The sequence below is a fragment of the Notothenia rossii genome, assembly GCF_949606895.1.
Source record: "Notothenia rossii genome assembly, contig: scaffold_91, whole genome shotgun sequence".
Lineage (NCBI taxonomy): Eukaryota > Metazoa > Chordata > Actinopteri > Perciformes > Nototheniidae > Notothenia > Notothenia rossii.
In genome coordinates this window covers 46,335-118,423 of record NW_027639797.1, presented here as the reverse complement: position 1 = coordinate 118,423, position 72,089 = coordinate 46,335, and the positions used below count along the sequence as shown (strand labels likewise).

At 42.5% G+C, this 72,089-nt stretch overlaps 1 protein-coding gene and 2 long non-coding RNA genes across 4 annotated transcripts; 1 reads left to right on the top strand and 2 right to left on the bottom strand.

Annotated features, from left to right (window-relative positions):
- Positions 1 to 7,539: 7,539 nt before the first annotated feature.
- Positions 7,540 to 11,095, bottom strand: LOC307027403. The gene is made up of 3 exons (XR_013804614.1): positions 9,806 to 11,095; positions 9,594 to 9,680; positions 7,540 to 9,203 (listed from the first exon to the last, which is right to left on the bottom strand). It is a non-coding gene; the product is annotated as an uncharacterized lncRNA (long non-coding RNA).
- A 1,366-nt stretch (positions 11,096 to 12,461) lies between these two features.
- LOC307027402 (oxysterol-binding protein-related protein 7-like) lies at positions 12,462 to 39,360 on the top strand. Of its 2 annotated transcripts, XM_079695643.1 has the most exons (23): positions 12,462 to 12,622; positions 19,682 to 19,901; positions 20,383 to 20,526; positions 20,679 to 20,732; positions 20,823 to 20,936; positions 24,807 to 24,974; positions 25,962 to 26,103; positions 26,471 to 26,589; positions 26,895 to 26,984; positions 27,071 to 27,218; positions 27,995 to 28,128; positions 29,253 to 29,345; positions 31,181 to 31,361; positions 31,442 to 31,513; positions 32,101 to 32,315; positions 32,398 to 32,535; positions 32,621 to 32,684; positions 32,771 to 32,849; positions 33,428 to 33,572; positions 35,663 to 35,813; positions 37,570 to 37,696; positions 37,783 to 37,905; positions 38,472 to 39,360. In XM_079695643.1, the coding sequence occupies exons 2-23, from the start codon at positions 19,734 to 19,736 to the stop codon at positions 38,581 to 38,583; spliced, it is 2,781 nt and encodes a 926-aa protein (XP_079551769.1). In that variant the 5' UTR covers positions 12,462 to 12,622; positions 19,682 to 19,733; the 3' UTR covers positions 38,584 to 39,360. The 2 variants fall into 2 exon arrangements, with proteins under 2 accessions (XP_079551769.1, XP_079551770.1); XM_079695644.1 differs by lacking the exon at positions 29,253 to 29,345.
- Positions 39,361 to 42,303: 2,943 nt separating this feature from the next.
- On the bottom strand, positions 42,304 to 46,860 carry LOC307027404. Its single transcript, XR_013804615.1, has 3 exons — positions 45,807 to 46,860; positions 45,394 to 45,575; positions 42,304 to 42,917 (listed from the first exon to the last, which is right to left on the bottom strand). It is a non-coding gene; the product is annotated as an uncharacterized lncRNA (long non-coding RNA).
- Positions 46,861 to 72,089: the final 25,229 nt, after the last annotated feature.

Here is a 72,089-nt window from a genome sequence, read left to right as displayed (position 1 = left end):
CGTCCCTCCATGCTTCCCTGGAGGAGGGACTAAACACAGGGAAACGACTCAAGTGAGGGAAGCAAGGATTTAATTTAACCGACCTGAGACGGGGCCTCGACTCCCCTCCTCGAGACTTAGTCCCGCCCACAGGAGATGCGAGCGGAGGACCGAGGAGGGGAACCGAGGAGAGAGGAGGGGAAGCAGCAGATGTTTAAAGAAATGAGAACTCCTCTCCTCTGAGTGGTCATATTAAAGCGACGTCCGTTCAGTATTACGTGGCAGCTGTCGAGTGTTTTGTCATAGCGCTGTATTTTATAACCTAAATCAGCTGAACATTGTTCCCCCACATATTTACTTTGAATTCATTGAGAGAGCGGTATAATGAGACAATAACAGGCTACAGATGCGGACACACACACACACACACACACACACACACACACACACACACACACACACACACACACACACACACACACACACATATATATTTATATAAATATATACAATTTAAAGTATGAGAGCACTCTCATAATAACGTAACACAATCAGAGACTGGATATATCCCCCCCTCTCTCTGACCGCTGAAATGGGGAATTGAAATTACGGGCCAAAAGTTGTACAAGTATTAAAAGTAAGAAGAGGACACCAAACTAACTGAGACCCGTCTGTCCGCCGCATCTATGCACTGTACAACACACAACTACACACTGTACCACACACACACCTACACACTGTACCACACACACCTACACACTGTACCACACACACCTACACACTGTACCACACACACACCTACACATTGTACCACCACACACACCTACAGCTCCTAAAGCATAATCAGGCTGCAGCCGTTGTGTATTTTATTATGTGAAGCACTAAATGGTCTTAGAAAAATATCGACTCTTTGTTTGTAGATATCTACTAAACTAAAGCAAATAAAGAGAGTAGGCCTGTTATACTGAGTGATATATAGTGTAGCGACCCTGAGAGCATGCTGAAGGTGTCACTAAGGCATCCCCCATCTCTCTGCCAATCACAGAGCTGCACAGTGATGCTGGTCTAGGTGCGGGTCTGTGGTTGGGGGAGCAGACGGGGGAGGGCTGTTTCCGACTCCATCTGTGAACATTACATTGGTGTCAGAAGTGACTTTTCGAACGGAGGACGTCTATCCTGACGGGAGTTCGTAACTGCGTCACGGAGCTAGCCGGTAAGTTAGCGGAGATGGAAAAGTTCAGCAAGATGGGAGTGAAGCAGGAAAGTAGTGATGGAGAGGAAGAAGGAGCATGCGGGTGGTCGAAGGACATGAGTGGGGAGTTTGTGAAGGCACGGGAGGCGAGAGAGCGCCTGAGGGAGTCGGCGTTGATGATGGCTAGAGACGCGGGAATGTCGCCATCTTCGGCTGCATTTCGCGGCAAAACCAAGCGGGATGTAAACAACAATGGCGGCGCCCATCACCTGGTATCAGTCGCCGCGTCCGTGAAGACACCCAAGTACTTGCCAATTTGAACTGCTTGCACATGCCGGGGTGGTCAGTAGAGACTAAATCACTACAGCTAGCTTTGTGCCTCACAGATGAGGCTCTTTCATGTCTGCTGTTGCTTAGCCCTGAGGACAGACACAGCTACGAGGCGTTAGCGGGGGCTTTGAAGAGGCGGTTTGGACAGTGTTTCCCGCCAGAGCTGCTCCGAAATGAATTGAGTAACCGCTGTAGGAAGTCTGGGGAAACGCTGCGTGCGCTGGCTAATGAGGTGGAGAGCCTGACACGGCGGGCGTACGCACACATGCCGCCCGGAGTGCAGAGTGAGCTGGCACGTGATCAGTTCCTCAGGGCTCTCCTCCCTGTGGACTTGAGGGTCGAGGTACAGCTGCAGCATCAACAGTCCTTGCAGGCGGCCTTGGAGATGGCTGTGGAGAGAGAGGATGTGTGGAGTGTAGCTGCGAGGAGCAACGGAGGGCCGGTACCACCGGCTGTGAGGAGCTGCAGAGAGGAGGAGAAGCCTGCATGGGTTACCGAGATGACGGAACATTTGATAAGGGCTGTTTCTTTGCAGCCAACACGCGGAACAAGTACCAGGGTCTGCTGGGGGTGTTGTCAGCCGGGATATTTGGCCAGAGACTGCCCCAAGGCACGCCGGACCCAGGGAAACGACGGGGGGTCCGCATAAAGGGGAAGATGCGGAGCCAAGCCCAAAAACTCCTCAACCAAACCACCGTTTTATTGTCATCAACACAGACGTCAGAGGAAGGAGCCCGGCAGCACAGCAGGGGGAGCCAGACGCTACGCCTTCCTGAAGAAGATGACGGCACAGGCTTGGAGCCTGTCGTCGCGGTGGGCCGTGCTGGTGGTGGGGATTCCTGTTATGTCCCTGTCGCTGTGGAAGGGGTGCCCTGGACTGCACTGGTGGACACAGGCTCTACAGTAACCCTAGTGAGACCAAATGTGTTGCCCAGTGGGACTATCTTGGAGCCGACAGCGGTGCGTCTCCGCACAGTAACAGGAGAGCTGGCGCCTATGAAAGGAAGAGGCATGCTGACTTTGTCGGTGGGGGGAGTTGAAGTGCAGCACCCCGTGTGGATAGCGGAGGTACAGGACCTGTTTATTCTGGGTCTGGACTTTTTGAGGGCGTCTGGCTGCCATCTGGATTTTCTAGCACAGTGAGTTTCCATGGGGGGCCTGTGATCACTATGACCCGTATCCACAACCCTGCTGAACTTGCGGGGAGACCCCCTACACACACTGTGAGTACTCTAGGAACGGAGGAAAATCCTCCCTCCTTTCCCGTGCCACGGTGACGCCCACTCAGGACAGTTCCGCACCGGTCACCCCCGGACGATGCCACCCAATCACAGCCCCCCTCAGTTACCCCAGACTTGGGTGGAAGAGGCTCAGTCTGCAGTATTGGAGGTGTGGAGGAAGAACTGTGGTGGCCTAAATCCAGAGCAGCAAGAGCAATTGTGGCAGCTGCTGCTAGAGTTCAAGGGCAGTTTCGCCCTGAAGGAGGAGGAGGTGGGCCGAACGCATCTGGTAGACCACGAGATTGATACGGGGGACGTGCGTCCCATCAAATGTCGCCCGCGCCTTCTTCCCCTAACTCGTCAGCAGGCTTGCGACGAGGCAGTGCAAAGCATGCTGCAGGCAGACATCATCAAGCCCTCCGACAGCCCGTGGACCGTTCCGGTAGTCATGGTCCCGAAGACAGGTGGCTGGCGGCTGTGCCCAGACTACAGACCGGTGAACGGGGTCACTAAGAAGGATTCATACCCCCTTCCACGCATCGATGAGTCCCTGGATATGGTCGCAGGGTCGTCATGGTTCTCTTCCTTGGACCTCCACAGTGGGTATTACCAAGTTCCTCTGGCCCCAGACGCTAGACCAAAAACGGCTTTCTGTAAGGGCCGGGGACTATGGCAGTTCAAGGTCCTCAGTTTTGGGCTGTGTAATGCCCCGGCCACTTTTGAGCGGTTGATGGACAGGGTGCTGTCGGAGATTCCCCGCCAGCAGTGCTTGGTTTACCTGGACGACATCCTGGTGCATGGCAGCTCGTTTGAGGCGGCCCTGGGATCTCTACGAGTGGTGCTGGAAAGGATCAGAGCCGCTGGTTTGAAGCTACATCCAGATAAGTGTCATTTCATGCAGAGAGAGGTCACTTTCCTGGGCCACAAAGTGGGGGGTCAGGGCATCGGCACCCTGCAAGAGAAAGTGCAGGCGGTCGCGGGCTGGCCAAATCCTCGCAACCAGAAACAGCTGAAGAGCTTCCTGGGCCTGGCTTCGTACTACAGGAAGTTTGTACGGGGTTTTGCTTGCACGGCTGCACCCCTGTTCCAGCTGCTGCAGAAGAACAGGGATTTCCGGTGGTCTGAGCAATGTTGAGCAGCGTTTGAAAGCCTTCGGGGTGCCTTGAGTGAGTCCCCGGTTCCCGCCCCAGCCATCCCCAGTCTGCGGTTCACCCTGGGCACAGACGCTAGCGGTGTGGGTGGAGGTGGAGTGCTCTCCAAGACTACATCAGAGGGGGAGCGGGTGGTGGCATACTTCAGCCGGGCGTTCAACAAAGCAGAGCGACGATACTGTGTCACTCGCAGGGATCTTTTGGCAGTGGTGCTGTCCATCAGGCACTTTAAATACTACCTGTGCGGTCAGGCGTTCACGCTGAGGATGGATCACTCTGCATTACAGTGGCTCATGGCGTTCAAAGAGCCCGAAGGGCAGGTCGTCAGGTGGATAGAAGAGCTCCAAGCTTTCAACTTCAGGGTGGAGCACCGGGCTGGGGTGCGCCACACAAATGCGGATGCTCTCTCCCGCCGCCCGTGTGCTGCCGGCGGATGCCACTACTGCGAGAGGAGAGAGACTCGTGAAAAGGAGCTGCTGGAGGAGGGCGTCGTCTGTGCGGCAGCGAGGCAAGTGGAAGAGGTTGTCTGCCGGGAGCTCCTGTCAGTGGACGGGGCAGAGTGGAAGCAACAGCAGGAGCTGGACGCGGTTCTACAGCCTGTACTGCAGTGGGTTGAGTCGCAGCAGCGGCCACCGTGGGAGGAAGTGGCCGTGCTCTCTAAAGCGACCAAGGGGCTGTGGTCGCAGTTTGAGGCAGGGCGTGCTACAGCGGGCGTGGAAGGAGCCAGCAACGGGGGAGAAGAGGTGGCAAGTGGTGGTCCCGAGGGGTCTGCAAGAGGCCGTACTCAAGGCCATGCATGGAACGGCAGGTTCTGGGCACTTTGGCGTCACTAAGACGCTCCGGCGCCTTCGTCAGGGCTGCTACTGGGGACAGTGCCGGAGGGATGTCGAAGACTTCTGTAACCGCTGTGACCCGTGTATGGCTCGGAAGGGTCCTCCTGGTCGTTCCCATGCTCCACTGCAACAGTTTCCCGTGGGGGCCCCGATGGAGAGAATAGCGGTTGATGTGGTGTCAAACAGGGGTAACCGCTATGTGCTGACGGCCATAGACTATTTCACAAAATGGCCAGAGGCGTATGCCCTCCCTGATCAAGAAGCAGAGACAGTCACAGATGCCTTGGTGGCCGGCATGTTCAGCCGGTTTGGAGTACCGGAGATCCTGCACTTTGACCAGGGGAGAAATTTCGAGTCCCGGGTGTTTGCCTCCATGTGCACACAACTGGGCATTCACAAAACACGCACCTCCCCCTTGCGACCTCAGAGCGACGGACTAGTCGAGAGATTCCGTCGCACCATGGGACAACAGCTGGCCATCCTCAAGTCTAAGCATCAGCGAGACTGGGACGAGCATCTGACCCTGGTGCTCATGGCATGTCACTCTGCAGTCCAGGAGTCGTCAGCCTGTTCTCCTGCCCTCCTCATGTTGGGGAGAGAGCTGCGAACCCCTGCTGTTTTGGCGTTTGGTCAGCCACCAGATTCCATGGACACGCCTCCAGGGCCTGAGTACGCCAGGAGACTTCAGGACCGCCTTGATTCCGCTCACGCCTTTGCCCGCGATCAGCAGAAAAGTGCTGGGGTGAGACAGAAGCGGAACTACGACACCAGGACAAGAGGGCAGCATTTCCGGGCCGGGGAGCTGGTTTGGGTCTACAGCCCCCAACGAAAGAAAGGCCGGTGCCCAAAACTGGACAGCCAGTGGGTGGGTCCTTGCAGAGTACTGGGGAGGGTGGGGGAAGTGGTTTACAGGGTGCAGCTGCCATCAAAGGGGAGAAAAGTTGTTCTCCACAGAGGCAGGTTGGCTCCGTACAGAGGAGTCGCTTCCCCACAGGCCCAAGGAACACCGGGGCCCACAGCCGGCCCTTCGACACCCTCACTCAGGTCCCCCGGTGAGCGGAGCAACAGTGCCTCATCAGGGACTGAGTGTCCCCCCATTTTCTTTCCCCTTTCCCCGCCTGGGCCGGAACCGGCCACCCCAGTCCCCCTGCCGAGAAGGCAGTCACGACCCCCGGGTCGTTTCAGAGACTTTGTGTGTTAGTAAAGTTTATAGTGAGACCCCTTGTTTCCTGTAGAGGGCAAGAATGCGACTTGGTCTCACTGGAAGGGATGGTAGTCCACCCAGACCTTCCTAGTCAAAGTTTGGTGTGTTGTTGTAGTGTTTGTGCTGATTTTTGTTTGTTCCTCGTGGGCGAGGAACTTTGTAGTGGGGGGGTAGTGTAGCGACCCTGAGAGGATGCTGAGGGTGTCACTCATCCCCCGTCTCTCTGCCAATCACAGAGCTGCACAGTGATGCTGGTCTAGGTGCGGTTCTGTGGTTGGGGGAGCAGACGGGGGAGGGGGTGGAAGTTGTGACGTAGTCTTTGTTATAAATGGGTGTGTGTGTGAGAGTTTAGTGAGTGTGTGAGTTTGAACCCGCAAGCTATACCTGTACCTGTGATCATTTAAGAAAATAAGAGTTGTTAAAGCCTAATAACTTGAAGCCTGTTTCCGACTCCCTTTGTGATCGTTACAATATTATACACATTGCTCTGCTTTCTGCACGAACCTCACAGCTGTTCTCTGTGGAAACATCGCGACGCAATGAAAGCAGTTTCTAAAATAATATCTAGGGGATGCATGCAGAGCTGTCATTGGCTGAGATAAGTCCGGCCGTGCGTCACGCTTCCACCGTTCCCGGAAATGCATCTGCGGAGGAGCCGTGGAGGAACCATCAGTGTATCCTCGGTTATAGCTCCTGCAGAGAGCCTCCTCGACGCTCGATCCTCGGTCCTCGGTGTGCATTTAGAGAAATGAGATGTCCTTCAAAATGGCGCGCTGAAATTCATTTCCGGGTCACTACCGGAGGACCGAGGAGTCGAGGAGTCGAGGAGGGGAAATTTGAGTATTGAGAAGCCTCTTCTGTGTCTGGTCATACATCAATCTGTTCCACGTAGCGCGCCCCCTAGAGGCCTGGAGCACTTCCGGAATGTTTTTTTTTTGTATGTGTTTTGAGATTTGTATGTGCTTTGGACTTTGCATATCGCGCAGCAAACTGCTAGTCACATCCTCATGTAAATGGCAATTTATCGAGTTCATTTTTATTTATCGTACGATAAGTCAATGAATTGCTTATCGCGACAGGAACACAATAAAACAGTGGAAACAAACATGTGTTTGACTTTCATTAGTGAATGAAAATGTGTGCCCTTTATGGTCTATGTCCAATATTGTGTATTTGTATATATTGTATATATGTCCTATATATATGCTATGGTCCCGCTCAGGGACGGACCTAGCACATTTGGTGCTTCACTACTGCGCCCCCCCCCCCCCCCCCACAACAAAATATCAAAACATCTTAACAGTTATACAGTAAAGTACTGCACCTTTATTTATTACAAGCAAGAACAAGAGCTAAGAATAAATGTAAAGTGCACACTAAATAATTAAAACAAATAAACAACTTAGCTAACAAACAATAATAATAATAATAATAATAATAATAACAATAACAAACAATAAAAGAATGTGCAAATTTGCTTTCAAAGAAAATTAAGAAGAAATGTAAAGTTCACACTAAATAATTAAAACAAACAACTTAGCTAACAAACAATAATAATAATAACAATAAAAAACAATAAAATAACATGCAAATTTGCTTTATAAGAAAATTATGTATTCTAAAATATGTTAAACATGTCAAATAATCAAAATATAATATGCTAAACAAACAAACAAATAAATACAAATTACAAATTCACTGTGTCTCAAGAACTATTCACATTCATTGATGGCAAGTCAGGTAAATTGTCCAACTCCTGAGCCAGCTGCTTCCCATCCAAATCAGATTGCCCTCCATGGCTTAAGGTGTGTGCAAGTGCCTCTGCTTGCTTCATCAGCTCTTGGTGTGACAGGTCTGGGAAGTTGTACAGAATGCCAAACTTGTCTTGCACATGTTTAAGAGTGGTAAATCTCTCCTTTTCTGCTGACACTGCAGCATCCACCACCACGTTAAAGAAGGTTACCTCCAGATTTTGCAAGGCATCCCTCAATGGCTCATCAGGAGACTCATATGAGAAGTGCCTCTTTGTTGACTTCAGCTGCTTTGCACAAGGACTGCGTCCACATTCAGGGCTTCACACATGTCCTTGGCTGATGTTTGTGCAGCCACAAAGCCTGTGGCTCTGTAGAATTCGAGAGCTTTTTCAATCTTTTTCAGTAGACTTACTGCTACATCCACTTGCATTGTTTGGGACTGCAGGAGTTTGCTCACCTGCTGAATTTGACTTAACATGTCATACCAGACCACTGTGCACAGTGAAAAGCGGAATGACCCCACTTCTTCTGCCAGAGACTGGGCTTAAATCCTGATGATTGGGTCTTTGGCCTGGTTTCTCACCTCAAGCAGTGCCTCTTTCACAGCTGCGGCTTCATATCGCAGAGGCTCCACAGCTTTCACTCTGCTCTCCCATCTGGTTTCTGACCACATTTTGAGTGAAAGGTTGACGTGTTTCTTGAGGATGGCCCATCTCTGTGTAGAGGCAGAAAACAGGCAATATAGCTTCTGCACAATGCCAAAAAATGATATGGCATCTTTGGAGGTTTTGGCAGCATCAGCAATGACCAAATTGAGTGTATGTGCCCCACAAGGCACAAACAAAGCTCTTGGGTTCAACTGCAGTAGCCTGGCCTGTACTCCCTTGTTCTTCCCTCTCATATTTGCACCGTTGTCATATGACTGTCCTCTGCAGTCATCAAAGGCAATCTCGAACTCCTCCAGCCTCTTCAAAATCAGGGTGGACAAACTTTCACCAGTGGACTCCTCTGCTACTAGGAATCCCATGAAGTGCTCTTTAATCTGGGGGTCTTCTTCCAGTGTCACAATTCTGATGACTACTGACAGCTGTTCAGTGTGGTAACATCCGGGGTGCAATCTAAAATGAGGGAAAAGTACTTGCATTTCTTTATTTCTTGCACTATTGTTGATAGAATCTTTCCACTGATGCATTCAATCAACTCATTCTGAATGGTTTTTCCCAAGTAGCTGTGGCGGGGTGTTTGACTTTTAATCTTGTGGATGTGGTCTTTCATCACTGGGTCAAACTGCGCCAAAAGCTCAACCTCTTTCAAAACATTTTGAATATGTCACCCAACTTCTTTTGATCCTTTCTCCATTTACTAAGGTCCTGCTGAAGTACTGGTGGTGGCAACTTCTCACATCATCTCTCCTTGGGAAAATGAAATCAGGTGTTATCTGATATGGTCCTCTCCGAACAAACTCTGTCCTCATTGTGTCTTTGAGATGTGAAGGAGTCAGCAGGATCGGTTGGTAGTGGATCGTCCGTCTTTGCTGCATCTGAAGGGCATGTGAAGCACATTTTCTCACCTCATATTCACAATATCTTCACACACACACACACACACACACACACACACACACACACACACACACACACACACACACACACACACACACACACACACACACACACACACACACACACACACACACACACACACACACACACACACACACACACACACACACACACACACACACACAAACACACACACACACACACACACACACACACACACACACACACACACACACACACACACAACCCCAATTCCCAAAAAGTTGGAACAATGTGTAAAATATAAATAAAAACAGAAAGCAATTATTTGAAAGCATGAGGACAATTACGTTTATAGCTAAACATCTTTACATTCATCAGGCACACACCTGAGAAGAGTGTATGGGTGGAATCTGTGGTGCAATCAGGATGAGATGCAGCAGGCTGTTCTGACGTTCCTTGCAGTGGATCTGGGCCTATACATATATAGAGAACACACAAGAGCAAATATATTGGCTGGATTAGAAATGGCACAACAGTAATTTTTACATTCAATTATTTATCATCACATCAGGAACATCTATTGACATATTGTACTCACCAGAACAAACAGACACAGTGGTCAGTGGCAGGGTGGAATCAGTGGTCATCTCATCAGGATGAGCAGCTTGCTGTTCTGACGTTCCTTCATGTGGTTCTAGGTCTATAAATATAGAAAGAACACACAAGAGCAAATATATTGACTTGATTTCACATTCAATTATTTATCATCAGGAACATCTATTGACACATTGCACTCACCTTAGGAAGCCGGCACAGCTGAGGTGCATGGCTGCTCCTTGTCAACTGATGCAGCAGGTGGTCCCAGATATTTTAAAAGTGAATCTAAAATGATATAACAAAATCTGTATTATCAACATTGAATAATTTCCATTTGTTAAATGTAGCTATTATTTAGTTAGTAAGCATTTGGACAGCCTGACAGGTCTGATTCAACTAATCAAGAGCTATGCCTATCTTATTAGAACAGTTGAATCAGGTGTGTTAGTTCCTGGTTGGAACGAAAACATTCAACAGGACTGGAGTTGAGAACCACTGAGCTAGTTAGCTAACGTTAGCGCAAATTATGACAGGGTTGAATTTGGCAAATGTTTGACTCGGATAGTCAATGTGCTTTCTGAGGTAAACTTAACGTTAGCTAACGTTACCAACTAACTAACATTCCACCACACTGGCTCGCTCACTACACCAAAACTAACATTGTTATTATTACAAATATTTCTATTTCATGACACAACGAAAATAGCCTTATGACAGTTTCAACTGAATGGCAATAACAAACGCTGGCTAGCTAACGTTGTCTTGGCTAACTAGCAAGATTCCATGATTCATCCGCTAATGTTGACAATACAATCAAAATTGCATACCTTTCACCTTGGCACGTTTCTCTTCTTCTTCTTTTCTTCTGTTTTTATACTGCGCCCCAGATGGCTTTTGCCTCTTCATAGTTCTCTAACGTTAGTCTTTCTTTCCTCAATGCTCAATTTTATAAACACTTGACCTATACCCGTCAATGCACAGCGCTCTAGCATGTTCTGACTGTGAACACCTAAAGCCGAGGCTCTTAGACCGACCGACCGTTTTAGATTTTTGGCTCATTTTCCCTTATGTTAGAATTTCTTTTTATGTAAGTATAATGGTTGCAGATATAGAGGGGGGCGCCAAAACTGCGCCAAGCAAAAAAAACAACGCCTATATCGCCTGTAGGAAGCTCCGCCCCTGGTCCAGCTGCTGACAAGATAGCAGTCATTTAGTGCGCATATAATTAAACCATACCTGCCAACCGTTAGACCTCAGAAATTGGGAGCATTTCAAAATGCAAAATTGTGGGGGGGGGGGGGGGGGGGGGGTGGATCGCCGGAGCTGTTAGATTAATATTAACATGCTTATTGTAGTTGTAAGTGCACTGCCTTGCGGCCTGTAACAGCGTCCTTGATGGAGCATATGTGTGGGCTGGAATATCTGCCTCACCCTCTCAGACTTTGAGTTGAGCGCGCTACTAAAGAGACGTGTTACCATGGAAACCAAACAATGGTGTAGCTGTATTCAAGTCAGAGTGGAAACAGTCGTGTGTAAATCTGATGTTGTCAGAAATCGGGAGAAATGCGGTCGAAATATGACCCCGGGAGGAAACCGGGAGAGGGCAATGAAATCGGGAGTCTCCCGCGAAAATCGGGAGGGTTGACAAGTATGAATTAAACCCATGATATCAAAATCTCACTCCAGCCAGGTACCCAAAGTTGGCAACCCTGCTATGGTGTCAGAACACCTCACTTGTATAGAAAACACTTCTGCACCATTCTGCACCATCTCATCTGATGCTTCTGTCACATCCTTGAAACTTCACTCTCGACATTTTGGCTAAGTGCAAATCTGAGGTGTTTGGAGCGTTAATTCCCTGAGTCAAGCCTTCCAGGCAGCACTTCCTTACATGCTGTTTTCAATCAGATTGGCAGGTACCATTTTACTATTCTTCCACTAGATGGAATGCTTTACCAAATCTTTGGCATACTTAACATAACTTTTTTTGTTTCTTGTATTTTATGGGGAAATTGTGTTGAAATCATGAGCTAAAATCAACAAATCTATCTATAATGGCTAACATGCACAGTGCAGTAAAAAGAGAGCCATACATTAAACTCTGTGTTTATCATTGAGGTCGTAGTTCCCATATTCTAATTTATTCATCTTTTTAATGCAATACATTAGAAACAGGCTAAATATAATGCAGTCCAAGACAAACGTATTTTAATAATAACCATAACGTTAACGTACAGCTGAATTGTATTATATTGGATTGTGTTATACGATACAGGAGCCGTTGAGTTTATATGAATTTATGTTTTACTCACCAATAGTATTTGCATCAAATATTTAATAAAACAAATAAAGCATGCTGTAGTGAGTATATCTTATATTTATCCGTCTTAAAAAGGGTTTTGTTGCTACATTAAATGGCTTATACCACAACAATTCAATCCAGCAGAAGAACTCTACATTAACAACCCACCTTTAATTAAGCTGCTATTCCATTTAACTATTTTAGTCATTTTTCTTCCAAAAAAATATAATGTTCTTGTATGTTAAGGGGAAATGTGTTTTTATTATAATTAAATAATTAAACTTTTTGTCTTGTTCTTTGTGTGTTTGTTTGAAGGTTAAGGATGATGTTTTACAATGGAACTTTTTCAAAACAGAAATCAAGAAAAAAAGGGTGTTCCCATGATGCACCTTTTATGCCGGTGCACCTGCAAACCTGTGTGCACGCGCTGATCGAGGGCAGCTCGGACAGCTTCCAGAAGCTTTTCATCAGTGCAGCCGTGATCTCCAGCCGACAGCAACCTCCCAGGAGCAACAGGTCAGTAACAAACATTTCGCTGAGTTGTGTCGTTTCCCCTTGAAGTTGTTTCTGTTTGACTTTTTAAGGGGAAGAAACTTTAAAAAAATAATTGGTGTTCGGTTTGGGCAGGGCCTTCGTTTTCGCGCGTGTTGGAGCGATTCACTTTTTTTGCGACGTGTATAAGATGAATGAATTTAGCTCTCTTAATGCTTTTATCATATTTATTCCTGTGACTGGTCACTTATTGTGGCCACTTTATTTTTTTTAACGAAGCGAAACTAATTTATTCCACAAGTTTAAAAACCTTAAATGTTATCTGCCATATAAAATGTCTCGTGAAGTGTTTCTTTAGGTGTGTTTGCGTTTGTGTTCACGTGCAGCAACATTTTTATTAAGCCTCATTTCCTCGAAACACACACACACGCACAATGTACTGTCTTAAAAACCTTTTATTACCATCCTGTTTTTTCTACTTTTAAACTAATACATTTTCAATAAGACAGTGCTGGAAGAAGAAGTGTTAAGATGCTCTACTTGAGTAAAAGTACCAATACATTGTCAAAATACTTCATTTCAAGTAAAAGTCATGCGTTCAAAATCTAAAAAAGTAGTCATTGTACAGACACATTGCCTTTTGTGTGTATTTAATTCATATATGTGACATTTCATATTGTCCACTAGTTTAATTTTTAGGGATTGCATTTTGTTAAAAGTAGCTAAAGCTGTTAAATAAATGTAGTGGAATACAATTACATTATTTCCCTCTTAAGAAGTAGTGGAGTAGAAGTTTAAAGCAGCATTAAACGCAAGTACTGAAGTGGAGTACAAATAACAACAAATTGCAAGTAGGCCTACAGTACTTTAGCTTAAATAATTAATACCACCCAGAAGCCAGAAAATAAAAACATTTGCATGCGATAAAACCAAGCAGGCAGAAAAGAGGCAAAATAATTTGGAAAAAAGGAAAAATGACTGTTAGTTAAAGTCAATGCTGACGTGTTCAGAATTAGGTACAATTGGGGGAAAATTACTTCAAATCAAAAGCTTAAAGCATTCTTAATCAAATCAATTCACAAATGAAAAAGCTGTCATGAGACCCCAAAACCGGTATCAGCTGCTTTCCTTTACAGCTGAAAGCAAACATGAAGCCATCAAATACAACAGATAGCTGAAAAAGCGATGTTGCTCATCCAAAAATGATGTTTTTGATACCAATACCAGTGATATTCCACTATTCACCTTGTCTAAATTAATTTTTCATCATTAACATTCAAAAGAATGTGTTATTCTCAGAGGCGCAGAGCTGTTTGTTCTGTGTAATATATTACTACGTTTATCAAAAAGGCTAATTTAATGGTATAGATTTACAGTTGTTTATCATTATTACATGACTTAATTTAGCTGACGCGTTTATCCAAAGTGACTTGCATTAGGGCTGTACCCAAATATGGTAAAGCATTCCATCTGAATATTCGTTCGTTTACTATTCGGGTTTCAATTTCGTTATTCGTTGTTTTTTTTCCAAATTGGATTTATTAAAATTTCCAATATCAACGTAAGAGCTTGTTCGGGGGTATATTTGAATATTCGCTGCTGATTACTACCGAATATCCGGAGCCCGAAAAATTGTATTCGGGACAGTCCTAACTTGCATACACTTCAATACCATGCACATGCCTACGGGAGAACTTAGGGTTATGGTTGACATGTTGACTGTAGGGGATTGAACTGCTAACCCTCTGAATGGTAGATGCCCATTCACCCCCTAAACTACAGCGGCTCCATTGCATAGCTACACAAATGAATCCTGTGTTCTGTTGTTTCCCAGTGTCGGCATATCAAAAACAATGAAGGTCTCAGAATGGACCTTTGAGGAACCCCCTTGTAATTCTAGTTACAAACAGTTTCTATGGATTGGTTTATGACTTATCTATACGGATAAGTCATAAACCAACCTAAAACTGAGTAAAATATAACTTCTACACACCATGGGTCTTTATCTTGGCTAGTTGCTGCACACAGCTTTCAAATGATTATTTGATGTTTTGAAAGTTTTTTCTTTTGTTACAAATATCTAACCTGTTTTTTGCTGAAATAGACTATAGGTTTCACTTTATTCTACATATTAAGACTAAACTGCACCCAAAACTGTAAGGTTGTATGTAAACCTAAAGAGAATTCCTGTTAGTCACATGTGGCAAAACACCTTGTACATGTTGCTCTGGCACATTCCTGGAAGGAGGGACGGGGTGAAAGATGGAGGTTAGAGAAGAGCCGAACCAGTCTGTTCAGTTGTCAGCCCTGTCTCTCTTGACATCACATGGCATGAATGTTAAAGAACTGACTGTTCAGAACAGCACTTCCCTTCAGAACACCACATGATACAATCTGCTTATTTCTTTGTTTTTGAGGAACTCGTATTGAACCAGTATACCATTCCTTTATTAGATGTGCTGCAACACTGCATTTTGTCCCAATCTAATCTATTTCATCATCAGATTTTTTTTTTTTGATACAACAGTCGTTATTTTGGACGTATGATCTAGTATTTCCTGTTTTAGTTTGGAACCACGCCAGGCCACTTATGGTAAATTCCCCAAATAACGCCTAAAAGCCATTCTGGTGTTTCCAGCTAACAAGGCACATGTCTGTATAGCTCACGTGTCTAAGAACAGCAGGAAAGCTGAGTGTTTGTTATAAAAAATGATAGTCATTTCAAGAAGTGAAGATTCAATTGTTGGTACAAGTTACCATACATCTTGGCAGTGTATGACAAGCAAACCGGTCCTGTAACACTATTAAAAATGAAAAATAGGTTCCTTTTTAAAGCTGTGAGACACTATGAGAATATGGTGGCATCACAGGTCTGTTTTAGAACACATTAGTTAATAGCCAGTGACAATGGCTTGCTAACGATTTGCTGTTAACATGGTGGCCTTTTGACATACTTTATCATTTTACAGCCAAAGTTTGTAATTGATTCTGAAAACAATTGCAGAAATGGTAAATCTGTAATGCGTCGCTGTTGTGGGAGCAATAAAGAGTCTTTGTTCAGACTACAGAGCCTCCTTATTATTATATGATTGCATTAATAAGTGTATTTGCAACTCATAACCGTCGGCCTCAGTACTTAGTAGTGCCATATTTTACTTTGTCTTTGTCAACAAGCCAAGGGGAGTTGGAACGAACACTGGTATTTCCATCAAGCATATGACAGAGGGAGAGAAAAAAACAAACATGGCAAACCAAATTCTACGACACATGGCCTTGTTATGTGCTTCAGGAAAGGTAACCGTTCATTTTGTTTTTGAAAGTGCTCTCAGGGCTGTATTTCTGGTTTACTGGTCAGACCACATGCCTGTTATGGTTGTAAACATCTTCCTCTAATGACTCATTTAAGTGTCACATAGGCAATGACATCAGTTAGGGGTCATGTTCATGAGTGACAGTCTGGAGGAAGAAGCTGTTTACCTGGATGTGCCGGCAGGGTGTCCGCGGGGTCTTAAAAAGTATTCAAAGTTGGTCAATCAATTTAACATTATCTTGCGAGGCATTCACAAAATCGCAAGAACACACAGGAATATATAGCAAAATCTGGACGTCATATTGACAGATAACAGTTGGAACTAATCCAAAGCAAAAGACAATTAGTTCAAACTAATTCAACCTGCTATGTCATCAGAACTGAAACCTTACATTATTGTAAACGCACGCACGCACGCACGCACGCACGCACGCACGCACGCACGCACGCACACTGCAGACCCCATCTAAATTGTCTAGAAAGGGGATTATGACATTTAGACTAGTGAAGGTTCTTAAGCCACATGCCAGTGTCCATTGGCCCCTCCCACCTCCACAAGCCCGGTAAAGACAGTGTGTTGCACAACTTTGTATACTGGAACATCGTTCCAAAGTCAAGACTTTTGTGTTTTTGCACTGTGAGCCAGTCTCCAGAATGTTGTGTCTTTATTTTTTTTATTTTTTTTATTGTTAATGTGTTGGGTCCCAGTTCTAGTAGTTTCTAGCCAGACATATTTTCTTCTGCGCCATTGGAAAAAACCTTTATCTATAATTGAGCTGAGCCAAGTGTTCCCCCCATATGATTCAGTGTAATTATGCACATATCCCTTTTTGTAAAGATCACATGTCATTAGTTTGCATAACAAAACGGACACAGGAAAAAGGGCAAGTCAATTTCATTAACAATGTCCTTCATATGGGCGTACTTCAACAGTACACCAACAGTTTTCACTTTGTGTTGACTGTTTTATATGACACCTCTTTAACCAAGAGGTAATCATGCAATGATGTGTAGAGCAAAGCATGCCTGGAATGTTTTGGCCCTCGTTAAGCAGCTGCCGCTCGTTAAGCAGCTGCCCCTCCTCCTCCTTCTTCTTCAGTATTCATAAACCAGAGAGTTTAAATAATCCACTGTTTCAGTGGATGTTTGGCAGCTAGGAAATGATTCCATGTTTGGTTTCCACAACCACTTTAAAGTCTTTGCCTGTAATTCAACACTATAGCAGAATCACTAACATTACTAGTAGCGAAGATGTCAAAGATCAGCTCACAGCATGCTGAGGTTTTGCCTTGTTCATGTGTCCGTGCTTAAAGCCAGAAGTTAGCTGCTAGAAGGAAAGGGTTTGTGAACCCTTGGTTCAAAATGTAATCTAAATCCAAAATAATATACAGGTGTTACTGTTAAGAGTATGGGAGAATGGCAATTGTAACATCTTGACCAAATGGAACAAGAGGAGAAAAGGAATTACCGGTACCCACATTATCATTGAAACTGATTATTGTATAACTGCAACAAAATACAGTAAGTTTTCTCGAAGCCTTAACATCCTTTTCAAAGAAGTGAACATGAATTGTGCAAAGCTTGTTAGATTTTATTTTTTGCCTGTGCAATAAAAATGTCACCTGTTTTGGTCTAAAGGTTGGAGCTGCTCTAAGAAAACAACTTTTTTTTAAAATTCTAATGAATGGGTAATGTTTTGAAACCAAACGCTTCAGGCACATTACATCACGAATTCCTGCCATTGTTATAATTCTGAACGGTTCCATGAGTGCGCTACAATTATTTTGACAGCTTATCACATTAGGTTGATTTATGTCTGCACAGATGTATCTCTAAACCTTTTTACGTTTGATTTAATCTTCTTATTATAAGTAGTTGTGCTGCAAAAGTTGGTGAGGACATAGAAAAGCGACATTGTACTCAATTGACTAAATTAGCACCACTTTCTTGTGTATGACCTTTTTTAAATATCCCAAACGGGACTATCCATTTTGTGGAGCTGAAGTGCTTTCTGAATGCTGCTCAGAGCTTTTGTGTTTCTACTGTACATCTGCTGAGAACACATTTCAGATCTTGTCCTCTGGAGATGACGGAGCCGGCAGGCCTGTTGGGTCAGGTCGAGTGCTGCTCTGCTCTCAGCCCCTCCCAGATACCCGCCGGGCTTTGATATGCACCGGTTTGACTGGCATCATCAGTCAGGAGTCACAATGCTCCCAGTGTAACGGAGGATGTTCATGCTGAACAATTGTTCCAAGAAGTGTTTCATTCTGTGCTGTGGTTTCTCTTTTTAAATAAGGACTTTGAAGAAAATTATTGCAGCTCTAAAGTTACTTTGGAGGAAGTTAAAAGGAATTTCCTGTGGACTATTGGGGGAGCAGTAACACAGGTGTGTTTTATTTGTTGTGTCACCAAGGCGTTCTTCATTTTACCTGTTATTGTCAATGGTGTTATTTCATTTCATTTGATAATGGTCTAATCACAATTTCCACTTCTTGTATGTGCAAATATTTTCATTTAGGTATAGGAGTGGGCCTTATGGATTGAAGCCTATTATATTACTTCAATATTTGTCTTTTATGTAGTGGTATTTTAAACAAAAGATATGCAGGAAAAATTGTGTAGTAGGGCTGACAATTGGATATTTTAGCTTTTACATTGTCTAATTGTCCAAATCTTATTTATTATCCATCTTGAGCTGATAAAAATATTTTCTTTGAACAAACCATGTGACAAGGGACGATTTCCTCCTGGCGGTTGTTCTCACCTGCTGCATGAGAAAAGAGGAAGCAAGCAGTTGAAGAGGGGTGTGTCTTGTTTTAAGAAAAACAAGAAGAGCCACTAGATAAATGGGCCATCTGTTGACTGGCTCTTTGTCTGTTTGACCCATTGATGCGGGGATCTTCCTTCATTCCTACTGTCATTTGACATTTGGCACGTTCACACCGGAGTACTTTTCCCACAATAGTTAATCAGAACTCAGATATATTTGCGTTCACACCAAAAAGCCCCCTGAACTAAATTAGTTAATCAGAACCTTTTTTACCCCTGCTAGAGAGCAGGTACTTTCGTGGGAGAAAAGGGTTCCTATGTCTGATTGGCTCCACGCCCCGTAGAACTCCCAAAAAGTTTTGTGAAGCTGCCATTTTATTATCCTCGCATTAGCATCATTAGCATTAGCCCAGCGCAAAAACGCAGAGAGACTAACTTATGACAACACAAAAGAAAACATGGGAGCCATGGAGATGAGGTGTCGGCGTTCTGGCGATTTACTCGGAACGCTTCAGTAGAAGCTGCTGGGAGTCCCAGCAGCTTCTACTGAAGCCAGTCCCCAACTCCAGGGACTTCCGGCCGGGGACTTTGGGTGGCAGTATACGCTGTGAAGTTGTTTGCGGCCTGCCAGTAAACCCAAAGCAGAAGAAGTGATGTCAGCGGCTTCATTTGCCTAATCCACCCCAGGAACTCATTGCGGTGTGAACGCGATCTGCTTTAGTTCATCAGAACTAAAAGAGTTCTCATGAACTATTGTGGGAAAAGAACTTGGTGTGAACGCCCCTAATGTGAGGTAAAGGTACTTTCTACTGCTTTTTTTCTAAACTGTATTTGAACCCTGATGTTAAAGAACAGAACTAAGCCAATATAAGACAAACAAGGTTTATAGGCATCTTATTTCATTTTGGAAAGAACATTTGTCTGAACATGATTCAACTACTTTACATTTTTCAAATATCTCTCTTCAGCATTGATTGATCACAGTTCTGTTGACATTTCCTCAGTGTTTGGAACTGTGCCATGAGAAGCAACCTGTCCTGAAGGTCCTTTCACTCCATGCATCGCTACCCTCCTAACTTTGCACGAATGGACCCTCAGGTGGTCCCGCCACTTCTGAGCAGCAGCCAGTCTGTGATGAGCGGCCTTGAAAGATCTCCAGCCAGCACCTTTAGACCTGGCCACTCGCGCACTAGCAGCACCGGCTCCTCCAAACACTCGAAACAGGTAAAAAGACTCCCAGCTCCACTGGGTTTTCAGAAGATCCATGTTGATGCTTCACTGGCTGTCTAATTTCTATTTGATCATATTTTGGCCCTGCAAACTTTGCTGAATCCAAATCAGAATGTGACACACATCCGTACACATTGTTTCTCTTCAATGAATCCTCAGTTTAGTCCATTTTTACCTGGAACAAATATTTAATAAAATAAAGGAAATATACTCTTGCTAAGTCTAAATGATGGTCAATCAAATGAAGGAAAACCTTTCACCTTCACATGTTAATAGAATCAGAACAAACCTCAGTTGTATGTTATTTAATTCCTGATTACTTTGCTCTTTGGAGCATAACATTGTTTTGAAAATATATTTAATTTCTTGTTCTTCTTATGATGCCAAATTGCCCTTAGGAAATAAAATATATTACTCGGCCAAACGTATTAAGTCATTCAGATTGTTTAGTAACAGTGAGTGTGTCCTCTGTCAGGGCCGTCACTGGGAGGTGATGGAGGACCTGCAGCCTCAGGACATATACTCAGCGCCCAGCTCCTCTGGGGACCTCAGCATCCCCGGCATCTGTGAGGGCTACCTGATGAAGAGGAGGAAGTACCCACTCAAAGGCTGGCACAAGGTGAACACAGGTTTTTTGTACCCAGGTTTATTAAGGTTGTCCCAGTATGTAGTGCATACCATTTTCTGTCTAGTTTCCCTGAGGCAGAGCCGTTTTACCTTTTTCAAACTTTGATTTCTTTCTAACACTTCCCTGCGATGTTTCTTTTTCAGAGATACTTCATATTGGAAAAAGGAATTCTCAAGTACTCAAAGACGCAGCAAGATGTAAGTTATCAACACTTGTCAGTCGCAGTGATAGAGACATGGCCATGAACTCTGGCACCGTTTGAATTGTATCATTTAATTATGTCCCAGATTCAGAGAGGAAAGCTCCATGGCTCTCTGGACGTCAGCCTGGCTGTGATGTCCATCAACAAGAAGTCCAAAGGCATAGACCTGGATGCTGGAGACAACATCTACCACCTCAAGGTAACCTGCAACGTACGGGTGGTGCAGTCAAATTAACCACATAGACAACATAGACTAAACTTAAGGTTGACTTAACAATATATTTCATTTTTATTGCACTAGCTAAGTTTTGCACTATGCTTAAAAAAACAAAAATCGGATAAAAACAGGTTACGCACAATATGAAGCCATAGTGCAGGGGTGGGGAACCTCCGGCCCCCGGGCTGTTTACGGCCTGCGAGACCATTTGGTACGGCCCTCGAGGTAATTTATAAACACACGCAAAAAAAATAAAGAAATCTAGACCGCAAAAGAATTAAAGAGCATCTTGCAGGTTTTTTTTTTTCTACATTTATGCTCAAACTTAAAAAGAGAATGTAGGATTTGATATGTTTTACGAGACATAAGGGCAGGAATTCAGAGGGAAAGGAGCAATTTTGAGCTCTGCTCTTAAAAACTGCTTTTTTTAAGGTCATACGTCAAACGCGTCATATTACATCACACAGGGTAAACATTTCCGCTCTCTGACCGCGGGTATAGTTAGTAGTTGCGTTGAGTTGAGCGGTTGTGTTTTAAGGAGCTGGTATTTTTCGGTAGTTTTACATTGTATTTCACCATTTGTAATCATGGTGCAGTATTGTGTCTGTGCAGGTTGCACAAATACCAGCCTGTCAGGACATCGAGTCCACAGTAAAAAGGACCGGAGCTAGCGTTCGTTCCTGGGTGCGTTGTGCATCCACCTCCCTGCAGCATATACTCTCCACAGCTTTATCAGGAAACCGTATTACTTCTCTCCCCTCCGGTACACAGCACCGTAAGACGTAGTGTGGAGTTGCATTGGGTAACGCTGTGGTGGCTGTACTGCTCCAGACGTCTCCTTTGTGTTTGTTTGTTTCCCCCTGTCTGTGTTGTTTGTGTGGGCGTGGTGGCTGTCACTCCTGGCTCCCGGCTCAACCTCCACTCACCTGCTGCAATCAGCTGTGCACCCTCCCCGACTACACACCTGCTTTCCATCAAGCCATTTACAACGGCATATCAACGGAGGCTCCACAACCTTTCTCCGCCAGATCGTCAAGTATCAGCCGTATCTCGCGTCTCTCCTCCGGTACACAGCACCGTAGTGTGGATTTGCATTAGGTAACGCGAGATACGGCTGATACTTGCGCATTAGTTTTTGTTATGGATCAGTATCAACAGTCCTGCCAGTAACGTTACTATATTATCAATGCTACTTTAGTTATAGCCTGATATATGATAGCTAACGTCACATCACAACATTGTGAAGTTAGCTAACATTCTGTAGCTAACGCCGGTCACTCACCAAGATAGCTGCCCAGTTCTCCACTGGTTCTCCTCACACCACAGCTCAATTTCTCTCCGATGGCCGTTATTTCTTCTAATCCTTGGCTGCTCCTGGTCTCTTGGACGCCTAGCAGGCTCATAATTATAAGGTTGTGGTCCGTCATATGCATTCGAATATTCATGTTCAACTTCTTCTGTGCCTTCTGTGTCGAAACTAGCATTGGGATCCATGTTTATTAATACGTTACACCGGCCTCGCTCCCCCTTGTTTCCCCCATTTTACGTCACACGCGGGAGGTCACGTGCCGAGGCTTTTTTATGCGTAAGGGAACATTTCTTACAAAAACGACGCCAGATGTCACTGTAGTGTGTATTTCTGTATATTTTTGGGAAAATCTAGTGTATTCATAATTTTCCTACACATTTATTCACAGGTGTCTTTAACCTGGAAGTTCCTCTTTAAACAAGCAAGTGCCTGTTTTTCCTGGCCAAGGTCAGGGTCCTTGAACACAACACGAGCCTAACGTGTCATCACGTGGTATATATCTCGTCTGACAGGGGTGCAGTTCTGACAGAGGGCACCAGAACGCCGCTCTGGTACTTCAGAAATTGCAGTACCCATAAGGAGCCGTACACATGCCGCAGTTTTTGCGTGGCTGTGTCTTTAGTTGAAAGCCCAGTGGCATCTGTTCATCTGTCATACTGATCATACAGTCAATAACTTTGTTGTTATTAGCATCTGGTTAGCTAGCTATGCCACAACCGTGCACATGCATGCATAGTACGCGAGTCATGGTAAGATATCTGGAGTAAGAGGCTGCTTTTTCTTTGCACAGCATGAAAGAAAGGCCAAATGAATGGGCTGTGATTTTAGTATTTTTAAGCAGAGGTAAATAATTTGTACGGCCCTCGGAGGATGTTGGAAAAATTGAAATGGCCCTTGAGAGGAAAAAGCTTCCCAACCCCTGCCTTAGAGTATGCCTTCCAGCTGGCTAACCGAGAATATTATAATTTTTTTGTTTTATTTTAATTAATTGTAAAAAAAATTAAAAAAGCTATATAATCACTTGTGATATGGCATGTTTTTGCACAAATGAAGGCATTATAAACAGTAGCTCTAGACCAGGGGTCTCCAACCTTTTTTAGGATGAGAGCTACTTTCAAAAAATAAAACAAGTCGTGAGCTACTTTTACTCCTCTTTTCTTTTTCTTTTTTTGCAGTGTATATAATTAGAACATTTTAACATTATGATATGCTTACCTTTAACCGATATTTTTTTTTAAATGTTGAAGTGAAATGCATCAATCTGGTGCACTTTGAGCACAAAATGAATTCATAGATACAGCTCTGAACACTCAGATGAAAGGGAGCTGTATACTTTTCAATAATCCAAACATCTTTAGAATATGATCACAACCAATAACAAATCATTTAAACTTGTTTATTCTTATCTTATGTTACCTAGTTAGCATTCTTTCTTTTTATTTATGCATATTTTACTAATCACTCCCCTTTTAAACTGTTTTTTTTGTTTTACTGTCCTATAGTACACATTAGAATGATTTCTTACTTTATCTATATTAAATAGATAAAGTTGTGCTCTGTCTGTCTGTCTGTCTGTCTCTCTCTCTCTCTCTCTCTCTCTGTGTCTTGCTTGCTCACAGAGGCTTTGTGCTCCTCCGTGGCGATGAAGGCTTGCGATAAAAAATAATAATAAACATATTTGTAAAGTGGGGGGACACAGACGGGATTTCGAAAAGTCCCCCCTGTCCCCAGTGGAAATTACGCCATGCATGTGTGTGTGTCAAGTGCAATAAATATATATGCAAGTTGCAACACACACACACTAAAACTCTGCCCATCATGTGTTGTATAGGCTGGCAAGGCTATTTTTCAATGGGGCTGTTGTGTTAATTCTGCCAGAAGGAAAATCACGGTCACACTCCTTATGAAGCGGTGAGGTGCCACTCCACATTGCTTTTCTTCCCGACTGCAACGCTGGTCCCGCAAATCAAGCAAGAACGTGATTGGTCGATATTCATTGTGTGGGGGAGGAGGGGAATTTGATAGATATAGCGTTCACTATGATTGAGGTTTCGTTTATGCATAGGGTAGATTCTTTTAATTACATTTCCTTATGTGCATTTTTTACATTTTGGATTTGCTTGGCGAGCTATTTTTAGAACATGCCCCGCGGGCGACAAAGTGCCCGCGGGCACCGTGTTGGCTACCCCCTGCTCTAGGTAGTCAAGCACTATTTGTACAATAAACATAAGTTATACTTCCACGTGATGAAAAAGAAACTCAAATAAGACTGAGTATAAAAAAGCGGGGAAATGAGACGAGGAAAAAGGATATTGGGCTTTTTTTTGTATCATTTCAAGTTATTCTCTTGAGTGGAGGGTCTGGCCAAGCTGGTGTAGAGGAATCTCTCTGCTCTGGATGTACAGTTGGAAAATAGACCAGGTTTTATAGAAAAATAATTATATTCCCTTTACCAAAGAAGGCTTTTCCCTTTTTTCTTTATTCTTTTGTTTTGTAATTATTTTTTATTCCCTGTATTTTGCTTCTCCTCTCCTCCTGGTTAGGCAAAGAGCCATGACCTCTTCTACATCTGGTTGACGAAGCTGTGTGCACATCGTGTGTTCAGGAAGAACGAGGCGATGAGCGTCCATCATGGCGTCCTCCACGCTCTCTCCATGGGCCCCAGCACTCTGCCCGCCATGGCTTCTCTAGCCCAGTCCAACAGAGCCACGGTCAGAGTCCCACCCAACATGTCACAGTAAAAACCAACAACAAACATTTAAATGAAAATAAACAGATTCTATTTTTTGGGGATGCTCCGATAGCCAATTTTGGGGCTGATTGCTGGAATCAGTATCGGCCGATACCGATCGCCGATCCGATCGAGTGGGCGGGGCCTATGGGGGACTTCCATTTAAAGTGATGTTTAAAACTCAGTTAATGGGCTCATTGACTGGCGCTTCCACAAACAACAACCAACATAATTATTACATTCAAATGAAGTACATTATTCAAGTTTATATTAACTTTGGATAATAACACAGGAGAAATGAGCGGAAGCACTCTCTTTTCCTCTCTCCCTCTCTCTCCTGACAGCCTGTCAGTATCTCATGCAGCTCACTGATCCAGTAATGAGTGACCTGACAGTGAAGAATACATATATGTATAACTTTAGCTTGTTCCAGAGGTAGATAAAATAGCTAAGTGTGTTAGGTCTAACTCTGACTGTGTGGGTCCGTCACAGCGGGCGGAGCTGCAGGATTTCTGCTTCACACACGTTGCATACCGCTATTTTATTGTCTTTTTCGGACACCTTAAAACACTGCCAGACTGATGAAGCCATTTTGGCAAGCATGTTTTGCCGCGCACTGAGATAAGTGTCATGTATTTTACGTCATGTTATCGGCTCTCCTGATTGGCATTTATAGAGAGCACCGATCGATCGGCAGAGAGTGAATAACGGCCGATACAATCGGCGGCCGATCGATCCCTACTATTTTTAACAGTCTTGAAAAATTGCCACCTGGCTTTGTGGTTGATTGTGTTATGGCATCAGCTTTTAACGTATTCCCCACCAATATGTTGTATCCTCACCTCTTACTAGCAAATTCCAGCATTACTTATAGTTCTGCCCTTGTTGAAAGCTTTCTATTTGCAAAACATAGGAAAATAAAATTGCAATTGTTTTAAATTCTGATTTGATACGTTGGATATTCCAGCCTCCTCACTATGCCAGCTCGGCATCAGTTTACCACCAGGAGATGAGAAGCCCCGCCCCAGCCGTGGCCTCTCACCCAGGGGTGACCAGCAAGGTGTCAGCGTGGCTGCAGCAGACCCAAGACATCGACGCCACCTCCAACGGTGAGAGGCAATCTGAGTGAAGCCTCATTTCATCATTTTCAACAGTGACAGGCTCTGTGAGGGATAGGATATATACCTGGCATGTTTGAGCCTTGTGCTCCCTTCACCAACTGCCATCAGTGTAGCACCTTAAAACACATTGTATTATGCTGTACTGAAAATAAAACTTGCCAAAACAACCATGGTAAGGTCTACTGTTCCAACATGCTTACTCTTGTTTTTTCGGGAAAAAAACTTTTTAAAGCACAGAGAATTAAACATTTGAGAATGCAGCACTCGCTAACTCTAAGGGGGCAATGGAATAGATGCGAAACCTCTTTTGCTGTTTCTGTTAATAACTAGTGACGTTTGACCCTCTTTGTGTCAGACTTGGCTCGCTGTCAGGTGGAGCTGACGGAGCTGGCCCAGCTCATCCAGAGGCTCCACTGGCTGGAAGGAGGCCTGCCCATCACCAACACAGACCTGGAGATGAGAATCAGCATGCAGGTCAGTACCCTCTACCAACTGCGACTGTGTGCCATGCCAAAAAAGGCCAGTGGCCTGAGATTATTTGTCTTTTGTTTTAATGCAAGATAATTAGTTGGAGTGCTTTTAATAGTCAACTGAGATAATGTTGATTTGAATAACATCATGTAACAGTGGATCCCCAGTTCCAAATTAATAAGGACTGAATTGGAAATGTCTTCAGTATAGTTGGTAGAGAAAAAAATAAAGTTCCCCAAATACACATGAATCTATTCTAGAACTCGATGTTATTGGAGAGAAGCTGTAACCCTGTTGGTGTGTTCCAGAATCTGTCCCTGGAGAAACCCAAGAGGAAGACGGGGAAAGGATTTGGTCACTCTAGGACCATGTCCCGCGTCGAAGCCATGGGGGGAATGGTAGGCTGGAATTTAACGCTGTATTTAGTGAGGCCATTCATGTTATCTTTTAAAATTATACCATTCCTCTTTTTTCTCTTTTTCAGTTCACCTCCAGCCACCTCAGTACCAACGGCAGTGGAGCATCTGTTAAGTCCATCCCAGACTACGTTTACTCTCAGCTGTCCAACCCTCAGGTCTCATCGCCCGAGGCCAAGAAGCTCCACCAGGACATCTGCAGCTCCTCTCAGAGAGGTACAGCTCTCTCAGCCTAATGACTGCTCTCTCACTCTATACTGGGACATTAGTCTGTTCACAATCCACATCAGTATTTCATGAGAGTTGCTTCATTTACGCATGAAATAAAAATAGATTCAAAATATTTATATGAACAATAATAATAAGTCGAAGTGCTACAGTATATATACACACACACACACACACACACACACACACACACACACACACACACACACACACACACACACACACACACACACACACACACACACACACACACACACACACACACACACACACACACACACACACACACACACACACACACACACACACACACACACACACACACACACGTGAAAGCAAGAGTGTACAAAAAATAACAATTTATAGACACGAGATATAACAATATGGCATAAACATAAAAGGTATAGGTTACTACAATATATTATAGTGGTGTTTTTAGTTTTAATAACATGCTAATAATAAGATAAAATAATAATTTTACAGTTACAAAAAAAGAGTTTGAAGAAATTCTAGTGAGATTCTACTGAATGAGTTATTCATTACAAATGTTCATTTCAACGTAAGTTAATAATACAAGCCAAACATTGTTTATTTGAAATAAGCTTAAAGTGTCTTGTTGGGTTGTAGTTACTGAAGAAAATTCATTCAAAAAGGCCTAACCTCACACCCACTACTGTCTGCAATAGCACTTTATTAATGATAGCATATTTATTCCTGGAAGCATTATGTGCTATAATTGGACTTTTGTAAATGTTGTTTTACAGTTCACACGTCTCTCAAGTCAGTCCATGAGATCCTGACCTTGGAGAGAGAGCGACTGAGGCAGGCCTGGACCGGCCCCGACCTGAGGCACAACACCTCCCAACAGCTCACCACACTGTGCAGCACAATGTCTGAGGTAACACTCACACCAGTGGTTGCGTTAAACGAATATTTTCCATCTATGACGGATTTGTTTTTAACAATGAAGGAAAAATCTGAAAGCAGTCTGTCATTTTGACAGATTAGAACAAACCCAGAACAGCGCCAAAGTTTCCCCGCAGCGAGGCTCCGGTTTTATGCCGTGTTATGCATGCCCGTCAAAAAGGAAATTATATCGTTTCCAAACCTAATTTTGCCGTACAAATCATTGAAATGTCTGGGAGTTTTTGCTTTACGCTGTGCGCGCTCCCACAAGGTGCAGTGGGCATGCATAACACGGCATAACACCCCCCCCTCCCCCTTATCTAACGGGTAATAATGGATTTTGACGGAAATGTTACGATCCTGTCCGTCAGCGAAAAAGTCTAGCGTCGCCACTGACACACACACACACACACACACACACACACACACACACACACACACACACACACACACACTAGGAGCAGAGCAGGGTTACATGAAAGCAAAGCTCCAAACCGGTATCTTTCTTCCTGAGGCTGAAAGCAGAACACAATAAAAACTATGACATAGATTTAAGGCAGTCCCTCATCCCTCTGTGATCACTTCCTGACCTTTTAGTCCCTGAGTCCGACACTTTTATCCCTGCTTATTGGCACTAAATGGTAGTATCGGCCTGCTGACAGACAATGCAGGCCCAGCCCTGGCTGTGTGGCGGAGCTGCAGTGTGAAACTGTGGAGCAGGTTTGGGCTGTTTGTAGGAAGGACAGGCACAGCTTATCACAGGCGCGTCCTTAAGAAACACACCTCAAATCTTTCCTACACACAAAGACAAACATAACTTGATCGTTGTCGCTCACTGAAACCAAAAAGTCTCGTCAGTCAAGTGGCTTAACTCCTGCTGTCAATCTGTGTTGTTCTGTAACCCTTTTCTTATGTGTTGCATGAGGTCTCTTCTAAGCTTCCTGTTGGTTTTCTGTCCATCCTTAATCTATTAAAAACTGTAGAACAACATCTTCTCTAACAGTTTGACATTCGTTTTGGAGTCTGGGGGACATTCTGCAAATAACTGTGATCCTGTTCCCTCTTCCTGTGTCTGGCCTGGCTGGTATGTGTGTGCATGTCTATGCATGTGTCTAGCTTGACATACAGTCCCGTCTCACCAAAGTCCACTCCCTTTCCCTGTCCTCTGACTCTTCTGAGGAATCATTCTGCACCGTCCGTCTTGACCAGGTGTGTACTGCGTTGTATGTTGGTGGTTTTTGTGTCAATTTCATCATCTTGCTGTCGCCCATATGTTCATATTTTTCACATGTTATTCAATTCAATACCCTTTAGTTACTTTTGATTAATGATGTGAAATCTAATCAAGTGTTAAATCAGACTTTACTTCCACCTGGAGTAAATTCACAAGCTACCCTGCAGTATACAAAGTCATTCAAACTAGCTGCACCTTTAGCAGCTTTGAGAACACTTTCATGATCAATCATTATAAAACATATCATATATATTATTCTGAAATGGACCAATCTGCATAAAGAGTACTATAACTTTTGGTACTTTAAAGTGGATCTATCATGCTATGTTTGAATAATATGTTGTAGAGCCATACCTATATAAAACATGTCTGTGAAGTTTTTTTTTCAAAATAACAAACGGATCATGCATTTTAGCCATGCCTCATTTAGCTCTATTTGCTCTTTTTTAGCCCTGTTTTTGCAAGGGCTGATTCTGTGGCAAAGGAGGGGGCCGAGGCACGAGCGTCATGTTACCATGCCACGGCAACCTCTCATTCCCCTGATAGGTGGAGAGTTGCCCATATAGGCGGAGCTCCTTGTTTCTGATGTCAGAACCATTTCAAATCTGTATCAGTCTGTATCAGATCCGTTTTTAGAGATTTGGGTATGGAGGAAAAGAGAGAAGGTTGTGTTTTCTGACACTTGGTGAGTTCCCTGACACACCGGGGACACATATTCATGTATAAAAGACGTACAAAAGTGCATTTTGCATGATAGGTCCCCTTTAAATATATTTTGATGTTAATACTTTTTCTTAAGTCACATTTTGAATGCAGGAATTTAGAGTATTCATTTTCTGAGGAGGTTCTACTTTTACTTAAAGGTGGGGTAGGTAAGTTTGAGAAACCGGCTCGAGATACACTTTTTGTTATATTCCATGGAATGCTCTTAACATCCCGATAGCAATGAATATCTGAAGTGCTTTGACAAAAATCCATAAAGAAATGTCATCTGTGGAAGCCGTGGTGCTGTAAAAAGCACGACCAATCATCTGAGCCGGCCCGGATAAAATAACTGGATGGCCTACCTGCCTGTTAGCCTTCCATCTGTGCCTAAACTTATCTCGTGCCCTCATTGGTCATGTGCGCGTTCGTGTGTGTTGGAGGAGGGGCTCTGTAAGGAAGTGGCAGATTTTTTCCAGCTGTGTATTTTCAAATTCTGGCGCACTCGAGCCGGTTTCTCCAAAATTACCTACCCCACCTTTTAAGTACAAGATCTGAGTACTTCTCCACCTGTGCATACACTCAACATGCACAGCGCTTGCACATTGGAAGCTGCAGTACAAGGAATAGCCACACACACATCATGTTGTCAGTGGCAACGTTTTTAACCGCAATGAAGAAAACAAAAACTTGCTAAGGTCTTGCAAAAATCTAAAAATGAATTACTTTATCAGAACGTTCAGGGGTGTCACCAATTCGATTATATATAATATGTATATAAAATGGGACATTATTTAATATACATTTTATATTTTGGTCATTGAAATCAAAAGTTTGATCAGCAATTCAGGCAGGAGGATGCTGGGAGTTAATATAATAAACAAGCCTTTAGATTATTTCAAATAGACACTGCTTCAACAATAATTTTGTATGGATAAATAAATACAATTCCCATCTTCTAGTCTGAGACAAAAAATATGATCAGCAATGAAAAGTACAAAGACCTAGATGTCTGATGACATTTCAGCAATGGCCTGGATCAAATAGTTTTTTTGTACATATTGAGAATCTAATTTGAGCAACGAACCCCTCTGTGCCCCCCCCACAGAGGACGCCCTCATTGAGCCGTCAGTGTCACCGCGCGCCCTCCGTGGCCGAGTCCATGGCCGAGTACTTTGATGCCAGCGAGGTGATCGTGTGTGAGAGCTCTTCAGAGGCCGAGGCTTCAGATGAGTCGGGCCTGAGTGACATCACCACCACCAGCAACTCTGAGCCTGACGAGGGGCACAGTGAGTGGTCATCTCTGCAGCAGACATTACCAGTGAAAGCACCGCAGAATGATCTGACCTTCTGCTCTCTCTCTCCTCAGCCACAGCCACCCTCAACTACAGGGCCAGTCTGAGCACCGCGGACAACCCCAGCCCAGTGCTCACTAATACTGGTAACTACTCCATTATTTGTTGTCTCTTGTGTGCTGCTGGGTAACCAAGCTAGGCTGTTTAGGACTGATTTAACATACAAGACGCTGCATCCCTCTGGCACAGTGAGAGGACAAGCTCAGCAGATTTAACTTGCACTGCATATGTTTTCTCATACTTGCATGATAAAAGCAAATCAATCCCTTAACCCAATCATGTCAAAAAGTACACATGTATGTACTATATGTACTCAAAATAAAATGATCAAGAAATACCCACAAAAAAAAAAAAAAAGTTATTATAGACGTGTGTGTGTATATATGTATATGCACGTGTCTATAATAAGGCCGCTTTCCGTTTAAACGTGTTTTTAATATATCTGGCTTAAAGCAATAAATAAAGGAATGATGAAGTTTGTCATCAACTTACCCTAACTCTGCTTAGACTCATGGGACATGTGCCTGATAGCCGTTGTTTCCAAAGTTTAATTTCTTACGACACATTTATGATTACATCATATATTATCTATACTAGTTCTGTGTATTGATGTCATGTTGTCCCACTGATGAGAAGCTCTTTAGTTTTGCTGACTTGTGTTTCTGTCATGCAGGCCGCCGCACGGTCCTCCCCGCCACAGGAGCAGGCAACAGCCACATCGGCATCATGAACATCCTGTACAACAACATTGGGAAGGACCTGTCCAGAATCTCCATGCCGGTGGCTCTCAACGAGCCGCTGTCTCTGCTGCAGAGACTCAGTGAAGAGCTGGAGTACTCGGAGCTGCTGGACATCGCCAACACCATCGATGATCCATACGAGAGGATGGTCAGTTCCTTTTTTAGATTCCTAAACTGCTGGAGGTGACATGCAGGTGAATACATGAATAAAAAACAATGCTTGTCCCCAGGTTTACGTGGCGGTGTTCTCCATCTCTGGATACGCCTGGGCGTCCTGGAGGAATCGCTATAAACCCTTCAACCCTGTTCTGGGAGAAACATACGAGAGTCACAGAGCAGACCGGGGCTTCAAATTCCTCAGTGAGCAGGTAACAGCAGAACAAAATACACACATACTACTCTAAGATCAATATCTGAGATCAGAACGCTCTGTAATGCATGTTGTGTTTTCAGGTCTGCCATCACCCGCCCCTCTCTGCCTGCCACGCAGAGTCAAAGAACTTCACTTTCTGGCAAGGTAGGAGCTTTGTGATCCAAGACAAGTACTGTACCGCCTGTGGTGTAAGGGTGGACTTCCATGTAACACTCTGTTGTCTCTCTCAGATCAAAGATGGAAGAACAAGTTCTGGGGGAAGTCTATGGAGGTCATCTCTTCTGGACTGGTCAATGTTTCCCTGCCCCGGTGAGCCACTGCCTCATTAACAGTCACAAAACGCAGCCACACTGCAAACATAAATGTATACTAGTAAATATAAATGTGTTAGTAATCAAATATTGTTGCTCTCTTGTCTCTATAGTTTTTAAAAAAAGAGACCCCAGAAGAAAACTGAGGGGTTTGAACAAAACTAAAGATTACCTAATAAATCCAGCTCATGTATTTTCTAATTCGACCAACAGTCATCCTTCATTTCTTTTCTGCACTCATTCTTCAATCAAAGGATAGTTGTATCCCATTAATGCCAATAACTTAATCCCACACACTGGCCCTTTGTATGAATAAAGCATGTCCCAAAGTTGGATCAAGTACATTTTAACTCATATTATGATATTTTATATGTATATCTAACACAATTCCAGGTATTGTAATAGTTTTCAAAGTAAGAAAAAAACGTTTCAGTGCTGTGATTATTGAAGAGCTTTAGGAGATTGTTTGATGGTCTGGACAGGTTTTATAATTCACTGTTCCCATCTGCAGGAGATTATCAGAGCTGTTCATCAACAAACATATTAATGTGTGTGTGTGTGTGTGTGTGTTTGTAGGTACGGTGATCACTATGAATGGAACAAGGTAGTGACATGTATACACAACGTGTTGAGTCAGGAGCGCTGGTTGGAGCACTACGGAGAGGTGGTCATCAAAAACACAAAGGACGACAGCTGCACCTGCAAAATCACCTTTGTCAAGGTCAACACTCTCATTCATTAAAGGGGACCTATCATGCAAAATGCACTTTTGTACATCTTTTATACATGAATTGTGTCCCTAGTGTGTCAGGGAACTCACCAAGTGTCAGAAAACACAACCCTCTCTATTTTCCTTCATACCCAAATCTCTAAAAAAAAGGGGCTGCAACGGATCTGATAAAAACTGATCCAGATTTGAACACTTCTCTGACGTCAGTAAAGTGGCGCTACGGCTATTGGTCAATTCTCCACCTATCGGGAATGTGGGGTTGGGCCACGGCCGGCCATTGCTGCTCGAAAGCGCTTGAGACACTGTAGTACATATGCCAGGCCTGTAAGTGGCGCTGTAGTCTGCCACAAAAGCAGCGAAGAAGACTTCCCTTGCATGGTTGCCATGGTTGCCCTTCTGTTTATTCTCCGCTGTGTCTCTTTTTCTTCCTCCCCGAGGCAAGCGTTTGCGCCTCCTGATTTAAAACAAATGAATAATGACTCAATTATATGTAAGGGATAATGTGCAGCGGTCATTATGGGGAAAAGAACACCGACAGGCTGATCAAGAGCCCGACATTATGCAATGTGCACATTATCCCACTTATTACATGGCCACATTCTCGACAAAGTAACGATATGACTCCCAATATTAATTTAAATGCTTTTATGGAAAATGATTTTATTGATTTAAAAAAATAGTTGTATTGATTTAAATTGACATGCATCCGCTATGAAAAAATCTGTATCAGAATCCCTTTATTAGTCCCACAGAGGGGAAATTTGCAGCGTTACAGCAGGAAAGAGCCACAGACAGCTTAGTGTTGCATATCTTAAATGCGTTAAAGTACTAGGTTATAATAAACAAACAAAACAATAATATGTTAAAAAAAAGTACTAATTTATAATATACTAAACAACAAGCCAAAAAAAAAAGATAAAAAGTTACATAATTTTCAAAAATACAGATCAAATCTACAAATCAAATCCTGTGGCAGTTCTTAGGATTTTTGCAGCCCGGTATATATTAGTTATTAAAGATGGCATATGTATATAAAGTTTATATTGCACATATATACTTTGACGGTATTTAACAGCAGCAAGTTACACAATTTACAAAATACAAGATACATGCCTTGTAACAGTAACAAGGGTTTAGCAGCCAGGTATAAATTACAGTTATTAATGGCATATATATATATTGATTGATTTAGTGACCAGGTATAAATTACAGTTATTAATGGCATATATATATTGATTTAGTGACCAGGTATAAATGAGTTATTAATGACATATATATATATATATATATATAGCACATATTGCACAAAGTTGGTTTGTATTTAGCAGCAAGGGGGTGTTATAGTCTATGTTGTGGTGTGTGTGTAGGAGGGTCTACTAGGGGCAGTGCTGGTTGTAAAGTCTGACCGCTGCAGGAAGGAAGGACCTGCGGTATCTCTCCGTGTGACAAAAAAATAGTCCGTTGTTACTGTTTGAATCTTTGAACTAACTTAGCAACGGCAGGAACTGCTGCGATAGCGTTTTTGAGGAGCTTTTTGATTGCAGATTTGAAAACATTGTTGCTTGCTTTAAAAGTAGCACAAGTCATTGTGTCAACCTTGGAAAGTATCTAGATATCCCTGCCCTAATGCCAAAGTAACTGGCAACTGAATATGTGTCGCCGTTTGATGTCTATGTCTGGACCGCTGCGTAAAAAGGAGTGTCTGCCCCGTCACTTCTCTTCTTACTTCTATAAGAATGAAACACGGTGGACGGAGATCTCTCTTTCTCTCCCTCTTCTGACAGCCCAGCAGCTGATCTCAGAGCACGCTCCCCTCTCCTGCAGGGGGGCGTGGTCAGCTGCAGCTCACAGAATCAGCCCCCTGCAAAAACAGCGCTGGAAAGAGCAAATGGAGGCATGGCTAAAATGCAGGATCTGTTTGGTGTTTTGAAAAAAAACTATTTATATACTTTATGGAGGTATGGCCCTACAATATGTTGTTCAAATATAGCATGATAGGTCACCTTTTAAAGTCCATGTTTATCCAGCCACTATTTGTATCCGTTACCTTTACTGTACTTTTGTGTCCTCCCTGATTCTAGTCCCGCTACTGGAGCTCAGACAACAGTAAGAACGAGGTGCAGGGCGTTGTTCTGGACCGAGCCGGAGAGGTGGTGCATCGATTTGGTGGCCAGTGGCACGAAGGCATTTTCTGTGACACCCTGTCCACACCAAAGTGCATCTGGAAACCTAGTGAGTAGCAACCCTTCATCTGGGAAAACACACTCAATATAAAATGTCATAGTGCAGAAGAAACCGAAAAGATGAACCTGTATAGGTACATTGGAATAGAAAATACATGGATTGTGTGACAGGCGTCTTTCTCCTCTTATTTACTCTGTATAAACGCTGTGTTTGGTTCGAATCGGAACGATTGACTACTTTTAAGGCGAGACACGGCAGGCAAAAACATCGTTCTTCATGCACTGGTCAATTTTGAGATTTTGTGCAATTTTTTTTGTTTTCTTTCAGGCTTTTGGAAGGAAAACGTATAAAATACACATTTAAGTGTTTATTTTACTATAGTTTGTCTATTTGCGTCAGATTTCTCCTAAATTCACCAAAAGTTAGCATTCTAACGTAACATAAAGTACCGCGACCGCTGTTTGCACCATGTCATCAGAGATATCGTTGGAAAGCTCGGTTTCTCCTGCACAATCTCATCGGATCCAAATATGGTCATTTCCTTTGTATCAGCAACCAATCGTGAAAGTACAAAGGAGTCTTAAACCAAGAAACTAAATCTCATTGGCTGGTGTCAACTTCTGACAACGTGATTCGTTCAGATGCATCACGTGGTGTGCTAAAACAATTCCTGGATAGCTTTCCGCTAGAAATTTAAATCTCAAAATGGCAAAAGAACAGCAAAAAAACCTTCACAGAGAAGACAACAACAATTGTCACTTGCACGAAGCAAGATTATACAAAAAACAAATGATCCCGAACATGAAATGCCTTCACGGAGTGCGTCGAGGCGCAAGCTGTCATCCAAAGAACAGGAGGGTTTAGCTAGAGTCACACTGCAATCTTTAAAGGTCTTTTTTTCGAAATGAGTTTTTTCTCCTACTCTGAGTCCGAAATTTCCACTTCAGTTGCACGTAGATACACCAAACCTTCCAGTTATATTCCTATCAATATTCTGAAGGCTTTTACAGAAGGGTTTATTCATATATCATTCATAGCCTGAATTATATAGCATTTTATACCTACAAACATGGCGAAAATTGATATTTTAGGGCTGTTGACAGTATTTTCCGATTTATGGAGTGATAAAAAGAATATCCAAAATCCCTTCTGTAAAAGCCTTAGATACTAATATGACTACAAAATGAAACAAGAATTTTGAATCTGGCTTTACCCAATGTTCAGATTTCGGCTCTTGAAATGTATTAAAATATGCGCATATTTAATGAGATAATGGCTCATTTGCATATTTAAACATGCTATTTCAGAAAACTTGTAATACAAAAGTAATTGCCTTATTGTAAGTAATTAACTGGAGAAATGTCTAGCTGATATCTTTAAGCTAAAACAAGTATTCACCTGGGGGGTCTCGCCTTAATTAATCATCAATTTAGTGTTTTACATTTGATTACCTTAGGATATCCTCCACAGTGGCATTTGAAAAAATGAAATTGCTGATCACCACTTTCATTGAATTTTGAGTGGTGTAGTGAACTTTGACACATTGGATGTTCCCGATCCAAAATGACCGCTATAGGAAATGATTTGGTAATCCTAGATTATGTTCTTCCATCAGAAGATCAAATCAGAACACACATCGACCTACAGATCGACAACATTTTAATTTGGGAATACATTTTCAGTTTCTATTCTTTGTACATTATAATAATAATAATAATAATAATGTATAAGTCTCTAGAATTTAGATTTTTCAACATTGTATTTGTATATCCTTTTAATATGCATGATGTGAATTTCTGTTTAGCCGTGCAGCCCGATGACTACGCCCAGTTCTACGGCTTCTCCCGTTACGCCAGAGAGCTGAACGAGCTGAACCCCGAGCTGAAGGCCGCCCTCCCCCCCACAGACACTCGCTTCAGACCAGACCAGAGGTACATGCTGCATTCTAATTTATTCAGACGGAAACATTTGTACTTTTTACAGTCTTTGTTAAGCGGTTGTTTAAATTCTCCCTCAGGCTGCTGGAGGAGGGGAAGGTAGCAGAAGCAGATAAAAAGAAGGATGAGGTGGAGGAAAAGCAGAGGGAGAGGAGGAAGGAGATGACCAAGACGGGGGAGGAGCACATCTCCAGGTTCTTCAGGTGAGGAGATCCACTCTTTCTACAACCAAATACGTCTCGCAGGACACTTTCAGTCCCTTGTCAAAATATGACATTTTAGAAAAAAAATGTCTGAGTTTAAATTGTAAGTAAAACTGTGTACTATGATGGTGTGTTATAATAAAGTGTAGACATTGTAAGAATGAGACTGCTGGTTGCCTGGCAACCTCAGGGTGGTGACATGATTTTCAGGAAGTTACTGACCAAAAAGTAGTCAAACATAACTTCTGAAGCCGCTTTTATTTCTTCTCAGTTTCTGTGCAGATTTAACAAATGAGAATGAATGTGTGGTTGACTTTAAGAGGCGCTACTCGATGGAGACAGTTAGCATTGGCCAGGCTAACTGTCTCAGTTGTTCCCAGTGATCATTTCCTGGAGAAAATGTTTAGCACTTTTACTTAAGGAAAATATTTGAGTACTTTGTCCCCCACTGGCTAACCGGCTGCTAGTTGTGTGTATTTAGCATTCAAACATTAAAGTATGAACTATTCCTCTTTATAAATGTTGAATATTAATGGAAAACATTTTTTTTTCTTGTCATCTTTCAGGAAAACTGTGGACGAGGCGGGCAGAGAAGTGTGGCTTAGCAACGACACCTACTGGAAGCTGCGGCAAGAGCCCGGCTTCGCCTACACCGACAACCTGGACCTTTGGTCCTGAACACTGAGGGCATGAAGAGCAGTGAAACGCCCCGTAAATGGTAAAAAAATGATGAATGTATCCGTTAGTATACATGAATATTAACCTCTTAGAGAAGATATAAAGATCCAGAGTTCTGCTGCTACCATGAGACGTAGAGAATTCATGATCAAAAAGCTCATCTTAACTTTATATCTGTTTTTTAAGCTTTTTACCGAGGCCCTTCGAAAAGAGGATTGAAGCCTCAGTGTGTATGTAAAGTGTTTTTTATCATAGTGTTGGGACCAATATCAGATATTATTTTGTTAGTTTAAAAATGTCTATTTTAAGTAAGGCTCATTCTGATAGTTGTGATGGGTAATGAATATTTGCAGAAGCTTGCTTCAGGACTCGGGGCCCAGGACCCGGGCCATCAGGTCCTGGTGGGGTGTGTTACAGGTGAACTGGTGCTGTCCTGCTCCCTTGTCTGTGGGTCTTATTCTTTAGACGTTTGTCCATTTGTAAAAATCTGGGGTTTTTTAAATGTTCTGATGTGAACACATTGGTGATGCGTCGTCCTCCTGCTGATTGGGTCTGTCTGTCCTGGCAGCCTGTCCTCTCGTCTGTATGATTTGTTAATGTCCGAAATGAGCTGACGGGCGAGGGTTTTACCTTCTGTGCCTGGTGCTCTGTTGAGGCAGTGAAGTGTTTTTATTGACGTTTCAACAATGGATTTTAATAAGGAAAAGAGACTACTGTTAAACCCAGTGAACGTGTTTTCTTAATGCTTTTGTTTCAAATAAAAGGTACCAAAATCAACTGTTTCCCTCATTTTTAACTTTAACAGTTTTTTAGTCTAATATAAGATTTCTGTGATGTGACCAAAGAATCATTACATTACATGTTACTTGTTAGACGCTTTTATCCAAAGCGACTTACATACTCAATACTGTGGGCAATCCCCACAGAAGCAATTATGGGTGAAGTGTCTCAGGGACACAACGACATGCTGACCGCAGTGGGGTTTGAACCTGTGACCAGCTGATCACAACACCAATGCACTATTCCACTGTGCAGAGCCTCCCTATGATATGATAAAACTGTTTTCTTAATTTGTTTGCTGAGAAGCACAATGTATGCCTACACCAAAGAAAATAATCAAAGTTTTTCACTAAAAGGGAAAGATTCCTTTACGCTGAACCCCTTCCTAATATTTGATCTCATCCTTTTATTTTCACTGATAAACGGCAATATATCCATGTAGAAAATAAATTCAACATATCAAAGGCAGGGTTCGTACGGTCATTGAAAACCTGGAAAAGTCATTGAAATTCAAAATGCAAATTCCACGCCCTGGAAAAGTTATGGAAAACAATATTTTTCCCAAAGATTTGGAAAAGTGATGGAAAAACTAAAGTTGCGTCAAATATAATTTACATTTGATCTAATCGCCGAAATAATCTGCAGTCGCGAGCTGTTATGTGCCATCGTGATGCGCATGGTGTTATTTCAAGAGCCGGCTCTTTTAAGTGAGCGACGGGAGCCGGCTCGCGCCCGTGAACGAGCCATTTCTGTTTTTTTTGTTAAGTAATACAAGACAGAATAATATGATCTCCGTGCTACAGCTGCGCCATGCATGCATACAGTGACATGTAATATCCAAGGATTAGAGACTGTTGGATGCGGCTGTACTGAGCATTACAATATATTTATTTTTCACTATGTTTATTTATGATTATCCTTAGGCTCAGCCAGGGACGGACTGGGACAATAAGCCAGGCCGGGAATTATACACCCAGCCAGGCATCTACCAGTTTTTTGTGCCATTCTGCTGGATTTATTTGTCAATATTTACAGCGTTGCTGCCCATAGTGATAGCCCTGAACTTAAAATCTACTACCCAAAAATAAACATATGGACATGGGTCACTATTTTAAAAAAAAATTAGAAAATCTATTTAGGAATCTATTCATGTGAACATATTTTAAGTGGGCGTGGACCTCAAATCCTCTAGGGGGGTCCGGGAGCATGCACCCCCGGTAAGATTTTTTTTAAATATTGGAGTTAAATGCATCAATTTGGTGCATTTTGAGGGGGAAGTGAAGAGACTAGATCTATGGAAACACCTATATATGAAACATAACTGTACATTTAAATAATCATAAGAACATGGCCATAACCAATACCATATCCAATATTTAAAAACATTTGAACTTGTTGATTTATATGTTTTTGGTTCATTTATAGTTGTGAGTGTGTCTGGGCTCCTGAATCAGCCTCTCCTGTCTCCCTCCTCTGCCCCTGCTCCTCTCTTGCCCCTTTCACACAAACGCGTTTTCAGCGCCGGCTCGGAGCTAGAGCCTGAAAAGTACCGGTTTTTGCTGTTCACACCGCAGAGCTGCCGCCTCTTAGCTCCGGAATCCGGTTCACTTCCATCTCCAAAAAATTGTCGGTGTAGAGGCAAGAGCTTCGGAGCTAAGAGGCGGCATCGCTTACGTCGAGGCGTGCAGGAAACTAAACCCACCTCCACTGAACATGGGTCGACTGAAGAGTCTCGTCATGCCTGCCTACAAGCAGTAGTGCTGAGCAAAGTGACTAGAAGGCAACCACACATTTAATTAAAAAAAAACCACACTTTATAAAGTCAGGCAACACTAACCAGGCTTCATGTGATTCCGTTTATTTGTACCTTACTTTGACCATCCGTTCACTGTTATTGATCATTGTGGAGAGAGGCAGACGTTTTGTTTTGTATTATAGCAGCTATCAGATGGAATCAATACATGGGCTGCACAGGTTGTCGTGTCCGACTATCACAAGTAGAATCATAATGAAAAATACGCCGGTAAAATGTGCCTGTAGAAAACGGCTTATGCCACAATAGGATAGCAATAGAAAGTAGTCAGTTTAGCTTCGGTTGCTATGCTAACATCAACCATTTTATACCAGAGACACTTTAATAACAGTGTTGTGATGCCAAACAGCGTCAATTCAGACTGACACACATTCACTTAGGGGGAACTGGGGATACGTATCAGCTGCTTGTGTGACAGTCAGACAGTGAATACTTTTAAGGCCCAGACACACCAAACTGACACCAAAGAACACGTCCCGACGGAACACGACTGTGTCGCCTCACGTCTCCTGCTTCTTGGCCAACAGTCGCACTGGAACACACCGCAAAGACTTTAGCCGACGGCCAAGTAGCACGTACGAACTGCGCATGCGTGAGTGGCAATAACTGTCCTTACCAGCAGGCGGCGGTAGTCTGTATTCGTCATTCAAAAGAGACAACAACCGGAAGACAGAGAAGAACAGACCGCGTGATAAACAAACAAATAGCGTGTGCGTTCCATTTTCACTCTCGTCCATCGAAAACATGTTTCGTGCGGCACTGGAGCTAGATTTGTGTTCTGCCCGCTCTGTATTAATGTCATGTGGATTTTCCTGTCATGTTGACAGGTTATCATCATGTAGGTGATGAAAGCTCATTCTAATACTGTGTTGTGTGTATGAAGGTACGGAATAAAGTGTTGCATTGCCTATCGTGCTATGTGTGTTTATTCTTTTAATCACACAGCGATAATAAATAATAACAATGTGCCTACACAACTGTCAGTTGCAGCCCTAGCATCAGTATTTGTTATAGTAACAGCTACAACATTAAAATACTTCTAGGCAGATTGAGGAGGATAATGGGAGAATGAACAGAGGGGCAGAAACATCCATCTGAATAATAATAACTTTATTTGTTTCGCACCTTTCATACAGGGGATTGCAGTTCAAAGTGCTTTACATCAGTAAGAAATAAGATATCAAATCAGTGTAAAACAAGCAGCAAGAGCAAAGCATAAAGTGGGATAAAATAATGCAGATATATGTATTTAGATATATATATAGTAATCCCAACAGGCCACCTTGTTTATGGTTTAATTCAGTTTTAGTAGAATATAAAATAGATGAATGAATGATGAAATGAGCACTTAAAGTGCAGACATACTATAATTATATTGAGGTACTTGAGACTAATCCTGCAACTTTATAGTTCTGCTCCACAACAGTTCGAGAATGAAGAAACCATCACGTATGAAAGGCTACATGTGAATAGAGGGGCAGAAAACTGGTTTGCACATATACATTTCAATCTTGAAAAATGAACAGCGGTAGACAGTATCTCATTGAGCATCATCATCCTGCTCTTCGCCGGAGGCCTTAGAGTGCTGAGTGTGCTTGGCCTCTCTCCGAGCGGTGCAGGTGGTGGATTCTGCCAGGGGAGTGCAGGGCTCAGCATCAAAGTGGAAGGACTCCTCTGTGGTGCTGGTCGAGGTTTCACTGCTGGTGCCACCGGGGGTTGATTCTGCAGCCACCGGACGTTCCTTAATTTTTTTTAAATAAATTCACAGTTAGATGGATTTAATACTATGGCTTCTTAAAACTGTTTACTAAGCATTCATAACAAAACAATACCCTGAAATGTGTGTGCCATTAGTTTGGGGTGTGTTCAAGTGTGAGAGGTACATTGTAGACACATTGTGATGGCTCTATTCAGATGCTAAAGACATACTTCTAGAAGATTCAGAACACTACAAAATATAATCAAGACATATTTTGTCATGCATTATTATAGGTTAAGATAAAAGCGTTATTGATCCCATGGTGAATTTCATAAGCTACCCAGCAGTATATCATGTCATTTAGTGGGAATGCTGTTAACAGCATTCCAACTAACTGTTATTCTACGGACGAAAAGTGTATTATTCCGCCGGTATTTTGGCCCTCTTCTCCTCCCGCATTGAACATCGCAGAAACTCCGTTCAAACATCAAAACGTTCTGCTTGGTCGGGAATCGATGGCTATTACTTTTCTCATTCATAACTTTCATAATTCCAGAGATACATCCCATAATACATCAACATTTTAACATTGAAGTCAATGGAGAAAATCTTCAGACTTCAACTAATCTTCATGCAATTCAACTGCTAACTGTTCATTCATACTTTCACTCAGACACCTCATTCCAACTTTCAAATGTTACACATCTTTCTGACATTATTCGTGTAAAACAACTTTTAAATCTGATTCGCATTCATATTTTTTTTTTAAACTGCCATAATTCCCAAACCCTACATTCTTGAGACATAATTTATCATGACAAACGTAGGAAAACATCTCGTAGCTTGAAAAATGACAAAAAATTAAGCAAAAAAATAATTAAACAAAATGCTTTTTGAGGGCATGAAGTGACAAAAACGTTCAACATTCCTCCATTAAACCCCATTGTAATTTCAAGCAGATATTTCCTCACGGTAGCAGCCGCACACCTTTAGTTAAACTGCCAAAAAGGCCACATTATTAACCCGAAACTACACAAAAATTACACTTCAGATACTCAACTTCCTTGACATGCTTCACGTTTGAAATTTCAAAGATATTTGTTACGGTTCTTCCACAAAACCTTCACATGTAAGAGGTTTATCTCTCATTCAGAACAATGAAGCCTTTGATCTCTACAGAGCTTGTTAGCTCAACTATAAACACCTGTGTAATGGAACACGATGATGTCATCACTCCAACTGACATGCTCAGAGCAGCAGACTTCAGATAGCTGTGTGCCATCAGTCCAGCCGTGAAGACATCTACGGGACAGTTTTGAGATTTCTTCAAATGCCGTTTTCATGGCAACACAATGCTCGCCTTGAAACATGGTTTTCTCATAACTTCATTGAAAATACTCCAAACAGCCTAGAACTTCACAGGTTTGGTAACGATGCAGCCATCAACACATCTAAGCGTAGTATTTGGTGTCATCAAATGCCGTTGCCATGGCGACGGACCACTCGCCATGAAACACGATGTGGCTGTAAGTCCCATTGACACGGTCCAATCGTCCCCCAATCTTCACTTGTATATCACCGGTCCATGCCTCAACAGCTCTGCGCCAATTCTGAGATCTCACCATATGCCGTTTCCATGGAAACGCATCCCTCGCCATAAAACATGATGTCGCTATAAGTCCAATGGACACGGTCCAATCGTCCCCCAATCTTCACTTGTATATCACCGGTCCATGCCTCAACAGCTCTACGCCAAATCTGAGATCTCACCATATGCCGTTTCCATGGAAACGCATCCCTCGCCATAAAACATGATGTCGCTATAACTCCTATGAAAATGTTCAAAAAGTGCTCAAACTTCACATGTGTGCTAACATTCCAGCCGTGAAGACATCTACAGGACATTTTTGAGATGTCTTCAAATGCCGTTGCCATGGCAACACAATGCTCGCCTTTAAACACGGTTTTCTCATAACTTCAGTGAAACTGCTCCAAACGCCCCAAAACTTCACAGGTTTGGTAACGATGCAGCCATCAACGCATCTAAGCGTATTGTGGGGTGTCATTAAATGTCGTTGCCATGGCGACAGATCATTCGGCATCAAGTTAGTTCAGAAGTTTGCAGTTCAAATATTCTGCTGCTTTTCCAAGCCTTTTTACTTTCTTTTCTTCTCTCATCACACATTCACGCCCCCAGTGTTCATGTATCATTTCAATCTCAAGTCTTCACTTTCTTCTTACATATTACATTTCAGCATAGCAGTTTAGCGTCAGCTTTTCAGCATAAAGCATTCCCACTAGCAATTTCTTCAGGAATTGCATTCTCTAGTTTAAATTAGCTCCTCCTTTACCAGCTGCAACATTAAGGTGATGAGCACATCAATAATTATAATACAATAATATATTATTCTGTTATTGTTATATTTACCACTGTAACCACCAAATGAATGAAAATAATGTTTTTGTAAATGAAAGAAGAAAGAAACACTTATTTGTACTCAACAAATAAAATAGTTACCGTGATGGTGACGTTCGAAGTACTCTCCTTCCTTCTTGTGTAGGGCTCTAAAAACTGCAGCCTGGTCAGGATCCACTGCTGTCTGCCAGTCCTTTGTGCTCCACAACTACCTGAAGGGGCAAGCTTCCTGTACCGGGTGTACTGGGTTCGCAGAGAATCCCACTTGTTCCTCAGCTCTTTCTCTGAAGCACACAAATAAACGATGTAAGCATTGTGGCTAGTTAGTATGTCCAATTCATATCTATATGCAGTGCCAAACTGCACAGCTAGCAACAGCTAGCAACAAGATAACAACAAAACACAAGGTTGAAATGAAACATTACATTTCACCTTAACGTCACTGTACGCTGGCAAACAATAAAAAGCCGACAGTATCTGCTAAAGAGCTCAATTGATGAAAAAGATAATCTTACCCGAGAAACCAAATTAGATTTCCATCTCTCGCCAGAGTCCGGTTTCACTACTCGGTTCGAGTACCTTTTCTCTGTGATGTCGTACAGAGCTGGCCTCTCCTGGATCAAGGTGATGAGCAAGGTTGAGGTCGGATAGTTTAAAAATCAGCTCCTAAGTTCTAACCCTATCTCCTATTCCTTGACCTCTGAGTGAAACGTCCCAGGGTTAAGGGATAGTGGATAGGAGAACTCAAAAGGACTTAGGAGAAGAGACTGCGGTACTTTAGAGAATCCGCTTCTCATGCACTGATTCGCTAACTTTCACTATCCGACGTGTTTATGATGCGCCAGCGGACGTCATTGTGTGCGTCTGCTGCTGTGGTGAAACTACGGAAACAAACTACAGTGTTCCATACAACGGACTACATGGATGTTTATTAAGAACGAGGGACTACTGTAAACTCATCTAGAGGCTCTGCACCGTGCTCTGATGCTGCTGTTTTATGCTTTATGAATGTGGACAACAGAGAAAAATATTCTTCATGACCAAAGTTGTAATTGAAATAAAAAAGGAAAGTGAAATGTATGCTCGTCACCCTCTCCCTCCGGTTCACATTAATACAAATGATCCCAATACGTATGATTGTATGAAAATATCTTAAAATAAATACAAATGTATTTATTATAAACGTTAGTCCTTAACATCTATCACTGTGTATATCACCATTCAAACATCTTTTAAAAGTTGAACAAACCCCACACAGCTTTATTTGACAATTTCATTAAAAACTAATGTTCATATTTCTCTTTTTGATTATAATACCGATGAACGTTCAAAACAAAGCACTTTGGCAAGTTACCACATACGTTTTAAAATGCTTAATAAGCACCGTAACTTTCATGATATAACTTCTCCGTCATAATCGTTTGTTTCCGTGAACGGCCGACTGTTGTGTGACGGCAAATGCTGCGGCTGCAAGGCATTGTGGGGCAGCATTTTCTCCTCTCCTTTCGGTTAGGGAGGTCCAGTGGTTCCTAAGCTAAAGGAGGTTATAAAGGAGGTTTGAAACCTCCTTTCCAATAATTCTAGAGAATTCGAACGGCACTTGTCATGGCTGCCACTGAGGGACTTCCGGGTCATTTCACTCCGTTAGGAAGGTTCCTCAGCTAAATGGACTATCCGACTTAAGCCCAGGTCTTCGTTTCCGTCATTCCAGATCGCCATGATGAGATGAAAATGAATAGCAGTCTGTGTGTGCCTTCTTAAATAGTTTGTTTATGTCCCTCACTTCCGTTTCGCTTCTCATGCACTGATTCGCTAGCTGAACAGCCAATCAGAGTGATTGCTTGGTCCGACTGCCTGACCCGATGCATGGCCGATTCAACATGTTGAATCGGCCATGCATCGGGTCAGGCAGTCCAAATAAGGTGTGTCACGGCCGACGGTGCGGGACACACCAAATTGAGTTTGGGCGACAGGACACGCTTCGTTTTCCGACTAACGAAAACGGCCGAAATCGGCCTGGTGTGTCAGGGCCTTTAGAGAGGCAGCTCTAAAGTATTAGCTAACCCGGAGCTAACTGGACAATAAACTCCAGTGGACAAGCAGCACTGCAGCGGTCGGTAAATGCCGCTGAAACACATTAATAAACAATGAACCACGGCACTCTGGAGAAAAGTATAAGCTTGGAGAAGTCGTTATTTAATTTAATCTGACTTCGTATGATTAAAAGCAACACGATCATCGACCCGACGCAGTCCCCCGTTGTTGTTGTTGTTGTGAGCGCCGTTGGGGAGCAAATCAGCGATGTAAACGGTGCCGTCATGACACAGCAGCGGCAGCACCATTCGGGCTCTGGGCGGTGTGAACAGAGCGGGAGCAGAAAAGGGAAACCGGAGCTGAACCAGAAAGGCTCTAGCACGGAGCTAGAGCGGGAAAAGCGCTCGTGTGAAAGCCGCATTTGAGGCAGAAGCAAAGACTAGTTTTAGCTCTCAACAACTTTTTAAAATGTATCTTTTCACCTAGTTAACATTTTTTTTAATTATTATTCATGCATTATTTCACTAATCTCACTCCCCCCTCAAATGGAAATATGTGTTTACATAAATGGTGACCAAACCGTTTGAGACCCACAGATAACTTCAAAACAGAGTTAACTATCTAAACACTCAGGGCCAGACCCGGCGGAAGACATACGTCTCTGGGCGGGCATTTGATTTACCAGGGCGGGCCGCGTCTATTGTTATTCCAACCCAGTTTAGATTTAACCACGCCCACTTCCGCATTACGCAAGGATCGACGTAGCTCTACGTAGACACGGCACACCCGCGAAATCTGAATCTGACAATGAATCTGACAAGCAAAATACCGTCCTTATAAACGCTGCATAATATCATAGACTGTATGCATAATATACAATATCTTTGTCAATTTGACTGACGACCACACTTATGCAGTGCTGAGGTAATGTTAATTCATCATTTAATATTAATTCCTGATGGATATAAGAGGGATACATTAGCAAACATCTGTATATATAGCCTATATATCATGTTTCGGTTTTTTGTTTGTCATATAACATGTTAACGTTTATTTAATATTTGATAGACTTTTATAATATGTTATAAATGTCTATTTTAACATTAATATATATATGTTTATAAATGAATACATGTGTGTAGGCCTATATATATATAAAATAGTATCATTAAATAATGCTAATACTTACACCAGCTGAGACGATAAAACACCAGTAAACATCTGTGTGTATAAATGAATAAATACATGTGTGAGTACATATAAGTGTGTGTTTATATATATATATATATATATGTTTATAAATGAATACATGTGTGTAGGCCTATATATATATAAAATAGTATCATTAAATAATGCTAATACTTACACCAGCTGAGATGATAAAACACCAGTAAGACAAAAAACAACTATTCCTGCTTTACCGCGACCGCTATGTATATAACTGCTGAAGATGAAGTCTATGACGCTAAAGCTACGTTCTTGCGTAATGCGGAAGTGGGCGTGGTTAAATCTAAACTGGGTTGGAATAAAGATAGACGCGGGCGGGCCCACCCCGAAACTTACATTTCCCGGGAAATCTGAATTGTCAACGGGGGGGGGGGGAGACGCTCGTGAATTGTTGTTACGGAAAAAGAGGGGTTTTAGGTTGCCATAAGGCTGTTGACGGTCTTATTATAGGCTACATTCATTGGTTGGTTTTGTGGCACATTTGTAACGCTGTGCCAACTTGGGCAAGCACGCAGGGTGGAGAGGTGGAGTGAGGTTGAGCGATGTAGAGAAAGGGAGAGAGAGAGGCAGAGAGGCAGAGAGCGTGTGCAGCGGTCTGTTTGCACACAGAGCAGGAGTTTGTGAGAGAGCCGGCTTGAGTCAATTTCTCTTCAAAATATAATTGATTGCCAGCCTCCCTTGTCCCTGGCTGGCTTGCTAGCTCGTTTGTAACGTAACTGATGTGCCTGCATCTGGCGCTGAGTTGCCATATTCCTTTTATGAACCATTTCCTGATATCCATTGTTGCGGATAAATATAAATGATAATAGCCAAACTAACCTAGCAAGAGTAAACTGCCAGGCTGCTGTGCCGCATCTCACTCAAAAACCCACACGACTCAACCCAGCGAAAAACCAGTCTCGCGCGCAGCTTTTCATTCAGAATTTCATTCAGAATTTCATTCAGAATTTCATTCAGAATTTCAATCAGAATTTCATTCAGAATTTCATAGCAAAATAAAAAATATATATTAAACTAATCTTTCAACATTGTTTAAAACAAAAATAAATATTAGGACAAAGCCCTACAGATAACAACCATAAACATAATAATAAAACAATTAAATATTGTATTCAGCCCTGATTAAAACAGCGGACCCAAATCCTGGATGGGCGGGTCCGGCCCCGTGGGGCCCTTCTCACTTCTCTTATTTTTCATTTCCTCGCTCCTCGGTCTCGGTCTCACTGGAAGTTGATTTGTCTACGCCATCTTGAGTAGCGTCCCAATGGCCTTATTTTTGTCGGAGCGAGGAGCGATAATGGAGGAGCTATAATCGAGGAACCACCAGACCATCCTCCGATGAAATCCTCAGACACTCGCCCCGCAGGTAGATGCGGCCGAGATGGGTTTTCTCCGCAGGGTGGCTGGTGTCTCCCTTAGGGATCAGGTGAGAAGTTCGGTCATCCGGGAGGGACTCGGAGTTTAACCGCTCCTCCTTCGCGTCGAAAGGAGCCAGTTGAGGTTGTTCGGGCACCTAGTTAGGATGCCACCTGGGCGCCTCCCTAGGGAGGTGTTCCAGGCACGTCCAGCTGGGAAGAGACCAAGGGTTAGACCTAGAACCAGTTGGAGGGATTATATCTCTTTGCTGGCCTGGGAGCGCCTTGGGATCCCCCAGTCAGAGCTGGTTGATGTGGCCAGGGAAAAGAAAGTTTGGGGCTCTCTGCTGGAACTGCTACCTCCGCGACCCGACCACGGATAAGCGGGAGAAGATGGATGGATGGATGGACTCGCCCCGCCCCCTTACTGTGTATCGCTCACTGATTGGACGATGCAGTGCATGCACTGATCTGATGCTTCTTGACATGTGAGCAGTTTCCCAGCGGAGAGAAGAAAATACATGAACCTCACGGGAGTCACTCCTCAGTTTATACTGTGTTTTATTTCAATTAATGTATAATTTAGTTACAAATATGTGATATATCTGAACAACAAAGTGGTCAAAAATAATTTTATTCATTTTTTGGAAACATTTTCATGATCGCTTTTTTCGTTTTACATTCTCATTTATTGTCATTTCCATTCAGTCAGTCATTAAGTGCTATTAAAATGTTAATGTGCTACATATCCAAACAAACAAACAAAGTGTGCAATCAAATTAATGTTAATCTAACTGGGTTTTGATTAATCAAACTATTGTTCGTTTATACATTTTAAGAATGGCATTTATCTTTTTTGAGAATGAGTTCTTATTTTATCTTAATTTATTTGGGTCTACAACAGATGACACAAATGTTTGTGTCAGTAAATGTGTGGCAGGGGTGTTTGTGAAAATAACGGGGACAGAGCTGCTGCCAGACGATCAGCTTCACGTGACGCTCTGGAGGAAAGGACGTCCCATTGCTCTTAAAACTCATTTCCCTGCTTCTCGTGGTTTCCTTGCGTCTCTCCGTGCTTCCCTGGTGGGAGGGACTAGTTGCATGGAAACGACGCAAGTGAGGGACGCAAGGAATCCATTTAACCGAAGTGAGAAGGACCCTCAGTCTGACAGGAGAGGACTCTCCTCCACCTGGTTGTTAAAACAGCTTCTTATATCCGTTAGCGCAGCTAGCTAGCAACTGATGCTAACAGCATCAATACACCTAACCGGTGCGCGCGCTCTCTCTCTCTCTCTCTCTCTCTCTCGCTCGCGCCACACACACACACACACACACACACACACACACACACACACACACACACACACACACACACACACACACACACACACACACACACACACACACACACACACACACACACACACACACCCTCCCGAGCTTGAATGACACACAGAGACCAATCGAGGGCTTTAGTGTATGATCTGTATGAAAGTGGCCATGTCGGCAAGCCACATCATGTAGACAGCCTGTCACCCTCTGTGAGGCAGAGTCAGACCCACATTTGTGCAGCGTTGCGTTCACAATACATAGGCCTACATAAAAAAAAGAATCCTCAGGCCAGCAGGCCATTTATCAGGCCAGGCCATCGGGAAACCTCCCGGTCCTCCCAATCAGGGGCGCCGGAAGAGGGGGAGGGGGGCATTGTCTATCAACTTCCGGCGGCTGAGAGTGAGCCTGAGTACTTCTGGTCTTCGGTGTGGAGTTGTTTGGGAAGTTAGCGATATACTTACGATAGATAGAGAGAGAGAGATAGATAAATAGATAGATAGATAGATAGAGAGAGAGAGAGATAGAGAGAGAGATAGATAGATAGATAGATAGCAAGATACATAGCATACAGTTAGCATACAGATAGCGATAGATAGCATAGATGATGAGCGGAAAAGAAAAGCGATTGGCCTTCCAGCGGGTAAGAAAGTCGGCACTACATTGCTGTGTGCCCCTTTGTACAAATAAGTCCCGTTATAATCGGGAGATAAGTTTCCATTCATTTCCTATTGATGCTGAGGTAAAGGCTCAGTGGCTGATCAAGGTCCGTAGGGACAATTTCAGCCCCACAACAAATACCCGTGTGTGTTAGGGGTGTAACGGTATCCGTATTCGTCCCGTACCGTCACGGTTCGGCAAATGCAGTCACACGGCGAATACGCCTTTTTTTTACGAGTGGGAAAAAAGTCTGTCGCTCAGGGCAGTATTACACTATATATAATCCAGGGGGCGGTATTGCGCCTAAAAGCCAGCCGCCCGTAAATAACAAATGTAGAACAAGAACAAAAAACAACAAAACGAACACAATACATGAAGAAGAAAAGTTAGTAGCTATGGCGAGTTCACACAACATACAGGAGCTAGAAGACCCACCTGCTTCTTTTAAATCAGGTGTGTGGGAACATTTCGGGTTCCCTGTGGACTACAACAATGATGGGGTGCGAGTTGTGGATCGGACGAGGAGGGTGTGTCGGCGTTGTTCAACAGCGGTGCGGTATGCTAGTGGTAAGTTCGTCAAACATGCTCAATCACATCCGAGTCAGTCTCAGTCCCCAGCGAGAGGGTTTTCTCGACGGCAGGTGACATAGTTACCGCCAACAGATCTGCCCTCACTGACAACGTAGACAAACTCATCTTTTTGAAGAAAAACTTGAAAATAGATCAAATCTTGAGTAGTCTACCTTTATTTAGGCATAATGGCCTCACACACTCACAAGTTAATTACACATGTTAGACATTGCTCCTAAAGGTACAGATTTTATTTTGTTTTATATTTATCATTGTATTTATTTAATATTTTGACATCAGGAGATGTTATACAGTTCTGTATAGCCTTTTATTGATTGTGATTGAAACACTTTCTTATTATTTATTTTAATATTTTCAAGACATTCTTTTTAGTTGTACAGCTTATTTAACCTTTTTGTTTGACATCAGCCATTATAAATAATATGGCCATCTGAGTGTGTTTTACTGTTTGTGGTTTGTTTTTAACTGTGTAATACAGTTAATGATTCCAAATGTTAGAGCTCCTTATTTTCATACCAAAACTTGCACTGCTGTTAAAAATAGTGTGTAGTAGGCATTTTCGACCAGGAGACTTATTGGTCACAGCTGGAGGACTGAACAGAGTAAAGAAAGGAGCTACACCTCAGGGCTCGACATTATAAATGGCCCGCTGGCCCGGAAGCACTATTTAGACACCCCGGCCCAGCATAACGTGCTTTCCACTTGCCCGCTCGGGCCACTAAAAATATTGCTTTAAAAAAAAAAAATTGTCCTGTGGTATTGGTATTTTGACTAGCAATTTAGTTAAATTGTTTCGTTTATTAACGCTACAACATAGCGCTTCGTGAGGCGGTTGTCGTTGTTGGGTGAAAAGCAAACAGCTGTTTTCTGCGGAGCGCAGCGCGAGCAGGCTCACGTGAGCGGGAGCGCGCTCCTTCTTCACTACAGACTATCGCGCCACCTAACCATTCACCAAAATGATTTAATACCAGCGGTAACCGGCCAAGCTCCGGGCAAAAAAAAACAGTCTTCAAATAAAAGAAAGTCACTGGAGGAGTTAAAGGAGAGTGACAGGGAGCATGAGAAGAAGAGGGAGAGAAGGTTACACTGTGTTAACTGTGTTCGTTATTCTCCCGACCAGGAGAGAAGCTTTAAAAGGAGACTAAATGGAGTCTCTGTGAAAGTTCAATTGGGTACTTTAATTAAAAAAGGCGCGGGTTGGTCACAAGCATGATATTGTTCAGTCAGACAAACAGCTGTGATCCGCTCCTCGTTAGGGAAGAGAAGAGCCAGGATCTCTCCTCCGGTGCTGATATCCTCTGCTGGCTCCTCCCCGCCAGCCGGCTCGCCTCGTCTCCAATGTCCGTTGTTGCATTTAAACAGAGGATTGGTTCTTTTCACATTCAATATATGCTTAACACGCCTTTTCTCCTCATATTCTCTTTCATCACTTTTCATTTAACATTCTAAACGCTGTAATCAATACTCTAAAAAATACTTCTCGGCTCGTTTGGTTTCCGGTCATTCCGTATGTTGTCACATGCTACTCTCGTCTGTAAACAATAATGTATTCAAATAAACTGTACCTTCATTTAATATTCAGCATGGTAGTATCTCGACATCTATAGTTGTAGTGTTAAATCAGTAGGCTTCGGTTTGCACCACTCCATATCATTTCGCTACTAAATTCACCTCTTTAGGAAATCGTATATTAGCCACATGCTAAATGCTAACCGTAGATGAAGGATTTTCAGAATAAAAGCTTAACTGCTTGTGCACAAGAATTTCTGGTTTTTCAGTATAAAAGAGCATTAAAACTGACGGCATGTTTAAACTACATTTCCCCATTAAAACATTGATTTTAATTTCTAACAGTCCCTCCTTACACACCTAAAAGGTGTGTATAATACTGAAATCAATGAGTTCTTCATCTGAACTTTGCATATTACATATCTCATATTAACAAACATACAATCAAATGGAATGGTTTTACAGCCGGCTTTACAAAAATACAAAATAAATTATTGTCTGTGTTCAAACATAAAAGTTTTCCCTTGTGCATAACTTCTAGTGTTTACATTCAATATCATTCTTCAAAATAGCAGCAATGGCTTGGTATCAGAACATTTCTTCGTCCCTCCTTTCACAGAAACCGTTCTCATACCACGCTCAGTGTTAAGGCACTTGTTTTTACAAAGTGAAAAGAAACAAACCATTTTAGAATAGCAATGATTTTTACAACATGAGATCCACCATATTAGAATAGTATAAAGTAATAAAGAATAAAATAAAATATCTTGGATTGGCAAAGTAAATTGAAAAATAAAAATAAACTATCTTGGAATAGTGTAAAGTAAATTGAAATGGATTCACTCCATTTTAGCATTTTATTTAGCTCACTTCTTCACATGATTTCATAATGTAAAGAATCACATCAGCTGGACATTCATTGATCAATCTCATCTCCGAACATCCATATCATTTAAACTAATCTAATCATTGTCATCAACATCTGTATACGGGGGTTGGTCATCTTGTTCTGCTAGCATTTGTAATTGTCTCCTCATGAGAAATGTACCCTCCCTCCTTTCATACCATTTAAGGTATGAAAGTAATATGTTCTCTAGAAGGGGCCGTCGTGATCAATCGGTACGTTCTACTCTGGGGTACGGCATTCTAGACAGTCATTTCTGGGAGAAGATTTTGGTCAGTTACAACAGTTGTAGAGTTTCATCACTTAAAAGTTCCTTCTCATTACCTTTGGGTGGTCTGTTCTAATGCAGTGATAAAGTCCCTGAAATGGTGTGAGAACCAGTGGAATATCAATAACGCATTATACTAATTTATTTTCAATTATGGTCTACTTAAATAGCTATGCTAACCCCTTTAACAGTGTGTGGAACCTTGGGTGCCCGAGCATGTGATAATTACTTCCTCCTTTAACAAGGATTTTAAAAACAGAAGTCATTTCATTAATGGTTTGTAGTTCAAATCAGGAATTTACACTTATGGCAGATATGTTTCTCCTTTAAATAACATCTCTAAATGTCAGGTCATCACTGATTGAATGGATGACCATTAGGAGCTGGTGGCACTTGTCTTCTAAAACTCATACTCTGGTGCCATGCGCTCCCTCTGAAGCTGCGAGTAAGATTTAAAACGTCTGCAGGGTGGGTCGAGCGACCCCTTCTCCCTGAACGATATTTGTTGTAAAATATGCACCATCACAATGAGTGATCCAAGGCCCCGCATGTATTACTCCCAATTATATTAGTTTTTTTTTTAATTAAAATGTGCAATCTCTCTTTGCCCAGTGTTTTTTTTTAAACTCTACATCTTGGACAAAAAACAAATGTTATTTCCACCTTAATCTTCCCTCCTGAGGTAATAACCATGCTACAATGGAGATATCAATACTCTAGATTGGAATACTATCTTTGGCTTGGTTCTAGCTCTACCTTTAACATTTTCCATACAAATAAAGATTTGTCTGCTTTTATAGAGTGGTTACTAAAACCATCCCTTTAAACTGTAGGTCTATACTGTAACAAATTAAATCTTACCCAAATTCACACATGAATAAAAAAAACTCTTAAAGAATAATTTGTTCATATGATGAAAAGATTGAATAATATGTTCTACCCTCAGTGTGTTTTTTAGGATTATTTAATAGTTTCCTCTTTCTTTCTTTATAAATTAACCAATTGATTAATTCATGGCTAATAAATCTTTTTCTTTACGTATTTCTCGTTGGTGAATAAGTGTGTTTATGTGTAAACTCACTCACTCCCGTTTTCCTTCTAACCCCCTCTGGTTGTCAAGCCACGACCCCCTCACGTTCTGCCGGACCATGCCAACTCCTCCGTTCTGTCCTCTTCTCCGTCCACCTTCTCCTCAGTCCATCCGCTCTTGGATCCTTCCGCTGTAACTCTCTTCAGTGTCCCATCTGCTTTGCTTTTCATCTCCTCCTTTACAGTCTCTACTTTGTTGCATGGAGGGCGTATTCTGCTCTCATGTCCCACACTCTGCTCTTGTGTCCAAATCTTGTGGCTCAGCTTGGAACTTCATGTCCTGTGGGGGACCGATGAGAGTGTGCCTTTTTATGTCACCTGTAGTTCTGGATTCCTCAGGTGGAGATGGTTCTGGATAAAGTCTTGTCATTGTTGGTTCAGCTCTGCTTCTCTGTCTGTTCGATGGAGGAGGAGGAGTCTTCCGTGGTGAGGTCTTTTGTCTGCTTGGAAGTTGGGGTCGTAGCGTTCTGACAGGCGGAGAGATAGAGAGAGAGAGATCTCTGGACGCATTATCTATAGTTAATTCTAACACACTGAGGTAAAATAAATCCAATCTTTCCCACTCCATTTTCCTAACCATACTATCTTTCTTTGATGTTAAATGTCATCTAAGCCCAGTTTATGTTTTCTAATAATTGTACCATATCCCTAAACATTGTTTTCACCCACTGTAACACTCCAATTAACTCTTTCAGGAAACCACTTTCTTCCATAAATTTAAATACCTAGATGCTTCAAGCACCACATATTTCACACACTATAAAGGAACGTCTCCATATTTTCTCCATCACTTTAAATCTCACTGTTATTTAGAACATAAGTAACTTTGGTGACTGGACATATCTGCAATGTCGCCACTGTCTGCTAGGAAATGTTGTTCATAGAGTTTGTACGTACAAAGCTGTACTTTTGGGTTAGTAGCCTGTTTCAACTGTAATCATTTTCAATAATTCTACTCAGGTCACCGGTCGGTTGTTCATAAACTTAACAGGGGGTGTTTCTGGTACAGACTAAAACATGGATCCAGTGTATTTAGAGATTCCCCTAATCTGTAAATCCCCATCACTTACATATCCCGATCACTTAAACCCATCTCATCATTTGATACAAGAACTGCATATACGGGGGGTGAATCATCTTGATTATAACCGCCTCTTGTTTGGGACCGAGTATTTCTAACTCCTCCTCTTGTTGCTCAGCTGATCTTTTGGCTCTGAGGATAAGTGAAAGTCTGTGAAACACAGCTGGAGTCTTGTTAGTGATGTGGGCATTCTCTATGAGTGAACTAATGGTTCCATGTTTTACTTGATATTGTACTCTCCATCCAACCAACAAGGTGCCAAGTGTAATGAGCACAATCAGCAATGCTATTCTGACTCTTATCCCTAGGGGACCCCACAATTGGTTTGGCTTTGTTCTCGTCATCATCTCTATTTTATCCCTGGTTGTGTCAGTTACAGAATTTAAATAATGAGTCCAAAAATAACATACAAAAAATTGGACTCTTTTTCAGATGTAAAACAAAAAAAATAGTTTTTCACATTAATGTACAATCTATAAAAATCTATAGACAATTTGTCTTTTGAGCTGTTTCTATCTTTATCTTATTTCTATTTATTGTTTTGTTCCAGCTCTCCCAAATCAGTCCTAACTCCCAATAATGTTCTGGAAGTTGCCAGTGAAGGGTGACAATGTGTGAGGGGGTGTCAATTTGCTCCTTTTTCTTTACCTTTAAACCGGAGCGCGTGTGAAGTTTGTTACAACTTTTCACGCTTCCGTCCACCGGGGATGAGCCCACTGTCTTTTGTGAACTTTCACCCTCACCCAATCACCTGGCCGAACAGGAGTCTCTTCTGGTGTCTCTTCTGGTGTCTCTGTAGTTTTCCTAGCCTGCTGCGTAGACAAAACTTGCATAATATTACTCAGAGTTCTGACATATTCATCCACTTCTATTTGTCTAATATCTAAAACTGGACCACTCCCTCCTTGGAGAAGGCCCAAGCTTCGGCATACCTCTTGTTGTTTTATGACCTATTGTTGACTACATGTTATTATTTATTAACTACAACGTCACTGAAATCAACATATCTGTATAATCATGACACTCCCTCCTTTGAGCATAAAATGCTCAATTAATATTGTAATGATTACCGTATTATGAACAGGACATGTAAAACCCATAACGTTGCATTAAATAAATATAAATTCTCTGTGTACCCACAAGGCGTACAAAAATATCATATGATGTATGGCTTTCTGATGGCATAAACGCATATTCACAAAACATTTCCCATTAGCACTTCTAATAGTTTACTTGTTTCAATAATGGCTTTTGTCATGGCATTATGCATCATCGTTGCTGCGAAAAACAATACCCCTGGTGTCGCTAATGCGTCTCAATAACTCTAGGATTAGAGGATTGGTTGACACTGCTGAACTAACATATGATAAAATAATCTTTCTCCAAACTGGAGGGAAAATATGAACTATTCTCACAGAGGGTGACCTGCATGAAGGGCTGGTGCCCCTCACTCAAATGAGATATTGCCTTACTCACTACACTATAAATCAGTAAAGTTACTCAAGAATAAATAAATAAAGACTGATTCTTGAAACTGTTGTAAAAACCCTACAACTTCTTCATCCAAGCTCTTAATCAGTGTTATGTTATTTAATCTGCGGCTCATGCCTTAAAACAGACACTTTCGACCGATTATAAAATTGTGTTTATGAGAAAAATGTAATCTGACTCCATAAATCACATAATTGTTTGATTAAAAACTGCACTTCTGGCTAAGAATAAATGAAGTTCCCCTTTAAACACAGCCCCGGTCTTCTGACGGGGTCTATCTATGTACTGGCTGGAAAATGTTGGGCCAGTCTCTGTCGCTCCTTCACAGTTCTCCCACTAACAGTCACTCTCTAGTTCTGCTGGGTTCTTGTTGACTTCTTCACTGGTTTGAGACAAGCGACCCTATCGGACACCTCCCTTTGTAGCCAGACTTCACCACAGCAGAATCGAGTTTCTGTTTTCAGGTCTGGACAGCTTCACGTCAGGTGTATCGCCGCCCCTTGCATATTTTGGGTGGAAGCCCGTCTTCTTGACCTCACTAGTTGTGTGGACACAATAGTTTTCTGTGTGGGGGAACAACATCACTTGTAATCTGTATCCTTCTCATAATTACAAAAATAGTCTGCTAAATGTTCTACTCTGCTACTTCTAATGGTGGATGCTCTGTGTAAATGCAATATTCTACTCACTATCTTTTAAATAACATTCAACCTCTCCCTCCTGTGGTGACATATGTGGCTCTATGTAGCTGGTTTTCTAAATACTCTAGTGCTGAAGATGCATCACCTGATGGTCCGGTCCTCTAAGCTTCCTCATTGTTGTGGATGATACCAGGCTGTCAGTGGCATTTGGTTCATGTTTGGAAATCCTGTACGTCTTTGACATCTCTGGGACCCCCTGCCTCCGTCGTCATCACTGCATGGTGGGCCGTTGTTTGGTGCATGTGGTGGGTATTTCATTTGTTGTTGTGGACAATCTCTAGCCCAATGGCCCAGCTGATTGCATATGTAGCATCCCTCGAACCGGAGAACTTTTCCTCTGCCTCTGCCTCCTCGGAAACCTCCTGGTTGTTGGTTCTCCATCTGATTCTCTGGCTGGTGAGGTTCAACTGTTTGAGATGTCTGCACTGCATTCTCTGGTTCTTCCTGAGCTTGAATTGTTGGAGGTATCTGATGTAGCTGCCATTTGTCTTGCCACTTTCTTGTTTTTATTAGCTTCGGTATCTTTCTCAGCCATTTGTATCTTCAAGAGTCTTAGTTGTAATGTTTTAATTTCTTCATCTTTTTCCCTCTGGGTTGCTTGGTATTTCATATCGTGGTAAATGAGATGTTGTCTCCATTCTTCAATGGGTATAGCATCTAATGCCACCACATCTCCCAGGCTTGCCTGTACTGATTGGGGAAGGGCGTTAATGACCGCGTTTTTCCACAGCATTACGACAGACGGTGAAACGTCATGTCGTTCTCCAGTGCAGTCCTCCCACACTCCTTCACATCTCTTCAGGAAGGCATACGTGTCTTCCCCCGGTTATTTTCTCAGGTAGTTGAGGGCCTGTAAACTCCGTGTTGTTGGGTAGATTTGACGAATGGCAGCCCAATACCTCGACCTGACTTTGTTGAAGAAAATGTAATCTGGAGAGTTGGTGCATTTGGCCTTGGAATCCACTGCTCTTGCCTCTAGTCTTCCTTCTATCCGTCCAAGCAGTGCCCTCATGTCTCCCAAGCACAGGTGGTCTTGGACTGTGTATTTCTCCAGATCATTCACCCACTTCTGACCTTGTGTAAGTGGAGGTAGTTTTGCCGCTAATGCTTCCATGTCTCTGTGAGTCCATGATTGGTATTGAAATCCTCCTCTTCCAGCCGCTATCAATGGCATGGAGGTATGTGCACCGGTTCTTCGTTCTTCTTGTTCTCTCCGTTGTCTATCTGCCATCATGTCCTGGAATCTTACATCTTCTTGTCGTCTTTCCACCAGAAGTTGTTGGTATTTATATTCCTCCCTTTGTCTTTCTGCAACAATGTCATTATGGGCTTCAACTGACTTTCGTCTCTCTTCAATAATGTCATTATGGGCTTCAACAACTGCCTTTCGTCTCTCTTCCATTCCTCTGTTGAGCTGCTCTTCCATTCTTCTGTTGAGTTCCTTTTCCATTATTCTGCCGAGTTCTTCCATTCTTCTGCTGGATTCTTCCATTCTTCTGTTGGTCTCCTCTTCCATTCTTCTGCTGAGTTCTTCCACATGTAAGCTGTTTGTCAATCCTTGGCTGGCATCTTCCAGATGGAATACCAGACTTGCAACCATAACTTTTCTTTTTTCAGCTCTGTTCATAGCAATGTTTTCAGGTCCATACCAAGAGGGTTGTCCGGCTTTGATCCATGCTTTTTCCTGTTGTAGGTATTCAGCATTCTCATGTTCAACTACAGCTTTTCTATGGGCTTTCGTTGGTCCAGGCTGATCATCTGCTGGAAACAGTCCTCTCGTTTGCCACTGTTCCAACAGTTTCTCATATTGGGTCCATGTCTTCCGTCTAAGATTTGGAACTGTTGTAGCATCTGATCTGATTTTTACCCTTTCCTTAATATCTGCAGTTGTGCATGGCTCTGCGTCTGGTCTCAACTTAGTGTCTATAAGTGGCATGTTCTCTTCCTATTCGAATGAAATTATGAAGTTATCAAAGATTGAAGCACTAATCCTCCGACTAGCACCTTTGTTCCTGATAAATATCCTATGTCATCCGATCTTAACTTTAAATCAGGTTAGGTTTTTTTTTTTTTTTTTTTTTTTGAGTTGTGGTTAATATTATTAAAGTAAATTAAAATATAAAATTTGTGCAAATTTTTAATTGTTAAAAATAAAAATTGTACAGTGTACAGTATGGTTTTGACTTTGAAATATGAAAATAGAAATCTGCGGTAAAAATCTAAATCCACTGTGTACAGTACATACCGAAGTGTATGAAATTATGCAAATGTCTCAACTTGTGTTAGCTTCAATAAAGTGGTGTTTGAATATTCTACAGTCTAGGTTATGTTATTATGTAAAGTTTCTCATCTTATAATTAGAAACCACTTTGCAATTCTATTCTGGCGATCAAGCTTATGTTTATTTATAACACTTAAAATTATACTTCACATGGTATGGTGTTTCTTCTATTTGTGTAATAATTCTGTACTACCACCAGAGTGCGCTATTTTAATTTCCTAGCTTAATCCACTAGGGCAGGGGTTCCCAACCTTTTTCACCCAGGGCCCCCCCAAATGACTCCTGTTGGAATTTACGACCCCCAAAACTTTGAAACTTTAATTATTGCTGTTGCCGATCTGCCCCCCTGCCCGATCTGTACTGCGCATGTGCAAGATGGTCTGTCTCCGTACGGCAACCCAACTAGGACCCTTGACACAGTGGCGTTTGGCAAAGCACAAAAAGAAAACAAAAAAAACCGAGAGAGATGAGTTATTGTTATTACAACGTGACTTCACTATTATTTAACAACTATTTTTATTGGGTTCTTTTATTTGGGGTTAAGTACATTGTCAGAATAAGTGAGACATGGATTTAACTTCTGTTTGGCAGCTATCATACTGAATAAATATTTACTGTGAATGTATGCAAAAATGTATGGCATATAGCTGTCTAACAGAAGTTAAATCCATGTCTCAATTATTCTGACAATGTACTTAACCCCAAATAAAAGAACCCAATAAAAAGAGTTGTTCAATAATAGTGAAGTCACGTTGTAATAACAATAACTCATCTCTCCCGTTTTTTTGTGTTCTTTTTCTGCTTTGCCAAACGCCACTGTGTGAAGTGTCCTATTAGAATTGCCGTATGTAGTTGTCCAGTATGGCGGACCATCTCGCACATGCGCAGTACAGATCGGGCAGGGGGGCAGATCGGGTAGTGACAGCCGTGCCTGGTAACAGCGGTTACCAACCCCCCCCCCCCCCCCCCCCCCCACACACACACACACACACACACACACACACACACACACACACACACACACACACATTCAAGTTTAAAAGTCTCAAAAATGCTACAACTACTGTCACAAACTGGATGAATGTGAAGTATTTCGTTAAAGGAGGATGAAAGCGTAATTAAGGAGCACTATAATTGGAGTGACTTTGATGGTTATTGGACGACGCAAGTGGAAACAATTCACAAAGGGATTCAACTGTTTAAAACACATGCTCAAAGTAAGCCGGATTTTGGCGAGGTGTTTATGTGGATTCAAAAATCGTAAATAATCTACAAAATGGAGGAGACCGATCTGATCGGAGCAACTGTGACAAATAATCCAACTGAAACCGACACTTTACGCGCAGAAGAAACATTTCTATTAAAGAAAAAAATGATACATTTCTGTCTTTGTATCAGAGTCCTGCATCGGGTCGGGTACCCGACGGGTGACCCGCGAAAACAGTGAATCGCGGGTGGTATTCTTTCAACAAAAAATATTCGGGTTCGGGTCCGGGTAAAACAAAGAAGATGCGGGTCGGATCGCGGGTGTTGCATAAGAAAAATATAAAAATGATAATTTAATGTAATGTTTAAACCCTATGACCTTTCCCCCGCGGGCCCGCGCATCATCATAACATATGCGCCGCCAATCTGCTGCTGAGCGCGCCACATTCAAAATGACTGAGCCGGTGAAGGCGAAGCTCTTCAGCGGAGAATACAGTATTGCCGAAAACTCTTCATCAAGAGCAAAATCCATTGTCTGGGAGGCTTTTGGACTTATCCTAGATGGACAACACAACCAGGTCGCTGGGTTCGCTGCTTGCAAGAAGCGCAAAAAAGTGTTGGCCTATGATAGCCGCAAGCTAGGTACTTCATCATTGAAAAAACATATGGAGTCGAGCTGCGCTGCCAATGCCACAGGTACAAGACCAATCAATCAATACTTCACCAATAACCGTGATCTTAAAGCACCCAAAAGGGAAGACAAGGAGACGGTGTCCAAATTAGCAGTACAATTTGTCTGCAGTGATGTTAGATCATTCGAAACGGTGTGTGGCGATGGTTTCACTGGATTAGCACAGGGATTGATTGACATTGGTGCGCGGGCTGGCCATGTCGATGCAATGCAGCTGTTACCAGATCCGACAACAATATCTCGCAGAGTGACAAAATATGCAGAAGACATACGCCAAAGCATAATTCCTGAGCTGAGAGAACAGATGAGTGAGTACAATGGAGCAGTCACTTTAGACATGTGGACCGATGATTATCGGAAAATAAGCTACCTTTGTCACACAATACATTACATCAATAGCAAGTGGGAGCTAGTCGAAAGGGTGCTTTCTACGTCGGAATGGGATAGCACCTTGCGCAAAACGTCTGATAATATCAAACCAGCAATAATCCAAGCCCTGCGGAGATACAGCATTGAGGATTTCTTCACCAAACTGGTGTATGTGACAGATAGGGGTTCAAACATAGTGGCAGCCCTTCGCTCCGTCACAAGACTGAGCTGTGCTGCACACATCCTTAACACCGTGCTTTACACTACGATCGGGAAACCAAGCCAAGAAGATGCGTTCGGAGAGGAAGTGACTACGCTTGTCACGGGGGCAAAGTCACTCGTAACTTACTTTAAGCAAACGAGTCTCCAGAATCGCCTTAAAAAGACGTTAAAAGCATCAGTGGAAACACGCTGGAACTCAGTCCACACAATGCTCGAGTCGATCAGCTGTCAATATGAGGACGTTCGTGCACTGCTGTTGGAAAGGGGGGAAGAGGGTCGTCTGAACGACTTGAGCGAAGACACTTTGAATGCAATGGTGATGTTTCTTCAGAGATTCAAGGAGGCTACTAAGGCACTGGAGGCATCCAAAACTCCAACCCTTCACCTCACCGCTGTGTGGCTTGATCGCCTCAAACGCCACCTGCAACCATCCTCCACTGACAACCTGACATTCTCCTCTCTAAAGGCAAAATGTCTCACAATTCTGGTTGAAAAGTACGAGATACACCTCCTGTACAAACTGGCCAAGTTTTTGCACCCAAAGCTGAAAAGTCTGAAGCTGCTTGTGGAGGAACATTCGATGGAAACAGTGCACAACGAAGTGCGGCGCCTTGTGAACGGTAAGGCCGAAGGAAAAAAGAAAAAAGTGATTTCATAGTTTATTTCCTACTGCATTAAAATTAAATTGAGGTAGGATTGGAAAAAAGTTACTATCCTAACGTTACAGTATAGCCCACTGTTACTGTATTGTATATGCTTATTCGCCTGCTTGTCTGTTTTCATCATTTAAAATATGAAATGTAAAATATTAGGAAATCTATTTGTAAAGTTTATAAAATTGCATATGCTTAATCTTGCGCCCTCTATTCGCACCTCTCTAGACATAAAAGAGAGGCGTGCATCGCCCACACAACGTGTTGCCACTGTCAGTTCAGCACCGCCCGAGAAGAGAGCTAGACAATCGGAGGGATTATCCGACGTCGAGGATTCCTCTTCCAGCGATGAGTGCACTCAGGATGAAGTGAGCACATACATCGACTTAAAGTCACCGAAGGAGGAGAATTTCGATGTTCTCAGCTGGTGGAAGGAGCATGCAACCAGGTTTCCAAATGTGGCACACATTGCTCGTTCGATTCTTTCCATTCCAGCTTCAAGCGCCGCGAGTGAGCGAGATTTTTCCACGGCTGGATTTGTGGTCTCAGAAAGGAGAAGCCAATTGAAACCAGGGACAGTTGATGACATTCTTTTTCTGCATAGTAATCTAAAGAAACACTGAGTCGTGAGATGAACATGGCGTTAGCCAGCCTGTCTGTAAAAGTCTGTTAAAAAAAAAAGTGTGTTATATGGAATATATGTTTTATATGTACGTTTTATATGTTTTATATGTACGTATATATTTCGTATATTATATAATAATACAGACTCTGTAAAAGGTTATACGTCTGTTAAAAAAAAGTGTGTTAGGTCTACTATATGTCTGTTGTTTTGGCATTAGCCAGCTTGACTGTTCTAAACAATTTAAAAGTGTCCTTGTTGCAATTGCACTGGTTTCAGTTGGCTTCAATTTGTTTTTAAATCGTCGGCCATAATGATTGTAACATTAAACCAAATAAATGCACGTGATTGTTGCATAACAATATGATAACGTTCCGTTTTTAATAAGTCACGTTTTCTGGGAGGGGCGGAGGACCATCTAATTAATGTGTCTACATGAATATAATTAAATGGAATGAACGGCATTGTATTTCCTGGATTAGGCTGCCTTCGTTTTAAAGTATACTATCCAAATTTCACATATGAAATGGCCAACAATTATCACTTTAAACGTCGTAGGTTAGGCTACTTGATTATTATTATTATTATTATGTAGCCTAATTATTAACATCACACGCTTTTTGAGCCAAATACGCAACTGCGTGTATTCATAATTGCATGATTCTCTGCATCATAAGCAGCTCGAATACATCGTCCAGCTGAACATTTATGGGAAACGCAACAAATGAATAGTTTATTTTCAGTAAGTGTTACTGGACACAGTGGACAGCTCCTCAAAGTCCTACAGCTTGTATTTAAGGCAGCGCAGCGCTCTCTCGGGAGCTCCATTTCCCTTTAATCGTGCTCATGTGAATTCTGTAAATTCTTTCACTGCTCATATATACAGTATATAGGCCTATATATATATATATATATATATATATATATGCGGGTTCGGGTCGGGTTGCGGATCTTGTGCCGACGGGTCGGGTCGGGTTGCGGAACTAATTGGCAATATGTGCGGGTAGCGGGGCGGGTTCGGTATTGCACGTCGCGGGTGCGGGGCGGGAGCGGGTCTTGAAAATCAGACCCGTGCAGGACTCTGCTTTGTATGCTTTTATTAGCTACTAACTTGCAAAAGTATGCATCATAATTATTTCAAACGTCGAAGAACAGGACACTTCAAAAGAATAGACTATGTCTAATAAAAAAAATGGTAATATGGTGGCATAGGCCTGTATAAAACAAAAATGAAAAACTGGCCTATTAAGCAGGTAAATCAAATGCTTGTCTGCCATGGAACAGGTAGCAGAGAGAAGACGAGGTTCAAGTAGGTTCATTAATGTGAACCTTGGGCTTGCACGCCCGCAGCCAGGGATGGAATGTCCGGTGTAATGTGAGTGACAGCCAGTCTAAAGTCGTTGTGAACGTCCAGTGAGTTGCATGCTTTTGTTTTGATGGCAACAAGTGCGCTGAAGGCTGTTTCTGATAGATATGTCGTACTGAATGGGAGTATAATCCTGGTCGTGGCATGCAGTGTGAGCTTTGGAGCGAGGCTTGGTCCTTTGACAATCCCAAACTTTTTTAATCCTTTTTCCTGGAAGTATTTCTTTGACAGCGAGTCAGCTTGTATGTCGGTGAGCTCATCTTCGCAATCCAGGTATTCCACATCCTCAACTTTGGCAATAAAGGGATCTAAAACCCACAATTCCTTGGAGACATACTCGTCTATGTCAGCGAACCGTGATTGCATTTCCGTTTGCAGTGCGTTCATATGGCGGATGAACTCGCGACGTACAGACACAGGCACCGTTTCAGGATTGTTTTGGGATTGTTTCAGCAGTAGTGGAAACTGTTGCAGCTCCCCCCTCTCCATTTTCCCTACCCTGTACTCCAGTTTGCGCACAAATGCATCGAGCGCCTCTTTACATTGGAGAATGTTGGACTCCACGCCTTGCAGACGCTTGTTTGTTTCATTGTAGAGACCGAAGATGTCGGCCAGGTATGCTGTTTTAATCCAGAATGACTCAGTCACTTGCTCTGACAGTGCGCGGTTACGAGTTTGTAGAAACTCTTCAATTTTTTCCTTCAGTTCTACAAAGCGTGCTAGCACTCGGCCGCGTGAGAGCCAGCGCACCTCGGTGTGCAGGAGGAGGGTTTGGTGCGCTTCATCCTTGCACAAGTCTGCGAATAGACGCTTGTTGGTGGGGCGACCTTTGATGAAATTTACTATTTTAACAACAGTTGAGAGTGTTTCGCTGAGGTCTTCTGAAAGTTTCTTGCTGGCCAGGGCCTGGCGATGTATCACACAGTGAAATATTGTGCAGTGTGGGGCCTTTTCTTTCAAGCGACTGTTAAATCCCTTGTTTTTCCCCATCATTGAGGCAGCTCCGTCTGTGCAACATGCAACTAAATTCTCATAGGGAAGCTTGTGGGATGAGAGGTAAGAATCCACTGCAGTAAAAATGTCCTCACCCCGGGTGGTAGTGGTAAGGTTGACTGACATAAGAATGTCCTGCTTCAAATCTTCCCCATCGATATATTGCACATAAACGATCAGCACAGCCTCGTCTGCTACAGTTGTGGTTTCATCAAGTTGTATGGCAAATGGCCCCTTTCCAAGCTTTTCGAGCAGCTGCAGCTCGCAGTTACTTGCCATCTTGTCAATTCTGTCTTTCACCGTATTGTTTGACAGTGGTACAGTTTTTAGCTTCTCCGCCACCTGCGGGCCGCACAGTTTCTCAACCATCTTAATGCAAGCTGGCTTAATGAGCTGCTCGCCAATGTTGTGCGGTTTCTTTGCCTTTGCTATTAAAAGTGCACATTCAAAAGAGGCCTCGGTGGCCTTCTGTGCATCGCTGCCAGCCCTAACAAATGCTGTTCTAATATCCATTGGCTTGTTTGCCTTTGCAAGGTGTTGTTTCTTTATGAAAAAGTCCCGATCACGCCCGACTGTTTCTGGGTGCATGGTCTGTTGGTGTCTCTTCATTTTGCTGGGTTTCATGCTTTCGTTGGCTAGCTTCTCTCTGCATATCACACACTCTGGGCGGGTTTTGTCCGTTCCCTTCATGAAACCGAAGTTAAGATAGCTCTCTAGGTAGGTCCTCATTTTCTTTTTGATTGCAGATGAGCTGTCATCTCCTTTACGTTTTTCAGACATTTTTAGACGAAAAATATTCACCTTATGAAGTCGGTCGCTAGCTAGCAAGCGCAGCAAACTGTTATTATTATGAAAGCTGACACAGTAACGTCAATGTTGGCGCCAATCGGAGGAGTATCAGATAATTATTTTGAATTTTAATTTTAGTTAATCAATCAATTTCTATATTTTATTGTAATGTAGACAAGGCTTTTTAATCATGTATTGCGTTACAATATGTAAAAAAAATGATATGTAAATTTTTTTTTTTTTTTTTTTTTTTTTTTATAATTCTAAATATGATATTAGGCCTCAAATCATCTGACGTCTGGCGCCCCCCCTGCGATCTTTGGCGACCCCCCAAGGGGGTCGCAACCCCCAGGTTGGGAACCACTGCACTAGGGAATAGCTGTTGTGGTGTGTTTTTTAACATGAGAAACTTATTTTCCTTAAAAGTATCTTTAAAATAGGAAGAACATTACACTATGGTTCAACAACACAGCACGTAACCGCCAAAACACATTTGCAAGCAGGAATATTTCAAAAACCGCCAAAACACATTTGCAAGCAGGAATATTTCAAAAACCGCCAAAACACATTTGCCAGCAGCAATACTTCAAATCTTTGAAAATACAACAATCCTTCCCTTTAATATCCAAAAATTGATTCAGCCTTCTAGTTCCAACTGTGACAAGAAGTATTATTCGTTCTTCACAAGATGGAGGTCAGGAAAATGCCTCATTGGAGTGAAACCAGCTGCATAAGAACAAAGAAAGGAGTGCTTTGAATTTGCATTTCAAGAAATGGCGATTGCCCTGTCTTTGTTTTTCCACATGTGGGGTGTAAACAAGATGGCACCCGATTATTTCGCACTCTGACCTGTAGACAAAGAGATTTGTCCATGCGGCTCTCAGGTGGGAGTTTAAACAATGGCGAGGTGATCTTTAAACGAACCGTAACAAAGTAAACCACTGGTGTGGTATTATAAACCCTGAAATACAAGCCAAAACAACACTTAGTTTAAAATAACAACATTTCTATCTAGTTTACTATGAAAAAATGGGCTACTATGAAAAAATGGGCTTTATCTTATTGATATCATCACTTAAAGTTAGGAACCCTTACGCACTAGCTATAAACCTGTTCACGTAATATTTGACTTTATAGTCGACTATGGTTAACTGTTGCTATTTGGACACGCCAAACCGGGACCAATATGGAGACCTATCAGCAACTAATAATAGACCGTTGTCTTATTACTGCACTGCTGTTGTAATTCCGATTACCGTAACCCACCTGCAATATCTTGTTTAAAACAGAACAGTTTTAACCACTGATAAAGGCTTAGACCTTAACCAAGCCTTTTCTTGAAAAGGACTTTCTTTAAAGCACTGACTTCGGTCTTAACCCTGAGTTGATTCATTATGCCCCGCTGGTTTTCACTTACTCGGCCCTTAACCGATTCGCTATGTCTCCAGATCTTAACAAAAATCGTCAAATGGGCTATATACCCTTACGTCATAGGCTAAATAACTACTAACGTAACAAGAGACACCTATGTGAAAACAGCAAGGCACCTATCCGAAGTACAATGTCCACACACATTTATATTTAAAATTCAACACCCACACGTGGTTAATAGCAGTGTTGGGCAAGTTACTTCCAAAATGTAATATATTACATATTACTTATTACTCTCTTTTGAAAGTAATAAGTTACATTACAATATTACTGTCTCTGAAATGTAATGAGTTACACTACTTTAGTTACTTTTTAGTTACTTTCACCAAAATAACCGCAAAAGAATAGCTAGGTATTTTAAATGCTAAAATGTAGTTCAGTGCAGCTCATTATGCATCCAGTGAAGGGCAATGTGGTATAGCATAACAACTGTGTAGGCCCTTAAGGCTACTAACAACTTGTATTACAGGGCTTAGTTGAATACTCGATTCTGATTGTAAATTCTTAACATGTGACACGTTGTTAATACAGCAGTACAGACCGCTGTCAAGGACTATAATGAAGGTTAACATATTGTAAATCAAGGCAAATATTATTTAAACCATGCTCATGGTTTGAAATGGCAAACATTGAAAGGCAAAAGTATTATTAAAACCATGTAGCCTACTACATCATCACCTTGGTCCCATACGCTGGGAAGAGAATATTTACTGTGCTTGAAAACTGGTATCACATCATCATGTGAGGCTGACTTTGTGACCTGGAGAACATTTCAGCTGCAACATCAGCTCGTTGATAATAAGCTTGGGATATGAGATATCTTTGTAGCGATTCGTGGTGAAGGCATCTGTGCTATTATGCATTATTTTTGACCCAACATTTCTACAGGCATGTCAGAATATGGTACTATTTTCACATGAATATTCTAGCCATTGTCTATTTTTATACCACAAGCTGCAAAATGACCGCCTAACCCCACTGTACAGACGGGTAGTTGTTTAGATATACCTGTAACCTGCGGGCCGCAGAGGGGCGGCGTAGTTTCGGGCGACGAAGACTGCTGCTCCGGGGCTGGCGAGTCAGGCGGGAGTAAGCTAGTGTCCACAACGGAGGGTAACGTGATGTCCGCATCTGACCTGTTGCTACTGTCTGCAGTAGATGCAGTGTTGCTGGCGTTTAGTGATGGTTGCTTTAACCATTTTCGTATAAATGATTATCCACAGATCAGATGTGTGTCACTGCTGTGGAAGCACTTTGGAAATGATGCACGCGCAGCGGAGCAGTTCACGTGCACCTGACACAATTTGTTCTTTGTATTTTTCGCTACGTTCTCTTTTTTGAATGGTTGTATAACGTTCAACTTCCCCGAAGATCTCGACGCGAAGCCTGAAGGGTAAACACCAGGTTTACTAATCTACCCGCACAATTTGTCCGGTGTCGGAATGTCTCGCTATGTTAGTACATTCTTAAAAAACAAAACACCATTTAATGTCGGGTTAAAATGTGTTGTAACTGCGTTACTGAGCATTGTAACGGGTAATATATTACCCACATTTCATTAGTAATGCGTTACATTACTTCGTTACAGCAAAAAGTAATATATTACTGTAACTCCGTTACTTTTGTAACGCGTTACACCCAACACTGGTTAATAGCATGCAGGGTTAATGGAACAAAAGAAAGTGTGAACTCACCCTGCTTGTGACAAATCAACGCCTTGTGGTTTTAGAGTGATTATTTTATCAATTTGGGTTGTTTTAACATTAAAATGCACAGCTATTTTCAGGATCCGCCGGCTGCCGTCAAACACACAAATCTAACTTTGCCTAGTTTAACTAGTGAAGAATCTTTGTCGTAACAGGCATCTTCTTACCGATTGATTTGAGCTCTTGTGTGTCGAATGGCTGCAAGCGTCTCCAGGAAACAGCCGGTTGGT

Coding starts and splice junctions, on each gene's coding strand:
- LOC307027402 (XM_079695643.1), top strand. CDS start 19,734: ATGCATCGCTACCCTCCTAACTTTGCACGAATGGACCCTCAGGTGGTC. Junction 28,129..29,252: donor TGTGCAGCACAATGTCTGAG/GTAACACTCACA, acceptor GCATGTGTCTAG/CTTGACATACAGTCCCGTCT. Junction 31,362..31,441: donor TGAGCCTGACGAGGGGCACA/GTGAGTGGTCAT, acceptor CTCTCTCCTCAG/CCACAGCCACCCTCAACTAC.